This window comes from the organism of the source record quoted next, unplaced genomic scaffold (genome assembly GCF_019419815.1).
Source record: "Pyrus x bretschneideri cultivar Hongxiangsu unplaced genomic scaffold, Pyrus_bretschneideri_v1 Contig95, whole genome shotgun sequence".
NCBI classification, from domain to species: Eukaryota; Viridiplantae; Streptophyta; class Magnoliopsida; order Rosales; family Rosaceae; genus Pyrus; species Pyrus x bretschneideri.
The window spans coordinates 527,113-599,201 of record NW_025999837.1 but is presented as its reverse complement, the minus strand read 5'-3'; the positions used below and the strand labels follow the sequence as shown (position 1 = coordinate 599,201).

The 72,089-nt window shown below is 37.9% G+C and overlaps 2 protein-coding genes, 1 long non-coding RNA gene and 2 pseudogenes across 24 annotated transcripts in view; 3 read left to right on the top strand and 2 right to left on the bottom strand.

The window, feature by feature from the left end:
- The window catches only part of LOC103960476, a 5,268-nt gene extending 4,451 nt beyond the window's left edge, over positions 1–817 (top strand). Inside the window, exon 3 of the long non-coding RNA XR_007255586.1 lies at positions 617–817. This is a non-coding gene — a long non-coding RNA (uncharacterized LOC103960476). The remainder of the gene's footprint in view (positions 1–616) is intronic.
- Positions 818–24,590: 23,773 nt separating this feature from the next.
- LOC103960489 lies at positions 24,591–25,574 on the top strand (annotated as a pseudogene).
- A 1,263-nt stretch (positions 25,575–26,837) lies between these two features.
- LOC103966752 (inorganic pyrophosphatase 1-like) lies at positions 26,838–28,616 on the top strand. The gene is made up of 4 exons (XM_048577012.1): positions 26,838–27,137; positions 27,277–27,398; positions 27,521–27,722; positions 28,153–28,616. Exons 1-4 carry the CDS (start codon positions 27,000–27,002, stop codon positions 28,498–28,500), a joined length of 810 nt encoding a protein of 269 aa, XP_048432969.1. The 5' UTR covers positions 26,838–26,999; the 3' UTR covers positions 28,501–28,616.
- A 3,057-nt stretch (positions 28,617–31,673) lies between these two features.
- LOC103966762 lies at positions 31,674–43,675 on the bottom strand (annotated as a pseudogene).
- An 8,121-nt stretch (positions 43,676–51,796) lies between these two features.
- Positions 51,797–55,729, bottom strand: LOC103948077. Of its 22 annotated transcripts, none has more exons than XR_007255571.1 (12): positions 55,303–55,729; positions 55,135–55,204; positions 54,619–54,734; positions 54,345–54,448; positions 54,105–54,186; positions 53,925–53,966; positions 53,723–53,773; positions 52,953–53,010; positions 52,783–52,856; positions 52,565–52,687; positions 52,083–52,137; positions 51,797–51,998 (listed from the first exon to the last, which is right to left on the bottom strand). XR_007255571.1 is itself a non-coding variant. In XM_048577007.1 (3 exons), the coding sequence occupies exons 1-3, from the start codon at positions 55,705–55,707 to the stop codon at positions 54,683–54,685; spliced, it is 522 nt and encodes a 173-aa protein (XP_048432964.1). In that variant the 5' UTR covers positions 55,708–55,729; the 3' UTR covers positions 54,455–54,682. The 22 variants fall into 22 exon arrangements, 2 of the variants coding, with proteins under 2 accessions (XP_048432964.1, XP_048432965.1); XR_007255572.1 differs by having other exon boundaries at positions 52,083–52,134; XR_007255566.1 differs by adding an exon at positions 53,529–53,605 and having other exon boundaries at positions 51,797–52,687.
- Positions 55,730–72,089: the final 16,360 nt, after the last annotated feature.

The window sequence follows — 72,089 nt, the reverse complement described above, 5'->3', positions numbered from 1 at the left end:
GTAACACTGCTTGCACCCGGGAATGTATTTCTCGGTGGCTGGTTGGTTTTGAGAAACTTTTTAGAGATAATACATCGTTTTCGTTATTTCGGTGTTGCAACATCCAATGAACTGATTGTTAGGATATTTAACAGAGATGAACTGTGACTTTTTATTCTAGTGTATGTAAACTAGTGTGATTTGGGATGTGTCAATTGTTATCCAGTGATGAATTGTGTGCTACAGTTTGGTTTTATAGTGGATTACGTAATATTGATACATATGAGCTCATAACCTGCATCCCCGGTGTTAGTGCTTCTTCGCACCACATCCTCTTTTTTCGATGTCCAAAAATATTTAGAATTTGGAGACATTCCTTCTAGAGGCTTGTTCATAGTGTCGCGATCTTGTTGAGCCTCTTATCTTCTCTAAGCATCTCCCTTTCTTGTCTAAGTAGTTCTCTTTGTCTCATTAGCCGCATCACGTCTCTTAGTAGCCGATAAGATTGCTTGCATATTCGCAGCTTTAGCCTCATCTCTAGCCACGCCCTGTGCCATGTTCAGTTCACATTGACGAGCAAATTCTTTCATATATTTTGTATACTCACTCTTGGAAGAATTCCTTTTTTTCTTTGCAGCCTTTTACCTTGAGGCCTTAGTGAATGACGGGAACCATGTCGCCTTCCTGTTGGTGCGAGTCTACTTCTGGCGGAGTGTGTATAGGGATGCCGTGTATGACAACTTTTGGACCAACTGACACAATTATGTATTTGGGACAATTTTTGACAACATTCTAACATTCCTAGAGGTTGAATGATTTGTTTTTGTTTTTTGCATTGTACCAAGCTTGTGCTTGAAGTGTTTATAAAATGCGGGAGAAGATAATATTATAATCAAACTAATTAATGTGAATTTGGGCATAATACAAATAAATAAATATTATCAACTGATCCACTAAACTTTCGCCACTTCAACAATTAGAAATAGCTTTAGTGTGGATGTTTCTCAAACAAGTAAGCGATTGGTTGAGTGTTTTCCAACGAGCAGAAAGAGACTAATCCGTTCTTCTGGCACCAATCTTCTCACAAAACAAGGTACGAACCGTCTTCCAAACTTCTTGCAAGTGCACCTCATTACTCGTAATTGGGTCATAAGTAGCTTGAATCCAGCATTCACCCAACGTAAATTCGAAACTGCTTCATTAGCCATTTTTTTTTTTTTTTGCAAACAAAAGTATATGAAAACTTTGGCTAAAAGTATTGAAAATATTGAAATGTGGTGTAAGGTGGAAGATAATGGTTAGGTATTTATAGAATTTTTTTTTTTTAATAATTCTTTATTTTTTTTTCTATAATTTTTATTAACTTAATTAACCTGGACCGTCATCCCAAATTTTGACACATGGCCAACGGTAAGATTTTTGACTTTTTCAATAATTTTTTTTTTTAAGGCCGAAAAACCTGGACTGTTAATTTAAAAATCAAATTGTCCAGATTGTGCCACGTCGCTAGCCGTCAGAATTCAAATTCAAATTTTTTGACCGTTAGAAATCCAACGACCAAGGTTGTGCCACGTTGCCTATCACCGATGCTGTTAGTGTGCTTTCCAGCGCGGGCCCCAGCTTTGGAATCCTGTCATGGACATGCGCCCACTTGCGCGTGTATCTCACGCTCCTGTCGCAAAATGAATTAAAGCAATTGGTTGATGTCACGCTAACATCAGCTTGGTGTCACATGGATTGGGTAATGGGTCAATGGGTTTTTGTCAAGGTGAGGAGCTGGGCTCTCTTGGAGCCCAGTGGATTAGGAAGGGGGGAGTGGGTTTTTTTTTTTTTGGGGGGGGGGGGGGTGTGAGGGGGAATAAATGGGCCATCTGAAATTGGCACTAGGTGGAATACCCTACAATAAAAACTTAGAAGCAAATTGTACAAACTAGCCAAATGTACTAGTCAACTGAGTACAAATTGTTACATATAAATCAAACAAATTTAAAAGGTTAAAACTTAACAATGTGAACTTCAGTTAAGTTTTAGTCTTAGTACTTGAGTTAAGTTCACTTGATAAGTAAAGTGTCAATATTAGCAAACCCTACAATGTTTAATTCCAACAAGGTTATAAATAAGGCTTTGTAAAGTAATGAACGCAAGGAAGTTTTTGGCCATAAAAACCTACCTCTGGGTTAAAAATTTGGGGATTCTCCCACTAAGTCCAATCCACTAGTGTGAGCGAAGGTTCATACAAAGACCACACAAGCTCAATTCCTAGATCTCTATCTAAGAAGCAGCTTTACCTTTATGCAATCTTGCCTTACATGAGATGGACTCATTCGGTTTTCACGAAGTGGTAGCTCCTCCTGAGCTCATCACCTTGTGGCACCGAGATTAACACGATCAATTATGTGATATGATTTTATGATATACACAACAGATTTAGATTCAACTGACTAGTCAGGTTCTTCAGTCAAACTGTTGAAGAAGAACCTAACATGAATATGAGAGATTGGTCTATGAAGGATACGAAAAACTTGGGTTTAGACCAAAAACTCAGTGCAAAACCCTTAAAACAATGCAACCCTAATATGCAACGATTGGGTGTTTGTGCATGAGATGGTTTTGTGGCTAGGGTTTTGGTTTGGAAGCTTAAGAGGTATCTCTAGGTTAAATGCACTTTTTTCTTGAAAATGTGAAAATCCTAACCAAGGAACAAATGAAACCTTGAAAACCCTTATAATGGAGGAGATGAATGTTTTAAACAAGGGAAACAAGGAGACACATGTCATGAGCCAAAAAAACCTTCCCAAATCAAGTGTGAGAGATCTACGCACGAAAAAATGTGTCAGATGGCCTATGGGCTGTCTTGTTTTGTGTGTCTAGACAGTTGGAAAACAGACGAAACTTCTGACTAGACAACTACACTAGACAAAAAGAATTCTGGAAAAATAAGCCTGACATGTATATGCAAATGTATGATTTAAACCTTTTGTAGTGAAGATGGTTGGTGCTTTGACAAGTTCAATCCCCAGTAGTAATTCCAAATTAGCATTGCACCCTAATTCTAAACTATGAGCATGTGTGGTACCAGATACAAGATTTGATAAGGGAAGCTAAACAATAAAACTAGTATTTAACAATCTCCCCCTTTGGCTTTCCTTGACATAATAACCTCAAACCTATAACTAATTCACACATCGCCCGTACTCAAGAAACCAAGCCGAGACAAGAGAGGAGCAAGTAACAACTCTTGCAACAACACACATTTCTCGATAAGAGACAAGTGACGTTCATCATGGGTTATGAGATTAAAACAACATAGTAAGCTCAATTGGTACCAATAGGTGTATATTCCAAAACACAATTTACAAGATGCATTTTTACAATTTTTAAATTGGTTGAGATATTTTTCTCCCCCATTTTGTCATGGTAAGACAAAGGAAGAAAGTGATAAATAGATAAGTGTAGAAACTGGCAAGGAATAACAATGAATAGACAATGCAAATTTGGAACACCAAAAGAACTTAAATAGGTACAATTCTCTGTACCAAATAAATTAGATATTTAGCAAATTAAGCTCAGAAGTTCTAAGTAGGCATGAAGGAACAATAACAAAAACAAAAGTAGCAAGGTTAATTACATAAAAAACCCAGACAAAAAAAAGTTTCAACTTCAGCAACATTGTTCAAGATTCAACAGATAAGAAACTCCCCCATAACACTTACATATTAAACCCCTATAGGTGTTCCCCCATAAACCTAGAACTCCTTTGATTGTGATGATTCATTTGAGCCGATAGGAGATCTAGCAACAATGGCATCTTCAGCAGGAACATCTCCAGGGCATGGACTATGACCAAGACCTTCTTCATCTTTATCTTCATTAGAGGAATATGTGAACCTGATGTGCTTGCTTTTCGAGGTAGGAGTGGAAATGCTGATGGACATTGATGGACACTCAATTTCCCTTAGCAGCGTATATAGTAACCATCTTGGTGACAATGACATAAGAATGGCTGGAGGAAGCAGTGCTGTGATATGATACAAATGAAGGATCAGCAGGGCGAAAAAGGATAAGCTTTAGAGGACATAGAGAAGGCTCAGAGACAAATGAAGGAGGATTCATAGAGGTTTAACTTAGAGATGGTGAGGAGAATGAGTTACTAACAAATGATGAAGACATTGATTGATCAAACAGAGACTGAGAAACAATAAATTGTTTTCTAAGAGAGTTGATTTCAGACTCAAGATATACTATTTTCCGATCTTGGGAGGTAGTTGATCGTGGGACCGGTCTAGGATCACCCTGAGCTACAACACACATGACATTACTGAGATTCATCATATTTCTATCAAGGTCCTTAGTGGTTCTAAGACACATATCATCATGACATTTTTGAACACCAGTAAGCTAATGTAACTGAATGATCAGACAAGGGTGAATGGTAGACCCACTCTGGTGGGTTCTAACATGCTTAGACTTGGACAAAATGATGTCGCAAAAATTGAAGATCATCTAAAAAGAATGATAAGTCTACAAGATCTAAGTTGGTATATGGGTCGACGTGGCTTGACGAATGTGTTAGAATCTAGCCTTCATTCCCAAATCTAACCATTTCTGGATAATTTGTTCAGCGTCAAGGCCAGTTAAAGCCAAATCAAGAAACTCTTGACATGCCTTTGGAAGGCTGTATAGGTTATTTGCCAAATTCTTCTTGTGAAATTCCTGCATGTATTCTAGAGCCTTGCCAAAAAATGGTGGATGTTGATTTTGTCTAACTTTAATCAATGGTTCTTGTGGCGATAGTGGATGAAGTTTGCTCTCAGCCTCATTTATGAAATGCTCGATGCGAGCTTTCACTTCTCCAGGCCAAAGAAGAAGTTTGATTCATTTATTAGATTCTTCAATCTCAGTTTCAAAGTCGTGATCAATTGGCTTCTTCCTTTGAAGAAACTCGATCATGATCACATGAGTTTGTCAATCATTTGCTTTTTTGCTATTTCTTTAGGCTACTATTTGTGGTTGAAACTTCCTGAGCCACTTGTCGAAGGGCCATGAAGTTGTTGGCAACATTTCTAGGAATTAGACAGAACTATATCTATGTCGATAGGGGAATTGTAACTATACCAACGGTGGTTGCGTGGCTAAGGTTGTTTGAAGGTTCACTAGGTCGTGGATGAACTTGAACTTCCAGAGTTGTGTACATAGTAATCCTCATCATAAAATGGCCTGTCAAAATCAAGTCGCCATCTAACTGAAGGTGATTTGTAATTTTGTTATTGAGGGCCGAGTCTATGGAAAACCCTTAGCTGGCATTGACCTGAGCCAAACATTGATTGAGATTTCATCGAAACCATGGGTGTGGGTTATGGTGATTTGGCAGAAGGTTTCTATGGTTTTGGCTCGACGATAATAACTTCTAATTGTCTTCTATTGCATAGGATCATTGGGCTTCCAGACTTATCTGAACATGAGTCAAATACTGGCTTGACATAAAATGGATTCGAGAAGAAACTAGGGGGGTTGTTTTGGGATGAGAAATCAATTTTCAGACGCAACTGATCATTCTGTTTTGGGATGTGGTATGTTGGGATGTACTCAACTTTTTTTTTTCTTATCTTTCGGCAGATGGGCATCTACCATGTTTACTGTTGCTGAAGGGAAATGATCAGCATCAACTAACATTTGTGTCTTTTCTGGGAACTTCAGTTTGCCATTGTTAATCCAGCTTTGAATTGCATTACAGAACACGAAGTAGTTATTTGTCGTGTGTTTGTTTAAGTTGTGACACTTGCAATATGTCTTCCTTTTTAAATCTTCGGCTTTAGGAATGTCATGCCCTATTCGAAGCTTAATGATCTTTGCAGTAGTAGTTGGTCGCATATAGCATTAGCTTTGGTGATGTCAATAATGTATACCTGTTTGGGCCCAAAATAATATTATTGGGCCGAGTGTAGGTTTATATTCGGCCCAAAGCTATTTCAAACATACTATGAACTACATGGTGGTCCCGGGCCATTCAGCAAGGATGCTCGAGTCCTATCGCAAGAAGGAGTAGTTTGGATGAGCAAATGGGTCAAAGAAGTCCTATTGCAATTTGGAATCTCGACCAATAATGAATATGGCCTCAAAAGGGGGTGATTTCAAAGTCCTAATAAAAGTGGGATTGGCCGAGATAAGATGGATTAAGGTAAGGAGTCCTAGTTCGAGTATGGTTAGGAATGGGTTTTGCTGCTATAAATAGAGAAATGAGGGTGCAATTCAAGGACCTCCAATTTAACACATAACTGCCATGCGCAAAACCTCTCAAGCATCTTGAGATTTTTTATTTTCTTTTTCCCGCCGACACATCTTAAGTTTGGATAAACAGCAATGTGAAGGCAACCGGCCAACATCTTCAATTTGGATAAACAGCACTGTTGCCGTAGAATCAGCTGACCGAGGAGCACCTTCAGTTTGGATAAATAACACTGTGTCGAGGCCGACTGGTTACCTATCCAAGTCTCGGTTGAGAAGGGTTTCCGAATCCTTATTGGCAGAGGTCATCTTATTATCCTTCTCGGCGAAGTAAGGTGTTATGGGTTACAACATTCGGCTTATTGAACGCCAAGTGATTTTATGATTGGATACTCACAAGTGAGTTTCAGAGTTCAGCATTCGAACGGTCGAACCACATTCAACATCAAGACATACATTACCTTTGAATACTTGTGTTCGTACAGTCTGGTGTCGATTCGACGTGTTTATACTCTCACGAATATAATCACTGTGACCGAATCCGGCACCGACAATTTGTGAACTTCGCAGAACTAGCAGCCTTGTCTTCAGGCTCGAGAATCTAAAGGCCTAGATTTGTTCCTTCCTCGGCCGCAGTCACAAGATAAAGAAGTTAACAACATGCTTAACGCAACATCAGCAAATTTTACTCTTTGGCCAAGCTCGGCGGACGAGTTGGCACGCCCTGCATTCAACCGAAGGACGCAGTTAGCTTATTAGTTACTCGGCCTACGCGCCACGTAGGCTTTGTAATTTTTAGGGTCAACATTTTTGGCACGCCCGGTGGGACCTTGTGCTAAACCTTTGAAGTTCATGACCATTGAGACACGGTTCGTAAAGAAGAAAACAATCATGAGAAAGTCAACAACTGACTTACCAGTGCAAGGCCTTGGACAAGATTTGTCTCAGGCACAAAATCCCCTCATTGTTGCGCCACCCGGGACTACAAGTGCGACACGCTAAGATAAGAAAATTTGTCTCGGCGAACAGCCTCGCAACCCAAAAATTCCCAACCAAACGGTAGACATTTTCGTCAAAGGAATAGTGGAAGATTGCGATGAAGATGGTGAGGAAGGTTCTGATCCGCCAACTAGGTCGTTTCTTCGAAGACGACCTGATGAACAATCTTGGTAGGTCGAGCAGTCGATTGGCCAGAAAATGAATAATTTACTTGACGCAATACGAAGTAATAGTGATACACAGACCAGGATGCTTGAATTATTGGTCAGTAAAGCCTTCGAAGATGGCCACGTCGGCTAACTTGGACAGCCTCCCTTTAAGAATATTCCATTACAAGCCGAGAAAGGATCCGCTCGGCTACAACCAATTGACTTGGAAAAAATAGGCGGATCAAGTAGTAGATCTGATGGACCTGACCATGGAGTAGAAGCAGCATCCGTCAATATGATCAAGGTCCAAAGAATGATCGACTCGGCCTTAAAAAAAAGGCCGAAGTTCCTAAAATTCATCCATCCGTACCCGAATTATGTGGAAAAGTTTGAATACCCTAAAGGCTTCAAGATCCCCGACTTCAGTCTTTTTGCCGGAGAATCATCCTTATCTTCGTTAGAACATATAGCTCGGTTCACGGCGCAATGTGGGGACGTCAATAGTGACTTCTATAAATTACGGCTATTCAACTTTTCACTGACAGGTTCAGTTTTTGCTTGGTACATTAATCTCCCACCAAACTCCGTCCAGAGTTGGGAGAAATTGGTCAAGAAATTCCATGAACAATTCTATCAACCAGGGATGGAAATGTCCGTTTCATCGTTGGCTAGGATGACTCAAGCTTCAGACGAATCGCCAATGGAATACTTAACAAGGTTCAAGTTAGCCAGGAATTGGTGCCGAGTACCTCTCCCTGAAGTTGAATTCGTCAAAATTGCCCTAGACGGCCTGGACGTGGAATACAAAAAGAAATTCCTGGGGGCAAATATTAGAGATATGTACGAACTTGCTCAGCACGTTAAGCAGTATGATTATTTGCTCTGAGAGGGAAAAAAAAAAATATCAAAGTCCCCATCCGGGGAACAATATACAAGAATCCCACGGTCAGCTATGCATTGGCTGAAAGCGAGGACCTCCAATATGCCAGTGTGGATTATTACTTGCGCAACTCAGGCAGCTCGAGTTCATCAGTAAGTCAAAAAACCTGTAAGCCACCAAAGCCATGTGACCAACGTTGGTACAGTTACAATTCTCCAACTGGCCTGTATACGGTGTTATCTAAGTCTCAAAAACGTCGTTGCCAGCGGATAGATTGCATGGCTCGATGATAAGAAGCACAGGCTAATTCGACTATCTGGTGGTAGCCAAAAGAGGCAGTAAGAAGCGGTGACGATCGGCCTACCCCGACCATTATGGCTGAATTACTTCAAGAGAAAAAGGCAGTTGATCGCGACTTTGAAACCACCATTGAAGAGTCTGAGAAACGCATCAAGCTCCTTCTTCGGCCCGGAGAGATGAGAGCTCATCTCGAGCATTTTAGACAAGAAGCTGAAAGTAAACTTCCTCTGTTACCACCGCAGGAACCGTTAGTAAAAGTATGGCACAATCTACACCCTCCATTCCTCGGTGAATCCTTGGAGTACATGCGGGAATTTCATAAGAAATATTCGATCAACGACTTGTACGGACTACCCAAGGCATGTCAGGAAGCCCTCGACCTAGCACTAACTTGCCCTGATACTGAGCAAATTATCCAGAAAACTATCGATCCGGCAATGAAAGCTAGGTTCCAACATATACGTGAGGCTTGAGTCCTCGGCTTTGAGGTCGACCAGTACACAGATATAGACATCGCCAAGTTACCCTTTTCACTTGAAGATCTTCAGCATTTGCAATATCATTTCAAAGTTTTCTCGGCTGTGTCTTTTTTCGGCCTTACGACTGATGAGGAAAATCGTGTGGCACGTTTAGATGCATACAAACTTAAGGCGACAAACTTAAGGCAACTCTAGCCGAATTGTTTCCCCGCTCTCCTTTTGTTAATCTTTAACATCTAAAGCCGTTATACGTCACGGTTCATATTGAAGGATTTCCCATTTCCAAGGTGTTTGTCAACTGTGGAGCCATAGTTAACATCATGCCGATCTCCATCATGAAGGCATTACGTCGCTCCAATGACAAGCTTATACTGTAAGGGATTACGATGAGCATCTTCATCGGCGAGAAGTCTCAAACCAAATGAGTTCTCTCATTAGAAGTCAGCGTCGCAGGTCGTAACCACATGATTGCATTCTTTATAATTGACTCAAAGACCGACTATAATGCATTGCTTGGCCGCGATTGGATCCATCAAACAAGTTGCATTCCTTCATTGCTATACCAGGTTTTCATCTTTTGGGACGGCAAATTGGTCATAGTGCATCCAGTCGATAATTAGCCGTTTAAAACCAACATGATTCAGGCTCGCTATTATGACGATCACGTCAGCTACATCACCCTACTGGGTTTTAACGAGGACGGATGACCGACTTGAATTTCAGTTCAGAAAGCCATCGAGGTAGGCGCCGAGACTGTACAGCAGGATTTGACGAGACTCGGCTTGGCTGATCTAATTACCAATGCTGATGACTAACACTGCCAAACGAGAAAGGCGTCGGGCCACAGTTCCATTGCCAAGCAACCACACTTGGGCATAAACTTAATAGAATTTTTGGCTGAAGCGGATAATAGCCTCATTTTATCGTTCGACAAAGTTTTGGCTGCACCGATCGAACTCGAAGACAATCGGCCCCAGGTCAATGACCCATTGGAAGAAATAAATGTTGGCACAGTCGATGAACCTCAACTGTTGTTTATCAGTGTGTTGTTGCCGCCCCCTATGAAGGTTGAGCTTTGTAAACTGCTCCATGAATTTAAAGATTGTTTCATGTGGAATTATCATGAGATGCCAGGCCTTGATCGAAACCTTGTCGAACATGAGTTATGCATCAAAGAAGGGTGTAAGCCTTTCCGGCAACCCCCATGCCGGTTCTCGACAGAAGTACAACTCATCATAAAGGACGAATTAGTTCAGCTTTTGAAAGCCGACTTTATTCAGACCGTTCGGTACGTCGAATGGTTGGCCAATATCATCCCGATGTTAAAGAAAAATAAAGCCTTACGCATCTGCATCGATTTTCGTAATTTAAATATAGCGAATCCTAAGGATGAATACACAATGCCAATCTCGGATTTACTAATTGATGCTGCAGCTAATCATGAAATGTCGTCTTTCATGGATGACCATGCCAGTTACAACCAAATCTTTATCGCTGAAGCTGACGTTCACAAGATCGCCTTCCGTTGCCCGGGGGCACTCGGTACCTATGAATAGGTCATCATGCCATTTGGCCTCAAGAATGCTGGTGCCACATACCAGCGAGCTATGAATATGATATTCCATGATTTGATCGGTATGGTTGTAGAAGTTTATATCGATGATGTGGTTGTGAAATCGAAAAGCCGCCTAACGCACATGGATGATCTTCGGCAAGTATTCCTTCGTATGCGTCAACATAATCTCAAAATGAACCTAGCTAAATGCGCTTTCGGTGTAGCGGCAGGTAACTTTTTAGGCTTTCTGGTGCACCATCGTGGCATCGAGGTCGATGAAAATAAAGCTCGCGCAATCATTAGCGATCTACCCCCGACGACCAAGAAGCAACTCCAATCGTTGTTTGGGAAGATAAATTTTCTCTGCCGTTTAATAGCTAATTCGGCAGGCAAAATGAAAGCATTCTCTACACTTCTAAAACTTAAGGACTTCGACAAGTTTGAGTGGCGCAAAGAACATCAAACGGCTCTCACGTAAATCAAGGTTTCCCTTACCACGCCACCAGTACTAGTGCCGCCTCGTTACGGTAAGCCTCTCAAACTATACATTTCGGCAGCTGACGAGTCTATCGGTTGCCTCCTCGCGCAGGATAACGATGCTGGGCTTGAAAAAGCTATCTTTTATCTCAGCCGAAATTTGAATTCTCCAGAGATCAATTATTCACCCGTCGAGAAACTTTGCTTAGCTTTGTTTTTTGCCGCCTTAAAATTTCGGCACTACATGCTCCCATCATTTACACAGGTTATTGCCTAAACAGATGTTATTCGTTACATGCTTACTCGACCTATCGTCAAAGGCCGAATTGGGAAATGGACAATGGCTTTATCAGAGTTCAGTTTGCAGAACATACCCTAAAAGGTCGTCAAAGGACAAGCCTTGGCCGATTTTTTGGCCCAACACCCCTTTTCTTATGGCTTTGGGGCAGCGAAGTCGACATCGGCTTAGTCAAAACATGCGACAACCACTGGACGATGCATTTTGATGGCTCCAGCACCTCAACCTCGACTGGTGTCGATATCGCCATTCAATCCCCCGACCACTACTGCTGGTATTTCTCTCTCAAGTTAGATTTCGGCTGTACAAATAATCAGGTTGAGTATGAAGCTCTCATCGTCAGCCTTCATGAACTGCACGATTTAAGAGCAACCCGTGTCCTCGTCTTCGGTGATTCTGAACTGGTGATTAACCAACTCAATGGCATTTTTCGTTGCATGAGTTGCACTTTGGCGCCCTATCACATGGTCGCCATCTATTTGGCCGAGTCGTTTGAAAGAATTACATTTGAGCACATTTCGCTTGTTCAAAACACTAACACCGATGAACTCGCCCAAATTGCCTCCAGAGCACAACTTATGGGGGGCAAGCTAGGCCAGGTAACACTCACAGTCCTGCAATCTTACCCAGCCTTGGTCAATCAGCAAGTTCTCCAGCGCAATCACATGATACGCACGAGAGTGATGTCTTTACCATCGTTACCATAGCGAGGAGACCTCGTAGAAGTATGTGCTGTCGAGACACTACCAGACGATTGGAGAATGGCGATTTTACAATATCTCGATAACCCCAACAATAAACATGACCGGAGAACGAGGGTCTACGCTGCGAATTACGTGTTATACTAGAACGAATTATATCGAAAGGTATACTAGAACGAATTATATCGAAAAGGTGAGGATGGGTTACTTTTACTGTGCCTTGGCCCACATGAGGCTGTCCAAGCAATGGCCGAAGTACATGAAGGAATTTATGGAGCTCACCAATCAGGACGTAAAATGCGTTGATTGCTCTGATGACACGGTTACTTCTAGCCGAGTATATTAAAGGATTGCATCGAATACGCACAGGGATGCATACAGTGCCAGATTCAAGGACCTATACAGAGAGCCTTGGCCGAATTACTCTACTCAGTTACCAAACCATGGTTGTTCAAAGGATGGGCAATGGACATAATCGGCAAAATCAAGCCATCTTTTGGAACGGCAAAACATGCATGGATATTAGTGGTAATTGACTACTTCACTAAGTGGGTTGAGGCAAAATCAAACGCCGAATTAACAACCAAAGAAGTTTACAATTTTGTAAAAGCAAATATTGTGACCAGATTCGGTGTGCCATAAATGATCATAACCGACAATGACACAATCTTCACAGCTGACAGGTTTAAGGAATACACGACGAATCTGAATATCCAACTTGAGCAGTCAACGCCGTATTACCCATAAGCGAATGGGTAGGCTGAAGCAAGCAATAAGGTATTAATCGACATTCTTGAAAAAAAGGTAAGAAAGAGGCCTAGGATGTGGCATTTAAAGCTAAATGAAGCATTAAGGGCCTACCGAACTTCACCCCAGTCTGCCACCAGAACAACTCCTTACGGAGATGACGTTATGTTACCAGTCGAGCTAAGTATAAACTCATTATGAGTGATCGAGCAAAGTAGTTTATTTAGTGTCGAATACAGTCAAGCCATGAGACAAGAGTTAGAAGACTTGGAAGAAATTCGGCTCACGTGTGTAATTTATTAGTAGCACAGAAGAAAATTGCCGAGTGATCTTATAATCAACGTGTCAGAAAAAAAATGTTCGGTGAGGGAGAGTTGGTTTGGCAGACTGTGTTGCTCGTAGGGATTAAAGACACCAGGTTTGTTAAACTGTGTCGCCGAATTGGGAAGAACTGTTCATCGTCTACAAAGTTCTCAGCAATAGGGTATACCACCTTAAAGACCAAACTGGTTTAGTTCATAAACTACCAATCAATGGAAAATTCTTAAAGAAGTACTATCTAGTCACGTGGGAGATGTGAGAATGGATACCATTGTATTGCATTCATAAAAGGATGTACATATACATTTAAAAGGCTCCTAAAAATTCTAAGGGGTCGAGGGGAGAAAGGTTTCAAGAGCGGCCTTCAACTCCAGCCACCTCACTTCGCTTAGTATGATCTCGGCCTACCTCGTCTTTTTATTGAGTTGAAGCTGCTTGATCTGCTTTATGCCAGCTGCAAAATTCGTCAATTGAGCCTTGTTCGCCTCAAAATCTCTCTCGAGCTCTTAAGCAACAATCGACCTTTGTTGTTGAAGCTCGGCAATTTGATGCTGAAGCTTAGAATTTTGGCGATCAAAACCGGTCAGCTGTGCCTCCTTTGTTTTTATTGCCTCGACCTCTAACCAGTTAGCTTCATACACAGTCTTCGCCATCTTCAGGTCGTCCTCGGTCCGAAGCGCTCATTCAAAAATGGTGAAGTGTTGCTGAGTTCGCTCCAGAAGATTAGACAAATAAGCAATATTCTCTGTGCTCAAGAAACCGTCGTTTGCAAGGTTGTTCAGGCACTCCCCTACGGAGTCAAGACCCTTGCATTGAAGGACCTGAGAGGCAGAGAGGGACAGAAGCTCCGATAGCCTGACAAAAGCTTGGGACTCGGCCAGGGTCTTCGCTGGTTCGGCGGAGGCAGCAGAAGAACCAGTCACGCCAGTGGAGCTCTGAAGAAGAGCGTCGAGCTCGACCTCTCACGAAGACTGCATAGAAAGAGAAAATTTGTAAGCAAAAGGAAAATTATATGGGATGCATAACAAAGGGAATTTGCTTCTAAACCTACTGAGAGGACACTTCGGCCATGTCCTCTGGTTCATTGCTCGAACCTAAGAGCTTAATGGCTGAGCCCAATGTCCAAGATTGATTCTCAATTCACGCGGTCGATGGAGTTTATCTACGTTTGATGGCCACTGAGGTGGCCAGGAAATGTAGATAACACCCTTCGGCACATAGAATTATCAGTGAAATCAACGATCGGGCACCTGACATTTAATATTTTCTCGGGTTCAGATGCGTCATAATAAAATTAATAAAGAAAGGGGAGTGAGCTTTACAAAAGCTGAGGTAACTTCTTGTGGATGAATGTTGAGGTTTTCATCTTATGGATGGAGCGGCGTTTCTGCCGTCACCTCAGGCTCAACTAGGGGTCGTTTCCCATGATCAGCCGTAGGAGGATCCGATTGAGCAGCTACCTCGACCATGGGGGGAAGATTGGTGGAAGTATGTCTTATTGGTTGAGGGCGACTTGCCAGCGGAATCTCGTCACCCTTGTCGTTCTCATCGTCCTAAAATAGAAAGCTGTTAAGATTTGTAAATTTGATGAAATGAAGAAGGGTCACTAGCGATATAGTCATACCTCGTCCAAGATTATTGTCGACTGTTTCTTCGGGAAATTTATCCCGACGGATGGGGTTATTTTCTCCAGGGCAGGCGCAGCCGTTGGCCCCAGGACTACAGGTCCCTCGACCAGTGGAGCAGTCTCTAGATCAGCAACTACCCCAGGGACGGCCCGGGTTACTTGGCAAGATGTCGTTGGCTAATCTTTAATTGGGGCCAGGACGACCAGGGCGGGGGGAAAGTTGCTTGTTGCGGTTATCTCAATAGTGTGGCTGGAAATCACGTGGATCTCCAGTTCCTTCTTCTTAGCCAAATTCTTGATGTGTTTTGAGGGTATGAAGCTTCGCCTACCAGTTCAATTTCTGAACGAGGCCGTTTGCCTTGTGAAGGTTGCACGGCGATTTTGCTCCTCTTACAGAGAACAGATTTCTTCTTGGCCACAGCCACAGCGATCATGTCCGCTTTCTTCGACGACCGACCATCTGAGAAAACGAGATCACATTTGCAAGGATCAGTGACAATAGAAAAGAGAAATAGAAGAAATGGTAGCCGTCTACCTCAGGTCGGCTCTTTGGATTGGGGGGGCAGAGATTTTCTTTGGCCGATCGTCGAAACTTTTGGCGGTGATGTTCTCGACCGCAACCCCAAAGACGGCTCTAGTGTACTCATCTCACTAGTTGTCAAAAGTGTCTGTGCCGAGAGATTCAGGAAGAGTTGGTCGAAGGCGAACTGTTTTGCATCGATCCTGAAACTCTTTCTCAGAGTCTCTACACTCCCTCTCCGATGAAACAGAAAGGCATTCTCGGCTGAGGAGGGAACGGGAAGTGAGTAGTGGTACCGGACAACCTTGAAGGTATCTGAGTTGTTGGGCTATGAAGTGGGGGTGGTAGACTTCCCAACTCACTCGGCGAGAATCACAACCAAGGGGAAGGTCGCGAGCTAGCACGATCGACCCCCAATTTTTGCGAAAGGCAACATCTTCACTTTCACTCCAGGCTGATGTTTGAAAGCCTAATGGAGCAACGGTGCTCTTGACAACGACACACTAAAAATTCTTTGTCAGAGATGACTTCTAGGCCAAAGAGGTACTTGAAGACTTCTTCAGCCTGGTGAGGAGGTGACGGCCGAGATGCCAACTGAAGGCCGAGCGAGGTAGTGGGTTGGAAGACAGAGATGTCTAGCCGAAGTGTGGCGAAATAGACTTGTAGCTAGAGTTGGAAAACCCAGAGGGGACCGTTCTGGTTTGGGTTAATTTTTCCAATTGTCGCCTCGGCCAGGCAGCAAAGAAGATTGGCGAGAACGGTCGAGCTAAGTGCCAGAGTATGACCACTGGCCAGGGCTTCGGCCACTAGCATGTTCTTGACCAAACATTTGTTTGATCGGGTACGACAAATAAATTTGTTGTACCAGTAGAATAGGAAGGCGTTGTGCTCTCTCTTCTGAGGACTTGCCTCGCCTCGGCCAGCGAAGTGGAGGATGAAGGTGTTGTAGTTGAAGAAGTTCTTGTGTAGCTTTTGAACCTCTTCTTTCGAAGGCTCTTAACCATCTCGACTTAGTGTTTCGATAGCTCGATCATCGAAGAGCGCCTTAAGGTTGAGATTCGACAGGCGTCTAAAGAAAGCGGCATCTATCGGAATACCAAAGCGAGGAGTCCTAAGAATTACCGAGACATCGAGAATGGTGGGGTCGAGAAGGCCAAAGGTAAGGACCATGGTGTTGGTGGTCGAGCACTAAAAACTCAGTGCTGCCATCAGGAGTTTTTTATCCATGGCTAGTTCTATGGTCGAGAGTTTGATGGCATCATAGATACCAAGACCTTTCCACTCTTGGCCGAAGAAATTTTCCATTCGGACGACCCAAGCCGCTCAGTTGGCATTGGTTGTAGGCCAGGCTCCTTGGGGCTTCTATAGGTCCCTCTTGTAGTAAGGGTGTTAGGCAATGAGCCTTGAAGAGGGTGGTGATAGACGAAGGTACTGCATCATTGAAGAGTGGCCCTAGGATATGATGGGTAGTGCTCAGGTCACTCTCGAAGCACAGGGTTTTGATGTCGCTCCGATCGATGAAGTTTTTGCATTTGCTACATTCGTCGTTGAGCTTGGAAATAAAAGTGTTGGAAGTTAGTTTGGAAAACCTGGAAGAGTTTGGAAGAATGCTTGAGAGGATTTCTGGGATAAGAGGTTGTTTTTCTGGGATTTCGAAAGGAAAATGGCGCAAAATGGCAGGGATTTCTAGGAAGGTCAAACATCTGATAATTTGAGGCGTTTTGATTTTCAAATTTGATGGAAAAATCGACCAGGAAATGGCCAATCATTTCGGATATCTCGGGAATCTCTAATAATAGGATCAAGGTTCTCGAAGACACACGATTGCGTGCTGTGGCGAAATCAATGTATTAATGTGGAAGAGATGTTTCGACTGTCGCATGTTTTCGAGGATCATGATTGAGGGCTGCTAGGTTAATTAAAGGAGTGACACACGGCAAGACGTACAGGAGAATTCGGGTCGTGTGATCGCACTTCATAAATGCGCTCGATGGATAAGACGTATGAGGCTTTTCGTTATCCCATGGGTATCTTGTAGAGTTCCCTTCTTCAAAGTTGAAATTATCTAAGGATTCTTGGCCAAGAACCTCAGAAGTGAGGAGGCAATGTTTGGGCCCAAAATAATATTATTGGGCCGAGTGTAGGTTTATGTTCGGCCCAAAGCTGTTTCAAACATACTATGGGCTACCTGGTGGTCCTGGGCCATTCAACAAGGATGGTCGAGTCCTATCGTAAAAATGAGTAGTTTGGATGAGCAAAGGGGTTGAAGAAGTCCTAGTGCAATTTGGATTCTTGACCAACAATGAATATGGCCTCAAAAGGGGGTGAGTTCAAAGTCCTAATAGAAGTGGGATTGGCCGAGATAAGATGGATTAGGATAAGGAGTCCTAGTTCGAGTATGGTTAGGATTGGGTTTTGCTGCTATAAATAAAGAAAGGAAGGTGCAATTTAAGGACCTCCAATTCAACACACAACTACCCTGCGCAAACCTCTTAAGCATCTTGAGATTTTTTATTTTCTTTTTCCTGCCAACACATCTTCAGTTTGGATAAACAACACTATGAAGGCAACCGGCGAACATCTTCAGTTTGGATAAACAACACTGTTGCCGTAGAATCAGCCGACCGAGGAGCACCTTCAGTTTGGATAAATAGCACTATGTCGAGGTCGACTGGTTACCTATCTAAGTCTCGGTCGAGAAGGGTTTCCGAATCCTTATTGGCGGATGTCATCTTATTAGCCTTCTCGGCGAAGTGTTACGGGTTACGACATTCGGCGTATTGAACGCCGAGTGATTTTATGATTGGATACTCACAAGTGAGTTTCAGAGTTCGGTATTCGGACGGCCGAACCACATTCACCATCAAGATATACATCACCGTCGAATACTTGTGTCCGTATAGTCTGGTGTCGATTCGACGTGCTTATACTCTCACGAATATAATCATTGTGACCAAATCCAGCACCGACGATTTGTGAACTTCGCAGAACAAGTAGCCTTGTCTTCAGGTTTGAGAATCTAAAGGCCGGGATTTGTTCCTTCCTCGGCCGCAGTCGCAAGATAAAGAAGTCAGCAACGCGCTCAACATAACATCAACAAATTTTACTCCTCAGCCAAGCTCGGCCGACAAGTTGGCATGCCCCGCATTCAACCGAATGACGTAGTTAGCTTATTAGTTACTCGGCATGCGCGCCACGTAGGCTTTGTAATTTTTAGGGTTAACAATACCTTTGATATTTTGATGGCTACTTCAACAGAGATCGAGCGCATTTTGACATTTTTAGAACTAGCGTAAGCTAGTGCCTTGCATACATAAGGTTTGTCAATCACTATCTCAACCACGTATATACATCATATTGGGATTCATCACCTTCGGCTGATGCATAACTTACTGTTGAATTCTTATAAATTGTCCCACAGGTTGGAGTTTTCAAGATTTTTTCTTCTTTGAGCAAATAATCATATTGCTCAACGTGTTGAGTTAACTCATACATATCTCGAAAGTTTACCCTTAAGAATTTCTTCTTGTATTCCACATCTAGGTCATTCTAGGCGAGCCTAAGAAATTCAACTTTGGGGAGGGGTGCTTAGCACCAATTCTTGGTTGATTTAAGCCCAGTAAGAAATTCCATTGGTGACTCATCAGATGACTGGGCCATTTTAGCCAAAGAAGATACTGACATTTCCATTCCGGGTTGATATAATTGCTTATGAAATTTCTCAACCAGTTACTCCCAATTTTGTATAGAATTTGGTGGAAGGTTGATGTACCATGCGAAGCCATACTTGTCAATGAGAAATTAAATAGTTGTATTATGGAAATCATTGTTGACATCTCCACATTGGGCGGTGAATCTAGCCACGTGTTCTAATGAGGACAAAGATGATTCCCCAGCGAAGAGACTGAAATCTGGGAACTTAATCCTCAGGGATATTCAAAGCTTTCGACAAACACCAAATATGGATGGATAAGCTTTGGAAATTTCAGCTATTTTTCAAGGCCGAATCGATCATTCTCAGAACTTCAACCATATCCACGGATTTCGTTTTCGTTCTTCAGCCAAATTCGACTGAACTAGTGCTTGGCTCACCATATGTTTTTTCAAGATCAATCGTCCCGGGCCAAGTGAGTTCTACCTCGGCCTGTACCAGTGGCAACCTTTCCCCTCCGAATGGAGCATTCTTTAAAAAGGCATTATGACTGGGTTGATTGATGGGCCCCTTCTTATGAGCTTTGTTAACTAGAATTTCAAGTAATATATTAGTCACCAAGTTGTTTTGACGCACTGTGTCATGTGGGTTTTTCACCTTTGTCCAAAAACTTCCTTAAATTGCCTAGATTATTTTTTCAACCGTCTTCGAAAGAAAGATTTAGACGGTGCACCAAAAATTTCATCGTCACAATCCTCTACCAAGCCTTCAATAACACCATATTTTGCCACCTTGGTAGTTTGGGTGAATACCATGGCATTATGGTTTTTATCGCTGAGATTAATTTTTGTTCCTCGACGAGCCGTGTTTGCGGCTTCAAGTGTCAGGGGAATCCTTTGTGTACGATGCATTATCTTGTACTAGACTTTGAACTATAGGTGCTAAACTGCTAGTCAATTTACCCATAGCTGTTTTCTTTTTTATTGACCATATTACAATGGTCATGAACTTTGTAGCTTTAGCACTAAGTCCAACTGGGCATGCCAAAATGTTGACCCTAAAAACTACTTGGCCTACGTGGCATGCATGTCGAGTAATTAATAAGCTAACTACATCTTTCAATTGAATGAGGGCATGCCTACTCATCGACATAGCTCGATCGGGGAGTAATTGAATGTTGATGTGGCATTGGGCACGCTGCTGACTTCTTGATCTCGCGACTGTGGCCAAGGAAGGAACACGTCTCAGCCTTTGGGTTCAAGAGCCTGAAGACAAGGCTACTAGTTCTGCAAAGTTCAATATCAAATTCGGCTTTTAGTGTGGCGAATGTAGTAACTTGGTAGCATATCACTTTGCCGAGATGGCTAATGAGATAACTTTTCCAACAAGGATAATCCTTGTTGACTGAGATTTGGATAGGTAACTAGTCAGTCTTGAAGCAGTGCTAATTATCCAAACTGAAGGTGCTCCTCAGTCAACTGATTCTACGGCCCTACTGCTGTTTATCCAAACTAAAGATGTGTTGGCAGAAAAAAGGAAAATAAAAATCTCAAGGTGTTTGAGAGGTTGTTTGTGCAGGGCAGTTGTGTGTTAATTTGGAGGGGCTTTGAATGATGCACTCCCCTCTTTATTTATAGTAGTACCTTCTTTAATGGTTAAGGTAAAATTTCACTCGGACTAGAATTCCTCAACCTAATCTGATTAGGTTTTGACCAATCCTAACCCTATAGGATTCTGAACCAAGCTCCTTATCACTCAGATTCAATCCCTTGATTCTCGACATCTTTTCTGATTCGAAGCATCCTTAACTTCTGAAGAATCCTTATTACACTAGGATTCAACCACTTCACTCGTATCCAGGCAAAACCATCTTCTGATAGGATTCGGCCGAACTCAACTGGACTTGGCCCATGGTAAACAATATTCCTGATGTTCCTTATTGGACCGAGAACAATTATGGGCTCGGCCCAAAGTGTTATTTTGGGCCCAAACACAATCGATTCCAAACCTTATCATCAACTTGACTATGAAACTGTCATCAATTTGATTCTGTAAAAGTGAAAGGATGCTCATGGAAATATGAATACACCCAAGAAAGGAAAGGAGTAAAACATATGTTTCACTAATGAGTGTTATTCCAACATGAAGAATTAAAGGAATATTATTCCATTTTACAATTTATACAAACCTCAAGCTTCTCATTACACAAATAATTTTAACTGCAAAATTTCCAAGGACATAATACCTTAACTATTAATTTATGAGTTACAAATGATAATTAAATCTGTGTTTAATTTTTCTTTCCCATAGTTTAAGCATTGTGTTTCATCGACGATTTCACCATGAATAATCATTTTCTAGGATAAGGGAATTCATATTGCAAACTGGATGATTTGTGGTTGTTGACATTTTGGTGGCATCAGTTTTTCTTACAGCTTGACCAACATTCAGCAACAAGCTGGGAGCAAATTAGTTGGGAAACATCCCATTCCCCACCAAATCCCCCCCCCACCAAAAAAAAAAAAAAAAAAAAAACCCACTTCACCCCATCCAATCAGTTGAGCTTTGGTGGAGGCTAGCAATATGCCTAGCAAAAAATTGACTAATTCAATACCCGGCCTACTTGACGCCAAGCTGATGCCAGCATGACATTAGCCATGTGAATTACATTTTTTTTTTCCAGCTGGCGCACTAAGTGACACGGGATGATGGGCCACGTGGTGTGGCGATGGCCGTTGGATTTCCATCGGCTAGTTTTCTGGATTGTTGGATTTCCAACGGTAAAAAAAATTTGAAACTCAAACCCATGGCTAGTGACATGGCAAAATATGGACCATTTGATTTCCAGATCAACATTCCAGGTTTTTCTGCCTAAAAAAAAAAAAAAGGAAAAGAGAAAATGTCAGAAATCTTACCGTTGGTCATGTGTCCAACTGTTGGATTTCAATCTTATTGAAATCCAACATTCCAGATTAATTAACTTAATAAAATTTATAAAAAAAATATATAAAAATACAAAAAAAATAAAACGAATTTTTTTTCTATAAATAATTTCTGAAATTTAAAATAAAATTATTATTTTATAAAGAAAAACCCAATTTTTATTTATTTGGGTGGATTGAATTGACTCTTGACTAAGGGGTTTTTAGGGGTGAAGTTGCTCTAAGGTTCTTGACTTCTCTCTAGTAAAAGGAAATTAGTTACGAACAGCCATAAAACAGAAGGAATTTTATTGAAATAGAAAAAAGATAAAAACGCCTTGAAAGACGAATACAAATCGTCAAAGCCTAGCCAAATTCTCCCAATTGATGCGTTTTTTAATCCTAATGGCTAATAAGCTTATTTATACTACTATAAAATAAAATCCTTCCTAGAAAATGTCTTAGAATAAAACTAGGAAACATAATAAAATAATAAACTAGCAAATAAAATGTTTCCTATTTAAATTGAAATTCGGACTACAGAGAAAATCAAAATTTTGACCAACCAAATCAACTCTGATTTTGTTCCAAAAGGTCATTTTTGGAAGTTGAAGACATCCCCAACAAATCCTCAAAATGAATCTTGACCTCCAAATACCCAAAATGTCTAAAAACGTCAATCTGATAAAACTGTGCGTTGGGTCTTTTTTTCTTCGCCATGGTCAAATGGCTTAGAATAAAAATCTAGAATTTTAATACAATCATCTTGAAAGACTAATGAACATTCTCCAATTGAAATCACTCCAAAATTCATCATTTTGATCACCTTTTGCTCAAGAGGAAATTGAGCAACTCTAAAATCCTGGACATCAAACCATCTATATGATGACAACTTTTAACTTCTAAGAGAAACCCACATTTCATTTAAGTCCGATTCTACGACAGAAAAAATGTCCATGAATTTTAATTTATGTACAAATTATGCATGATGAAAGGTGTGTTGCACTTTTAATAAAACCTCCTGCATTCTTTACATGTGAGTGCATGAAAAATTGTACGAGGTTTGCATTTTGATTTGAAATTTGATTTAAAACCAATAATTGTCTTGATTCTCACCGTAGTGTATGCACTCTCTCCAATAAGTTCATGTAATTTTTCAAAAGAAGATCAATTAGAAAACAATTTTCTATTGAAACACACAAAATTGACACGTTTTATTATTTTCTATTCAAACACACAAAATTGACACGTTTTAATATTGTGGTGTAGCATCAATCTCTATTACACATTATATTAACAAATATTGTAGTTAATTTTGTATGCGTAGATCATTAAACATTTAGATATTTTACCCAACGATATATTTACATATTAAGCGGGGTGGGAGAATAAATTGGTTATGAACATATTTTTCGCAAGATTTTAACTTAAGACATTTTACTCATAAATAGGGAATAAACACTATAATTAAGAGTAATACTAGGGTGACTAAATTTATAAGTGAATTGTTATTGGCACTCCAAATTTCTCATTTTACATTCCAAACTTTCTATATTTAGAAAGAAAAATACACTTTTGAGGAGTGTAGAATGAGATTTTTGGAGTGCCAATAACACTTCCCATTTATAAACTAAAACACTCCAAACTTTTTATATTTAGAAAGAAAACTACACTTGTGAGGAGTGTAGAATGAGATTTTTGGAGTACCAATAACATTTCCCATTTATAAACTAAATTTGCAAACTAAATGATGTTACTAATAAAAATAAGCACGTTAATCAACACTTAAGTAATTATTTAAAGGGGGTGCAATCAAATTATGATTTGATAGAATTTCAATAGATTTTAAAATTTGGGTGTAGTCGGTTAGAGTTCAAAAAGAGGATTTTAAAAGATTCTGAAATTATGGTATAGTCAAATTAGGATTTAAAAGGATTTTGAAGAATATACCGAAATCAAGGGGTAGTCGATTAAGAGTTTAAAGAATACATTCAAATCTAGGCATAGTGAGAATGTCAAAGATTTATTAAGATTTTAATAGCTGAGGGAGTTGAGAGGGGGTGGTATAAATACAAAGTGCCATCAAGAATCAAACCCTACCCCATGTGATTTCTTTTCACGTTCATCACAGAAGCGAAACAGTCTTCCTCTATCCCTTCAAGGTATTGCTTTTCTCTTCCCAACTTGTATAATTCTTGTATGGCTTATTTGTTTCACAGATTACTGCTACATTTGTAATTATCAATTACTCCCTCACTTCCTTCTCATATATATATCTATACGTATAATACCACATATCCCTAGCTTCTCCGAATTCATGCTTTTTGTGTTGATTATTTTTCAGTTGTATTGTTTTTTTGTTTGATAGCTGAAAAACCATACATTTGATGCAATGAAAAGAGAAACCTAATATACATGCAATAGATTAGCTAATATGCATGCTTTTTTAACCAACCGAGAGGAACTTTTGATATTTTACTCCAAATAATTGAAAGGAGATTGGATAAATTTGTTGAGATTTTATTATTTCTTAAATATATGTGGTCTGTGAGAGTTCAAGAATTGTTCTTGTTTATTGGAAGTATATTTGGGTTTAGTTCTTAATCTGTGTTTAGTTCTCCGTTGTCATTGTTTGGTTAATTAAGGTACTTTGTTGCTTTATTAACGCATTGCATATTATATTATTCGAATGGTTTTTGTTAAGTATGTCGTGAATTGATTTTGTTACTGTTACTGCTTCCATCGTACTAATAATTAGAAATGGGAGACGAACAACAAGAAATTGGAAAAGTGAAAGCCAAGAGTGATTATAGCCCTTGGACTTTGGAAGAGAGCAAAGTGTTGTTACAATTGCTTGTTGAAGCTACATTGCGTGGATGGTGTGATGCTAATGGCTTGCTAACCAAAGATATTGTGATGACAATAATACTTCCGGCACTTAATGAAAGACTAAAGTGTAATAAAACTTATAAGCATTACACAAGTCGAATGAGATATTTTAAGAAAGAATATGGAAAGTATAGTCAGCTTATGAGAAGCAACTTTGGCTTTGGGTGGGATGCAAACACAAAGAGATTTGTTGCTGATGACGAAGTTTGGGAAGAATACTTTAGGGTGAGCTTCTTGGCTTTTATTTAAAATATTATATGTAACTTGAGTGTATACTTATAGTTTATTGAACAATTGTGATTTTCTTGTTTATTTTGTAGGCCACCTAGACCAAAGAAGCATTTGTAAAAAATCTTGTGATGATTTTGAAGATTTGTAAATCGTACTTGGGGATGCAACTGCTACTGAAGAACACTCATTGGGAATGGGTGAGGAAATTGATGCGAGAACTTTTGTAGTGAAAGATAGACAAGGTGGAATAGAGGAAGATGAACAAGTTGGAATAGAGAACTTGTTTTACAATGAGGAAAATGGGGGTTTTGTATTAAATCAAAACCAAGCATCACACCAAACTTCATCATTTGATCAATCATCCCCATTCTTACCCACTCAAGCCACTAGCTCAAAGATTTCCCCACCAATCACCAACCGCAGGAAACCTGAACCGAATACCAAGGGAATATTAGATCATCTAAGACCACTAATAAAGCTAGAATTATGGAAAATATTTCACTTACTCTCGGTTCAATTACCACCGACTTTCGAGAAGTCCATAGTCTGTTGGAGAAAAGGGATAATAATGAGAGAAACAAAATTCTATATGGGATGCCATCAAGGAAACCTAAATTTGGATGAACCTGCTTGCTATCAAGCGGTCGCTTTGCTCGATACTAAAAGCAAAAAGGATGCATTTTTGAAGATATCACCAAAAAAGCAGTCAAATTTGATATGCTATAATTTGAAACAATATGTGATTTGACTCATGATACATTAGTTTTTATTTGTTCGTTTTATTTTGGATTATGTTTAATTAGCTTATTCATACTTTATGTTAATTGGATTATGTTGGATTATGTTGGATTATGTTTAATGAATAATGTGTTTAATTTAATTAATGATATTATCTGACTAAATTGTGGGTCTTTCTGATTTGCTTATATGTGAATAAATTGAATTATACCTGAATGAGTCTGCTATGCTTTAAAGTGTTGGGTCTGCTAAAGTTATTGTAGATTGTTAGTGGTGTATATAGGTTTCAGGAGTAAGATGGCACTGTGAAGCTTTTGGTTGGTGATTAAAGGTTGGAGAATTAGGTATCTTTTTTGAAATGCAATTTCTAGCATATTGATATTTGGTGAGAAACCCCCAACAAAAATTCTCTTACGTTAGAAATTACAATTTCTACACTAAGGTTCTCTTTGCTAAGTTTTTATGTTTCTTTCAGATTTTGTACTAGGATAGAAATTCATTTTATATATTGTAAGAGTAAAATCCTAAAAAATCTATGAAAGAAGTCTATACAAATCTAAGGAAATCTATAATGGAAATTCATATAAATTATCAAAATAAATTCTATTAAAATCCTTTAAAATCTGCCACTTAAAAAAAGTCTACTAACACCATCTAAAATCCAAATTGACTACATCTCTAATTTTAGTTAACCAACACTTGTAATAATCTAATCATTATTTAGTTTACAAAATTTAGTTTCGTTAACATTAGCGCTATAGTTAATAAGGATTTTGATTAAAATATAGAAGCCAAACCGACACGGTTCCTCGAAATGTAGAGGTGGAGTGTGACGCAGCACGTAGCAGCCACAAGAAAAGGGTAAAATAGGATGACCGACTGAAGCATGCTCAGAATATTCCCCATTGTTAGTGGTATGTGCGTTCCAAAGTTGGGCAGCCACCAGAATGAACTCAATTCCCTTCGAATATTCCTCATATTCCCGCGTTTTACTCATCTTATCCCCAGACTCTCCACCATCCGATCTTCCAACCATCCGAAAGTTCTTGAATCCAACGGCCACAACCCCATCACGCACCCAACAAATATTAGCCAAGAGGGCATTCGATTCCAGATAAATCTTTATTCACGTAATATTCCGTTAGAATTTTAATCCGTATTAGCTACTAATTACACACTTGGATTGCTATAAATACCCTTCTCTTCTTTGTTTTTGTACAGAAGGAATTATAACAACCAAGAAACACTCTTTAAGCTTGTTCTTCTACTTCCGTGTGTTTTTTTCTCTTGGTGCAAAAATTTTCAGAAAAAATGGCAGGAATTGTGGTGGTTTTCGACTTTGACAAGACAATCATTGAGTGTGATAGTGACAATTGGGTGGTGGATGAATTATGTGCCACTGATTTGTTCAATCAACTTCTCCCCACCATGCCTTGGAACTCTCTCATGGTATGTGTCTTTTCTAATTTCGTCATATGTTTATGTTGCATATATATATATATATGTTGTTTTTATGAATTTTTTGGTTTAGTTTCATGTTGTTTTTAATTAATATGTGTTAATTTTTTTGACAAAAAAAAAAATGCAGGATAGGATGATGAAGGAGCTTCGTTCGCAAGGAAAAACCATTGAAGACACTGTGGAGGTTCTGAAAAGGACTCCAATTCATCCAAGAGTTGTGCCAGCCATTAAAGCAGCTCACGCTTTAGGGTATGTCAACCCCCTCCAAACTTTTCTTTCTTTACACTACTCTTTTTTTTTTTTTTTTTTTTTTTTTTTATGAATAAGAAAATTAATTTGTGGTGGTTTTATTGTTTTTGTGGGGTTTGCAGGTGTGATTTGAGGATTTTGAGTGATGCAAATCTGTTTTTTATTGAGACAATTTTGAAGCATCTTGGATTAGAGGAATATTTCTCAGAGATCAACACCAACCCAAGTTATGTTGATGAAGAAGGAAGACTTAGGATTTCACCTTACTGTGATTTCACCAATTCCCCTCATGGCTGCAGCCTCTGCCCTCCCAACATGTGCAAGGTATATTCATATTTTAGAATAATTTTACAATTTTCAGAACTTATATATATATATATATTCAAGGGATGCACCAACAGAATTAGAACAATTGGGTCCAAAAGGCTTGGAAAGTATTACTCTATTTATGCTTTATTTTCTGGACATCCTATGACCACTGTGTTCTATTTGTCAGCCCCCAATCTTTAATATGTCATAATCAATAAGGATTTTTACATGAGGTCACTATTTTTCTCATGCATACCAATGACTTCATATAAATAACAAACAATACATTAATCGCATCCAAATTTGAATACCCTTTCTCTATTTAGATGACTTTAGTGTATAATATATTTTTTTAATGTAAAAACAAAATGTTTAATAGACTCTATTGTTGAAAATTAACCAACCATGAAGTTATTAATTTTACTGTACTTTTAATTATTTACAGAGTGTGATCATTGAAAGAATCCAGACTTCTGTATCAACTGAGGGGAAGAAAAGGTTAATCTATCTTGGTGATGGCAGTGGAGATTACTGCCCGAGTTTGAAGCTCAAAGAAGGAGATTTTGTGATGCCAAGGAAGAACTTCCCACTTTTTGACCTAATCTACAAAAACCCATTACTCATCAAGGCTGGCATCCATGAATGGACTGATGGGGAGGAGCTTGAGCAGATTCTGCTAAACCTAATCAACTCAATTTCCATTGAAGAAAATGCTCAGTTTATTTCAGCTGATTGCAAGTTACAGACTATTTCTGTTGAGGCACTACCTCAAGCTCTCCCTGTCCAGCAATAGTAAAAATTAGTTAAATAATTACTCTCATTGTGTAATGTACAACTGTGTGTGGTTGGTTGACCTAATTGATGTGATAGCGCCAAGCAAATTCATGGAAACCCTTAATTTTACCCTGACTTTGTTTTCTTAGGTTGGAAACCAAGTTTTGTAAGTTTCGAGTTTTCTTATTGATCAAGAAATTGCATCAATATAATCCTTGAGAAAAGAAACAGTGTGGGAAATTGCTTTTTTTCTTTTCCTTCTGAAAAGTGAAGGGAATTATACCGGATTCTAATACTATGAAAAGTCAAATTAACCTAATTATAACAGTTACCACATTAGGAAATTCACAAAACCAAACACATAAAACTAATTGTCATATTCACGTCGCAGATATATATGGTAGACTATCACCTACCACATTTGTTAGGAGAAAAACATGCTAAACAGAAATTACGAGATTCAACTCCAACTACATTGCCATGTTTCACTTTTCATGCAAAAATCCATTAGATTTCTATATATGAGATCTAACTGTTGACTTTTCAAACCATTTAGTAGCGCATATCATAGAAAAACTAATATTAAAGATTGAAAATGTTGGTTTTCCGCATTTATGTGCTTTCCAATTGTACTTTTTATATGGGCTGTGACATTCTCACAAAGTTTATAGCCTGCCGTGGAGGATCACCTTCATTTTGTTTCTCTCTGAAGAAACAAGTCACCTCTTTCTTTTCTTTTCTTTTTTTTTTTTTTTGTCAAACAATAGATTTTGTTTGATTAAATGTTAGATTAGTCACTGGGTTCAATTCTACACCGTCATGCAAACGTTGAACATCTATTACTAATAAAACATTAAGTAAGGATTGTCACTTAATACTAGGTTCTAGTGTTATTCCTTCACTTGTAAGTCAGATGTCTAAGGTTAGATTTTTGCCGAAGGTAAATTTGAACCATATTATTGCTAGCACATTGTAAGGCTAAGCTCACCCTCTTTCCCTTGTATAAATAACATTGTTTATTCAGTAAAAAAAAAAGTAAGGATTGTGCAGCTTTAAAAAAAATGAATTGTTATTAACATTCCAAAAATCTCATTTGGCACTCCAAACTTCCTATAATTAGAAAGAAAAATACAGTTGTGAGGAATGTAAAATGAAATTTTTGGATTGCTAATAACAGTTCTCTAAAAAAAAATTAAAGAAATAGAAAAAAACAAAAGGCCATTGAAACTTATTTAACTGGCAGGCTTTATGGTCTAGTGACATATTTATATATGTGTTAACTTTTAACTGTGGTGCATGCATATGCCATATGGGATTTTGATCCTCGCCTTCTTAGTCATGAAAGGCAACTTTCCTAGGCTGAAACGTGGGCTGAGTCCACAGAGACTGTTGTCATAGTCTTATAAAAGAAACCGCTCAAACGAGGAAAAGATGATGGTTCATGTACCCTGTATTACTTGGATGGCGAAATCAACTTAAATTAATAGTTTAGATTTATTGTCCGTCAAAATATAAGATGCATATATTTTAGCAAAACCGTTAAAAAAAGATGATGGTTCATGTACCCTGCATTAGTTGGATAGCGAAATCAACTTAAATTAATAGTTTAGATTTATTGTCCGTCAAAATATAAGATGCATATATTTTAGCAAAACCGTTAAAAAAACTATGGTATCCATATTATCATCACAAATTAACAATGTACAATCTCATAAGCTATGAACAAGAACATAAACATATCAACATGATGTATTTGAGTGATATTTATTTTTATTTTTTTGAACAAATGATGTTATGTACACAAGGGGGAAGGGGTGAGATTGGCCTCACAATGAGCTAGCAATAATGTTGTTCAAATTTGCTTTTGGTTATAATCGAACTTAAGACATCTCACATATTGTATCTAGAGAGTTTTAGAGCAGTTTAATCTGCAAAATGTGATAACAGTTTTGTACAACGGACATGGTCGGTCTAATGTTTTAGAAGGTCCTGTGCAAGATTAAAATGAGACCCTAGTCTAAAGTACAATTTTGTATGTAAAAAAATGGCAAAGGCAATGTGTCTGCCTCCTTATGTTCGATTATGAATCAACGTATGCTAAATTTGAGTAATTTAGAGTAAATTGTCATTTTACCCTCACTCCTCTACAACCCAACCCCACTCCTCATTCATATTTAATATGACACTATTTCTCCTTATAAAAATATCATAATCGAAACCATTCATGTTTTTTTATCATCATCTAATATTCATCTTAGAAAACTTTGTTCGATTTAGAGACCTATATGTGCCAAACAAATCATTGTTATGACAATGGTAGCATCCTTATAATTTACTGTTTATTTTTTAATTATATTTGGATGACTATTCTAAATCAAATGTAATTAGATAATCTTTAAAAGATGACCAAAAGCATAAACGATTCTAATTAAGATGTGTATTCGATGAATTTGAATTGTCATAAATGATAAACTAGCTCTTGCATTATATATTGCAGTAAGGTTGTCAAGTGCCAAATCATATATTTTGTTGCCTGCCTACACTTTTGTCTCAAAGGATAAAGAACGTACGTAAAGATAATAAAAAGTGGTGAAAAGTGCTTCTCTTAAAAGTAGTAGGGTACGTCAAAATATGCATGCTAATATGCCAAGTGGGCTTTAGGAGAAGCACCTTGACCTTCTTTTTTCTTGCGTAACATCTAAATTTTGGGGGCTCTTTTAAAAACAATTTCGTTTTCCATTCTCTGAAAAAGTTCATTTTGTAGATCATTTTTACTTTATTTCCCTGCAATGTGAAATTGTGGAAGGAAGTCAAATGAAATGATCAAGTAATTAAGGACACATTAACTAAATAATTGGTTACCGCTTGAATGCTACTGCTTTTGTCAAAATTATATTCAATTTTATTCATATATGTCTACAAGTATATGAGACCTATAAATGTTAGACATCAAGAAACTTGTAGTGCCAATCTAATTACCAATCCATTCCAAACCTTATCATCAACTTCACTATGAAACCATCATTAATTTGATTCCCTAGAAGTAAAGGGATGCTCTTGGAAATATGAATATACCCCAAAAGGAAAAAGGAAGAAAGGAAAGGAGTAAAACATATGTCTCTACAGTTAGTGTTATTCCAATATGAAAAGTTGAAGGTCCATTATTCCATTTCATAATTAACAGTGACCTCAAGCTTCTCATTACACAAAAATAATTTTAACAGCAAAATTTCCAAGGACATAATTCTTAATATTAATTTATAAGTTACAAATGATAATTTGATTAGTGTTTCTCTCTCCCACAATTTAAGCATTGCGTTCCATCGACGATTTCAGCCATGAATCATGATTTTCTTGGAGCAGGGAATTCATATTGCAAACTAGATGATTTGTGGTTGCTGACATTTTGGTGGCATCAGTTTTTCTCAGCTTGACCAATATTCAGCAACAAGTTTGGAGAAGTAGGAGGTGGTATCCAGCTTCCCTATATTTTTAAACAAAATCACATTACATATTAGCTTTAGGATTTAATATCCAATTACCAAAACAGCACATGCCCTGCTGTTTGGATTAAGCACATAGGCTTGTTGCGCATCAGCTTATTCGTATTTTTTTCCTTTTTTTTTTTAAATTTTTTTGATGTATTAAGTTTGATTAAAATATGATCAAAAGATAAGAGAATACCATAGGAGAGGACCATGACCATATCACTGTCTATAACAGTTGGAACTCTGTGAGCTACGGTTATAACCGTGCATTCTGCAAATTCCTGCCTTATGATTCTCTGCAGAATGGCATCTGTTGAAGAATCAATGGAGGCAGTAGCCTCATCGAGAACTAAAATTCTGTTCCTCTTGAGAAGGACTCTTCCAAGGCAAAAGAGCTGGCGTTGCCCGACACTCCAATTTTCCCCTTCATCACTCACTGTTGAAGTCATTATAATTATAATTACAGAACAATATGTCTATAGTTGGAACCGGGGATTAAGTAAGATGTTCATGATTATGTTTCTCATTCTTTCATAGGAAAGATTATAAACTCACCAGAGGAGTCGAGTAGATTAGGTAGGTTCCTGACTTTCGCCTTAAGTTGGCACTTCTATAGAGCCTGCAAATGAAAATGTCCTTAAAATCATACTAGTACGAAACAGTGTTGGAGTAAAATCCGGTTCTCATAAGATTTTGTGGTCTCACAATCATTGTACGTTACTTGAGGATCAAGTTAGGATTAGGGAATTAACTTGGACTTTACCTGCTGCAAAAAGGAATGTAATATTAAATTGTTATTCTTGCTAAAGGGGTTCCCAATCCTGATTGGTTAAGGAGATAAAGACATATTCAGTTGCCTATTAGGTCTCAATGATGGGCTAAGCCTATTAGGTTAACATGCCTATATAAGTGAAGGTCCCTACATTTGCTGAGTTAATGCAATATTCACAAACTCCCATACGGTTTGATTGCTAAGGACCAGTACAACGTTGAAGACTCTCTGCGCACCAAGTTTTCGTCCATGGCATCTTCAGGTTAGTTACTTACTTGTGTTTTAATCTATATAGGCTAATAAAGTTTTACATGTGGTATCAGAGCATAGCTTATATGATTAAGACCTTAAAAGAAAATTAAATTAGAAAACTCGGTAGAGTTCTTTCTCTGTCGTTCATCATGTTATAGTTTATAGTTTTCTAGTTCAGTTTGTGCCTTCAAATAATTACGCATGATGGCTGCTATGTTTTTCAATTGTCTGGCATGCAAATTGGGTGAGGGGCTTACATTCTTATATTGATGTGCATGGATGCCATGTTAATTAACGTATTGCCAATATAAGGACTAATTGAAAGACATTGAAACTGGACATATATTTGCATGATGGATTGTTTCTGAGTTCTAGTAAAACATGTCTGATATAAAGATTAATAATCCGACATGCATAAAGTAATATCTGATCAAGTTTTTAGGTATCGCTTGTTTGACATCGACTAAGCAAGCCGTAGCGGCTTAATTGATTTGAGTGGTCTCTAAATCCAAAGTCCTATTGATCAAATTGTATTGTTTTAATTATAACAATTACAACAATCTTCTTGCTCGTAAGTGTGGATTATTTTAATTGGTTCAATTAGACAATAGCATGGTATGGAATATGTACTGTAAGAATTTGTGGAAGGTTTTCTTCTTGCTCATAAGTGTGGAAAATTTTTCATGAAAGTAATTCTTATAACTATGTATTTTAGTGCCACATACATATTAACTTTCTTGCCCGTAGGTGTAAGTTAATTATGTTTTGAAGTTTATGGGGATTAAGTATGTATTGTTTGTTTAATCTTCAGTTGTCAATGCTTATTTGAATTTCAATTCAATCCAAGCTTTAACTGGGACCAACTATAAAAAGTGGAAACAAGACATAGAGATTGTTCTAGGTCTCATGGACTTAGATGTTGCTTTGAGAGAGGAAGAACCAAATGTTCCTGAAGAGGACGACTCAACCAAGATTAAAAACAAGTATGAGAAGTGGCATAAGGCAAATAGGATGGCAATTCTCATTATGAAAAGTGCAATGTCTGACACTGTGAGAGGTGGTATTGCTGATACAGATAGTGCTAAGGAATTTTTGGCATCAATTGAAGCTAAGTTCAAGGAATCCGACAAAGCTGAAACTGGAAACCTTATGAACTCATTGATGACAACCAAGTTTGTCAATGGAAGTGTGAGGGAGCACATATTGGGGCTGATTGATATTGCTACTAAGTTGAATGCTCTAGATGTTGCAATTAGTGATCCATTCTTGGTTCATGTGGCTCTCAACTCTTTGCCTTCGGAGTACTCTCAATTGAAAAGTACCTACAATGCTCAAAAGGAAAAGTGGGATCTTAATGAGCTTATAGCTATTTGTGTTCACGAAGAGTAGAGCATAAGACATGAGAAAAGCAAGGTTGCTAATTCAGTCCACACCCATGCTAAGAATTCAGTCAAAGAAAATTACAAAAACTCCTCCTACAAAACTAAAGGGTCTAACAACTTTAAGGCAGCAAGCAAGCCAAATGGTTTGAAGTGTTTTTTCTGTAAGAAATTTGCTGGGCATTTGAAGAAGGATTGCCAAAAGTATAGACGTTGGTTGGAGAAACAAAAGGCTAAAAGTAAGAACATTGTCTTTGTTTGCTTTGAAACTAGTTTGGTTGATGTTCCTTTTGATACGTGGTGGCTTGATAGTGCTGCTTCTGTGCATATTACAAATACCTTGCAGGGGTTCATAAGCAAGAGGGTGCCAAACAAGGATGAAGTAAGCGTGTTCGTAGGCAATGGAGAAAGAGTACCGGTGGAGTTCATTGGAGTAGTTCGACTTGTTTTGGATTCTGGTTTTATTTTAGAAGATGTTATTTATGTACCTTCCATGAGAAGGAATTTGGTTTTCGTTGGCAAACTCATCAGGAATAAAATTTTTCCGAGTTTTAATGAAGATGGTTTCGATATTAATCATAAGTTGAATTCTGTTGGAAGTGGTCTATTTGTAGATGGTTTGTTTAAGATAAATTGCAAGGTTCCATTTGTCTCCATGAACACCGTAGGAATTAAGAGAAGGATTTCAACCAATGTAACTTCATCCAAGTTATGGCATAAATGGTTAGGACATATATCAAAGGAACGAATGCAAACTTTAACAAAAACTGAAATTTTGTCATCACTTGATTATCAAGACATGGATGTTTGTGTTGAATGTATAAAAGGAAAAATGGTTAATACCAAAAAGAAAGGTGCGTCAGAAGCCAAAATCTGCTAGAACTTATTCACACCGGCATTTGCGGTCCGTTTCCTACACCAACACATGATGATTTTAAATATTTCATCACCTTCATTGATGACTATTCAAGGTATGGCTACATATATCTTTTGGTTGAAAAATCTGTTGCGTTTGAAGCTTTTCAAATATATAAAGTTGAAGTGGAAAACAAATTGGACTTAAAGATCAAAGTTGTTAGATCCGATAGAGGCGGGGAATACTATGGCAAGTATGATGAAACTGGCCGTCCTGGACCTTTTGCACAGTTTTTGGAAAAGAATGGCATTATAACACAGTACACTAATCCTGGAACACCTGAACAGAACAAAGTTTCGGAAAGATGAAATAGAACTCTTAAAGATATGGTGAGGAGTATGATGTGCTGCACTAAGTTGCCAATGTTTTTGTGGGGTGAGGCTATAAAGACGGTGAACTACATCTTAAATAGAGCTCCTAGAAAATCTGTTCCAAGCACTCCATATGAATTATGGTACAAGAAGAAATCAAGTGTATTTCATCTAAAAGTTTGGGGTTGCAAGGCAGAAACAAGAGCTTATAATCCATTGGAGAAAAAGTTAGACCCAAGAACCATTAGTTGTTTCTTCATTGGATATCCTGAAATGAGCAAGGGTTATCGGTTTTACTGTCCAAATCATACCACAAGAATTATTGAAACTGGGACAGCTAAGTTTATAGAAGAGTCGGCTGGTGATTTAGAGGTTGAAAGCTTCAGTTTTGAAGAGGAAAATGAAGTAAATAATGAACAAGGAACTGTTATACAAGAAGATATTGTGGTTAATCCCACCATGGCAGTATGTGTATAAAGTCCACCTCCTAATGCTCACGTGGAAAATGAGCAGCAAGAAATTGCACATGATCACCATGATATGCCAATCCAAGTGAGTGATCCCATAGTCCCTACTAATAATGTCGATGACCAAAACCAAGTCACTTTGAGAAAATCCCAAAGAATTAGAAGGTATGCAATATCGGATGATTTTATTTGTTATCTTCAAGAATCTGAATTTAATCTGGGAGAGGTTGATGATCCAATTACATTCACGGAGGCCGTGACTAATTCTCAAAATGAAGAGTGGTTGAAAGCCATGAAATCTGAGCTTGAATTAATGAGTAAGAATGGAGTTTGGGAGTTAGTACAATTACCAAAGAGGTGCAAAGCTATAGGATGTAAGTGGGTATTCAAAACCAAAAGAGATTCTAAGGGAGACATAGAGCGATATAAGGCTAGATTAGTAGCAAAGGGGTTCACTCAAAAGGAAGGAATTGACTACAATGAGACATTTTCTCCGGTTTCTACCAAAGATTCATTTAGGGTCATAATGACACTTGTAGCTCACTTCGACTTGTTCCTAGACCAAATGGATGTAAAATCACATCTGGATGGTGATTTGGATGAAGAAATTTTCATGAAGCAACCGGAAGGGTTCATTCAAGAAGGGAGAGAGAATTTGGTGTGTCAGCTCAAGAAATCCATTTATGGTTTGAAACAAGCCTCAAGACAATGGTACTTGAAATTTGATCAAGTTATACAAGGTTATGGTTTCATTGAGAACCCGTTCGATGAATGCATATATCTAAAATTCAGTGGGAGGCATTTTGTAATCTTGGTCCTTTATGTAGATGACATTTTGCTAGCTAGCACAAATCTTACCCTACTCCATGAGACAAAGCTTTTCTTGTCTAATAGATTTGAGATGAAGGACATGGGAGAGGCATCTTACTTCTTGGGGATAGAAATTACTAGAGATAGGAAGAATAAAATACTTGGCTTATCTCAAAAGGCTTACGTTGAACGAGTTTTGAAAAGGTTCGAGATGTAGGATTGCAATGGTTGTGACATTCCCATGGCAAAGGCAGATAAGCTAAGTAAATCCCAATGCCCTAAAACTGAAACTGAAAGGGTAGAGATGGTTGGAAGACCTTATGCTTCTCTTATTGGCAGCCTCATGTACGCATAAGTGTGCACTAGACCCAACATCGCTCAAGCAATTGGTGTTTTGTCTAGATATCAATCTAATCCAGGTTTTACTCATTGGATGGCTGCAAAGAGAGTCATGAGGTATTTGAAAAGGACTAAGACTTATAAACTTTGCTATAGAAGGACAAATAATCTCGAGTTGATTGGCTACTCGAATTCGGATTTTGCGGGGTGCGCAGATTCTCTCAAGTCTACTTCCAGCTACGTTTTCATGCTCGCTGGAGGAGCAATGTCTTGGAAAAGTGCAAAACAAGGGGAAGTTGCAATGTCTACAATGCAGGCTGAATATCTAGCTTATTATGAAGCCACTTCACAAGCCGTGTGGTTGAAGAACTTCATATCTAGCATGAATGTTGTCGAATCAATAGCTAGGCCAATTCAGTTATGGTGCGATAACAAAGCTGCTATTTTCCATGCTCGGAACAACAAAACGTCTAATGGAACTAGACATTTGGATCTCAAGTATAAGATGATTCGCAAGGAAGTTAAGAAGTAGCAAGTTAAAATTGATTACATTGATACTAAGTCAATGTTGGCAGATCCCTTCAATAAAGCTCTTCTTAATGCAGCGTTCCATGTGAATGTGAAAAATGTGGGCTTAGTTTTCGATTTTGATGCACTGAATTAATGGGACGTTCATGTTTTAGTTAGTTCCCTTACGTTGATTGTGGAGTTAAGTCACTAAGACTATTAGCTTTTGGTTGGTTCGTGAGTTTGGATTATAAAGTTTGAAGCATTTTCAGTTATTTTTATTATGATATTGTTGATTGTTTTATATATTTGTGTCGCTGTTTGAATGCAGTTATCAAGTAAAAAGTAAAGTTAATGCTTTAAAGTCGCAAGCATTTACAAGATGATATGAAGAATGTTTTCAGATATTGTTTTCATTAAGGGAAGAAAACTAAGGTGTTCTGATATAGTTACACCAGTCATCATGCTAGCACTGATTGGGTTTTTGACATAAGGTTTCAGTCATTATTCTTCATTCATTTAACAGTTTTGGAGGGCTTCATTTGAAGCATTAAGCAGACTTACATGGTCTGATCAAGGAGGACCTTAGAAATTAAAATATCAATGTATTACATCAAGTCTGATATTTATATTTCGATTTTCTCACTTATTGATGTTTCATGTGATTAACCATACTCACATATGTGATTTTGAAGACTATGGACGTTACCCTTGTCCAATAGACTTGTTAGTTCTATGTGATTGTGCTAATTGATAGAAGCTATAAGGAACTTTGAGTAAGTGATTTCCATGGCCACTAAAGTAATCTTGATTTGGTTTCTCTTAAGTTAAGTTTCATACAATGCTTGTTTCGACCAAGTGGGAGAATGTTGGAGTAAAATCCGATTCTCATAAGATTTTGTGGTCTCACAATCATTGTACGTTACTTGAGGATCAAGTTAGGATTAGGGAATTAACTTGGACTCTACCTGTAGCAAAAAGGAATGTAATATTAAATTGTTATTCTTGCTAAAGGGGTTCCTAATCCTGATTGGTTAAGGAGATATAGACATATTCAGTTGCCTATTAGGTCTCAATGATGGGCTAAGCCTATTAGGTTAACATGCCTATATAAGTGAAGGTCCCTGCGTTTGCTGAGTTAATGCAATATTCACAAACTCCCCATACGGTTTGATTGTTAAGGATCAGTACAACGTAGAAGACTCTTTGCGCACCAAGTTTTCGTCTATGGCATCTTCAGGTTAGTTACTTACTTGTGTTTTAATCTATATAGGCTAATAAAGTTTTACAAACAGAACTCATTGTATGTAATGCCTACAAACATGGTTTCATTAGTAAATTTATGCAGGGAAAGACTTTTTCATCATTTAACAGGAGTCAGTTAGCTCACCTTCCATATCTTATCATCGAAGGAAAGGCCTAGAGGATCCAAGTTGGTTTGGATGCTACCTCTGAAAAGAGTTGGCTTTTGAGGGATGATGTTGAGCTTCATTCTCAAATCTTTTAGACCCATTGAACAGATGTCAAGTCCATCCATAAGAATTTTACCACTGGCCGGCTCTACACAAAGCACTTATGAGGGTGATTGCTTCCTAGCAGAGCATTTGAACGATATTGTATCTTTAAACCAACAAAAAAGAAATAATTAATGGTTAGAATTTTAACTCGATCAAATGATAAGGTCGTTAAAAAACATCAATAATATATTGTTAGAACCAATCAAATGTCAAGTATATAATATATAACTATTGCACAGTTTATTTCGAATAAAAAAATTTAACAACAGATACAATATATATAAATATAATCACTTAATGAAATTACATATAAAATCACAAATCACTGACTTGTTCTTTGAAGATAGAGACTTGCAGAAGCAATCACCTAAGACAGAAATTCGCCCGTACACTCGTACATCAGAGCCTTATGGCCCATCTTTGACATTTAACATATACACTCAAACCCTCCAAGTCTAAGGCCCAAAGTGCATGACTTTCACTCAATTCTTTTCAAACTATAAGTGAGTGAACTCACTTATAAAGGTGACTTTCAATAAAAGTTTGGGCGATGTGGGACTGGGATTCCCTCATAAACACAAGTTCCAACATATATTACCTTCAGAGAATAGAGCATTATCCTACCCTTGGTAGGCCATGAATATGGTGGCCTTTTATCCTCCACAATTGCTGGAGGCTCTGGCGGCATCATCATGAATTGTTTTATCCTTTCAACTGAGATAATGTAGTTCGATAAGTTGCAATACCATCGAGTCCCAAAAATCTGTGTCCCTATTATTGATAAAGCACATGACAGTGAAAGCCTTATAAGCCCTGCAGATATTGAGAAAATTTGTTCAAGATAAACACCTATAAGCACCATGAAATTTAAACAAGGATTGCTCTAATAAGTACCTGGAGCAACATAACCCTTGGGGAGTAAGATAACTAAGAAAGCAACCACGAAAAGGGTCAAATTTTGAAGTGCTTCTATCCTTAAAATTAACCACTTCATGGTTGCGTTAGAATGAAATAACAGTCGAGCACCTGTGTCAACTAGTTTCAAGTAGTTGTGGAAGAATCTATCAACCATTTTAGAAGCTCTTATGGTAACCACTCCAAGTGATGTCTCCGATGCATAGTTCATAACCGGAGCTTTTTTAGTTCCCTTGCAGTGGCTAGGTAATACCCCTGAACATAATTTGCGGCAACCATGGTGAGAATGCCTACAATGAGAACTTGCCATGTGACATAAGCCATAATTCCAATCGTTGTTAGCAGTTCAATGCCAGTAGACACAATGAAGATCATGAAGAAAGGTACATCAAAATCCAAAATACTTAAATCAGATGAGGCTTGAAAAAGTAGAAACATCGAATGGTTTTGATAACAAGTGATTGAAATACAGTTAGGAGAGTGCATAAAGTAGCATTTTGACTACTCACTCGTATCAAAATCCAACCAGCAGGGGTTGAGTCAAAGAAGAGCATGGGAGCCTTAAATATAGCATCGTTGAAACCAGAAAAAAAGGCTTTGGAAGCTTTCAATCCCATATGAGCTGTTGAAAATGACCTTAGATATACAAACACAGCACTAAATGTTGAAATAGCTGTATAAACGCCGATGAGCATGCCATTGGTTATGTTAGGCATTTGAATGCCTAGAGTTAGCCAATAAGTTGAAACAGCCTGAAATCCAATAAAACCAGATTGTGCCATTATGCCTAAGATTAGAAGAAGAGTTCCTTTAGACACAAGAAAATAATCCCGAATGGGTTTCAGTCCAACATCACCAATCTTTTTCTCTTCTTCTTTTATTAGTTGCACGCTAGGCACACCCTTCACTGAAATATCCCCTCCACTGTTATTTGTAGTAAGGTAAGCCGCCTGAAGTTCCTCTAGCCAAACTATATCTCCCTTTTCAGATTATCCTTGACTTTGATTATTGGAAAGACCCAATGTTGTTACCGTATCTCTATGAGCATGTACAAGCTGCTCAAATGTTGTTCCTGCTGTCAAAAGACTCTCATAGCTTCCAAATTGAGTAACATGTCCAACCTCCATTACCTGCAAATGAAACAAGGTTTCATGAGAAAAATAATTTGAATCTTTATTGTACATAAACTTCGAAAATGAGTAAATAACAACGTACTAGAATTTTATCAACTTCTGAGAGGAATTCAACTTGATGAGTCACCAGAATTACAATTTTCTTTGCTAGAGTGGCCATGACACATTCCTGCATAAGTCATTCAAATTGAGTAAACTCTTTCCACAACGAGATTACTAAGCTAAATGGGGTTTTCACACTTCTGAAAATGCTTGAACTTTGTCTTTCTTACATGACATAGAGTTGCACCAGTATGGGCATCCACTGCACTAAAGGGATCATCAAAAAGATAGATATTAGTGTCACTATAGATAGCTCAGGCCAGCTGAATCCGCTATTTTTGTCCCCCACTCATGTTAAGCCCCCTCTCCTATTTCAGTAAGATCACCAGTCAAAACTATCAATGTCCTTATCCAAAGCACAAGCTTTTATGGCATTCTCATATTTGTTCTTGTTCATTGGCCTGCCGTAGAGTATGTTATCACGAACTGTCCTCACTTTGTATCCAAGCAGCTTGAGAAACATAGGCTATGGTTCCAAATACATCAACCTACTTGCAAGCATTAATAAAGTTAGTGTCAAGACCAAAAAACATAGTGCATCCAGTATATGGAAGTTTTCATTTGTTTTAAACACACAGTTCCTAAAATTTTTGGCATTTCTCCAAGTATAGCATATATTAGTGATGATTTTCCAGCTCCAACTGGTCCACAAATTGCAACTTTCTGCTCCCTTTGCACTTCTAAATTCACATCTCTAAGAGTTGGATCGATTGATTGATCAGGATACCAGTTGAAATTACCCTTTTTCTATTCTTAAGCTCTTATGGGAATTTTGTGAGGGCAACTTCCTTACTTCGTCATCTTTCAGCTTGTCATCAAGCAAAAACACATTGAGCCTGTCAAATGAAACCTTGACTTGGATCATCATTGAAAGAGCCTCTGGTATCATTCTTACAGGTTCCCCCATGCTTCTTAGTGAAGCTAGAACCGTGAATATGGTACTTGCATTTAGAGGGACACTTTTGAAAAGGATACATTCGAGAAAAACAATTGAAGAGATAACGTTGGGTGACATCCAATACATCAAAGTGCCATAAACCTTTTTAAATTGCGAGTCAAACAACCATTTGAATTCACGTTCACGAAGAGAATCAACAACGTTTTTAAATTTCTCTTCCCAGAAGTGTAACTTGATGATTTTCATACTATTAAGGATCTCAGAAGTGGCTCTAAGTGGCTCATCTTAAGCAATCATGAATTGGGACTGACACTTTTGAAGTGCCTTTGCAAATGGCATGTTCAGGAGACCACAAATCAAGAAAGGAATCAAACCAGGAAGAGCACCAAGACCCACCACCCAAAAAAGAACTCCAATGGCAAGGAATAGTTTCAACGCATAGCTCCATGTGGAATGTAGCCACCACGGGAACTCGCCCATTCGATAGGCATCAACTGCTATATAATTTACAATCTCACCAGTTAAGTGTCTTCTCTTTCTCAAGCTAGAAAGCTTTAGCTGCTTTGGATAAACTGCCACCATCAAGGCTAACCTCATCCTTATTCCAGACCTCCTCGCGTCGAAAAACCAATGTCTCTGGCTCAAAGATTCAACCACTTTGGAATAATTAGAGACCCCACAATAATGAGGCCTTCAAAGAGAGAGGCATTTTCATTATTCGAGTAATTTACAAAAGCATATAGTATAAGAGGAGAAACTACAATTGCAATCGTCCTGATAAATGCGAATAATGTTATCCACATATTTTCTTTCATGTAAACTTTCACTATCATCTACAGAACCAAGTTCCCGGTGCTAATTGAGCCCTTCTCCCTTGAAAGTGAATCCCATGCATGAGTAAACTTTTGGTATGCTAAATCTGCTTCATCTTCAAAAACAAGAGAATGGATGTCTTCAAGAGCTAATGTTTTCGAGGAATCCAAGTTGAGTAAATGATTAATCCAAGCAAATGTCAATTTGCTCAGGAAACTAGCATTATCCAATTCTGATTTCTGGCTATTTCTTATCGATTTAGCCAATAGAGGTTCAGATAGGTTGTTATCTTGGGCATGCTGATGAACAAAGTGACTGAGGTTTCTAACAGCACATAAGAGAAGTAACAAGCTCACTGACTATGTCATTGCATCAAACATCTCAATGCTATGAGTTCTTACAAGTATTTCAATGTTTAAAGCTGAGGCCAATGAAAAGGAGGAAAGCCACCAAAGGGAGTTTTGGATTTTGATCCACTTGGACCTTTGAACAAGCAAGGAAAATGTGAAAAAAAATCCAAAATAGACCTCAAACAAAGTAATCCAATCGGACAAAATGTTCTGATTGATCATCATTGGCTACTAGATCCCATAAACCAGCAGCAAAATATGCAGTGCTAGTAAGAGCACAGCAGATTGAAAAAACAAGAGAGCACTGGTCCCTTCTGGATGGAACAGTAATATAATGCTTCCTTATAGTACTTATAAGGCTAAATAAGAGAAAAGCAAAGAGGAAGAGTAGATTTACCCCATTGATGATAGGTCTTTGAGTGCAGTAAGAACCCAATTCAAGTTCTCCACCACAAATCCATGAAAAGCTACTTCCTGCATATCCGAAAAAGCTTCACAAATCATCATAAAACTGCATGTTAAGCACAGGGAAAAGTAGGAAAACATGAGTAAAATGAAAAACTGCATGGAGTGAAATTATATATAGATTCATAGAAAGAAATGATATATTTTCACTAATATAGTTAAGGATACTGATCTTCGCGAATTTGAACCGGATCTTAATAGTGATTTGCACAACCTTGTCTTTAGGTTTTCTTTGGGCTTGAAATAACAATTTCAGCCGAGAAGGATCAACCCGAGAACCGTGATCCTCGACCCAGTAAGTGTCCTTCAAGCCAGTGGGCTTTTAGTCCACGTGTAGGATCCGTTCGATCGAGTACTTATGAAGGTGGGACAGTAAAGAGATTAAGTATGGAATGGCTCAGTCTAGTCCTATATGAATTGAAATTGTCAAAGATTGATAAGGAATTTTACCATCTGCAAAAGTAGGGATAACAACACTTAAAAATACTTGCAAGTATGACCTAGAATATTAAAAACGAATTTTAAATTAAAAAATTGAAGAAACGAAATTTGAAAGGGAACAATCTTAGAAAATAATGATAAAATGACACTAGGGTTCTGCCATCACCTTAACAATCTCACTTAGTTTTACCAGTTACTTATGAATTACACATGCAACCTTGAAGGTTAGGTTTTCCTAATGCATATTCTATTTGTGGCATTCAAGCTAGAATGTATATCAAATATGCAATCCGTCTATGGTATTCAAATCAAATAGAAACATGCGTGACTCATTACACTCTGTGAAAACCCTTTGAAAAACCATACAACCCTTAAGACGTGGCATTCGTCCTAGGTGAACTTATAACTATCAATCACAAGAAGCAATACTCAATCCTCAAAGGCATTCCGACCGAATTGCATCTGATTGCTTATCTAATTATCCTAATGGTAGCTAAGCATTAAGATATAGAGACAGTTTAAACACAGTTATTCATAATTCAAAGTATGCATGCATAATATCATAAGAAATTAAATAAAAACTACATATTCATGCGAAGGCTCAAGGCATCGCCTTAGCAAACGAAAATTAGTTACGAACAATCATAAAACAAAAGGAATTTTACTGAAATAGAAAAATAATAGAAAATACCTTGAAATACAAAACGTCAAAGCCTAGCTAAGTTCTCCAAATTGATGCGTCCCTTCTCTAATGGCTAAATAGCCTTATTTATACTACTAGAAAATAAAATCCTTCCTAGAAAAGGTCTTCTAAAAAATAACTAGGAAATAAAAGGTTTCCTATTTAAACTGAAATTTGGACTTCTCAGAAAATCAGACCTTTGACTAACCAAATCAACTCCAATAGGATCTCAAAATATCTCTTTCTAAAGCTTGAAACGTCCCTAACAAATCCTCAGAAAGAATCTTCCTCAAAATATGCCATCTTGACCTCCAAAATACCCAAAACGTCTAAAAACCTCAATCTAGAAAGCTGCGCGCTGAACCTTTATTTCATTGCCACAGTCAAATAGCTTGGTAGAAAAATCTAAAACTTTGATACAATCATCTTAAATTGGAATCACTTCAAAATTTATCAGTTTGATCACTTTTTGCTCCAAAGGAAGTCGAATGTCTTACATTGAAAATATAATCCAAAGTATCAAAATATCACTAAATTAAATTAATATTAAAATTAGGATAAAATATATAGTATAATATGGACTCATCAAAGATCATGATGATTCTTGGATAAATATGAATTATCCCAAGGATCAGAATGCCTACATGATCAAATAAAGATGAATGAACCTCATAATAGACTAGGTTCAAAGTCTTAGTGAGAATCAAAGAGGTCGAGACTGGATGATGATGAAGTTTCAGCTAAGAGGGGATAAAGGAATATTCAAGCAAATGCCGAGCAAACATAGTTCGATAGGACTCTACCTCGGCATACTTGTTTATCATGGAAGCCTCGGTATAAATAGAAGAGGATTTGCAACATTAAAAGACCCCTCCAACTCAACAAACAACTCAAATGCTCTATGCAAAACCCTTCTCACAACCCTGAGAATGACATCAATTATCCGAACTTTCCCACCAACTTATCTTTAATTCAAATAAGTGAACAACAATGTGTTGGCTACCGGCAACACCTTCAGTTCGGATAAGTGAATAACACTGGAGTTGTAGAACTAAGGGATTTAGAAGCACCTTCAGTCTGGACAAGTGAACAACACTACTTCAAGTTAGTTGGTCATATGCCAAAGTCTAACTTTTTCACCGAAAAAGGTCACTTCATTAGCCTCTCAGTGAAGTGAAGTGTTCTATGATTGGTTACTTTCAAGTGCACTTTATAGTTTGGCATTCAGACGGCCAAACCACGTTCATTATAAAAATGCTCTTCCTTGAGTACATGTGTTCCTACAACCTGATACTGATTTGGCACGCCTATATTTTAACAAATATAGTCGAGGTAGCTGAATCTGGTGCAGGAGGTCTTGAACTTCGCAGTGATTTAGTAAGCTTCTATTCAGGTTCTAGAATCCAAGGGCAAGACATGTTCTTCCCTCGACCATCATCGCTTAGATACAGAAGTCAACAATGCATTCAAGACCACCACTACCATATCTATTCTACACAACCGATCGAGCTCAGTTGTGAGTTAGCACACCCACATTCACAAAAAAAAGACGCAATTAACTTATAATTACTTGGTATGCATACCACATAAATTTTGTAACTTTTAGAGTTACATCTAATATACGGCTGAATATAAGTATATCATGCATGCTGTAGAAATCCATTAAGAAGTGCTCAGCTCAGCTCAGAACAACAATCATCAATCTATGCAAACCATCTTGCTGTCATACTAAGAAAACAAGCTCCTATTTTTCTGCTGAAGCTTCCATTTTAAGGCCATGACCCCAATCATCATTAAACTTTTTTTGAATGAAATTATTGAGCTCTGCAGGCTCAAAAAGCTGCAGAATAGTTCAAGATGCATATATATTGAAACGATTGTGCTGTGTAGTTAGAAGACCCTGGAGAGTGGAGATCCCAACCCCTGCTCATATATATCACCAGGCAAGAAATTTTACTTTCCATTTGCCTACCAAAATTGGGTATAATGTCATATAAAAGAACACAAAAATGTTGAATGAGTGAATGGCCTACCCATTGAGAACCTTGTGCAATTATTGTATCTTTGAGTTGTCCTGTGCTCAAATTTTCTTGTGAACCTTTTTTTTATTATTATTATTTATCATCATGTGTTTGGTGGATTAGTAGGAAAATTGATTGAACAATGCAAGAAAAATCAACTTTTGCATGTTAGTGATGTACATATATCATGTGCCCAACAAGATGAGGAGGACCTGAATGAGAACATGATTGAGATAAGAAAAACATGAATAGGGCATGTAGGGCATAGCCTTCTTCAATTTATGGAAGGGAAATAACCCCACGGTTGCGTCTTCTGCCACTATATATTTACTCTAACTTCACCTCGCAACCAGTTCCACATCGGTAAGCTCCTTTTATTTTCTCAAGCCGTAGAAGATTCGTTGTCGTATTAAAAGCATAGAGTTCTGCAGGATTCATAGTGAGATTGGGTGACCTAACTAATCGACTGGTTGGTCTTTTGCAATAAAGAATTTAAAGTTTTAGGTATTCTTCTAAGACCATCTCTAACCCTTGACTTAAAACTTAAAATTTTTAAACCAAAAAATTTAGGTTTTAACTCAAAAACAATTTTTCTCCTCCAACCCTTCTGGGTTAAATTTTTAGTCTGAGATTATTAAAGAACGAATTTAGGATTATTTTTTTTCTTAAATTAACTTTAAAAAAAAATTATGTTAACTATTCTAATTTAATTTTATGAACATTTTAACTTAAAAATATTTAAATTCTGATAAATATTGAAAAATCACTAAACCGATCCCATAAAACTCGTGGAACATTATGAAAGAATATGAAACACATAAAATAAAAATTTTAAATTATTTTAGCCGTTAGATTTAAATTTGGACCATTTTTTACCGTTGGACTTGATCATATTAGATCTTAGCCGTTAGATTCAATGAATTTATAAATATAAAACTAAAAAAAATACAAATATATGGTGGGCCAACCCACACTAACCCGGGGGAAGCTTGGGCTAAATTTTCCCTAGAAATGAGTTTTAACACTCATATTTGCCTCAAGGGTTAGAACAAGTTGGGATTAGTTTAAAACCTAAAATTTAAGTTTTATTCCACAGGTTGGAGTAGGTCTAAGGGCTTTATGTTTCTTTTCAATTCTAATTGTAAACTAAAGCCGCCACTCAATAGTGATATTCCTCTTCACTTGGTAGTGAGAGGTTTTAGGTTCGAATCTCGTAAATGGCGAATTCGATATCAAATTCAACTGTCCATGTGTGACTTAGTCGAACTCCCCCTTCCCTTAATGTAAAAATATCGATGTACTCAAAATTGTAAACTAAAGCCTATACATATAAATAGGACTCTACAGGGTTGTAAAACTTAACGAGAATTACAAGTGAAAGTTTGGGTGTTGTGAGCGGAGTGTGCGAGATATTAAGTTTATACTCTAAAGGGTTTTCTTGTAAATTAAAGGTGTTCTTGATTTTTAGTGACGTTACTTCGGGAGAACACTAGAGTGGACGTAGACACAATTGACTAACCCATTATAAAAAAATAAAAAAAAGTAATATAAACAGAGTATCTTGTGTTCTTATGCGTGATTTTCGTTTCAGGAGTTTGTTTTGGGGACTTCTTTGCAATAGTTCATTGATAACAAAACTATAATTTTTTAAGTGAAAATGGTTTGTGTAAGTTGTGGTGGAAAGTGAAAATATGAGTTTTTTGCAATAGTTCATTGATATTGACTAGTCATTTGTGTCGTGTTTTTCGTATTCGTGTAATACTTGATATCTTAACTGGTCGTATTGTGTAACACCCGTTAGAATGCACAAATAATCTGACATGAACAAATTTAATATGACTCAACTCATTACCCGTTAAAGGAAATATATTTTAAATCAATAAATAATAAAATGAAAGATGTAATACTAGAAACGTAAGTGATATTAAAGCCTATGGCTATTGTTCTAGTATGGTTTTTTTTATTAGTTTTTAATTACTATAGAAGTGTGAAAATATTTTTGAAGCTATACAAATGCTCGTAATGACAAGCTCTACAATAGTTGTGAAGAGGTCAACTCCGAAATTCGCCACCATAATCCCATAAAACCATAGGTTTAAATTTAACCGTTGATTGTCGTTCACATTTACGCTACATTCTTCTCACCGATTTCATTTTTTCAATTTTTTTTTTTAAAAAAAAAACATGATCTTTTAGCCATACAGAAAGATAAAAGATCATGTTTAAAAAATAAAAAATAAAAAAATAAAAAGAAATTGAAAAAATGAAATCCGGTGAGAAGAATAAAGTGTAAACGAAAATCAACAGTTACATATAAATCTTGGGTTTAGGGATTATGGTGTCGATTATGGTTTCGGGGTGAAACGGGTTACCTGCATATAAGCCTGTTAAGAACCCGTTTTAACTTGTGATCCGAAAACAACCAAATTAGTTAATGTGTTGATTTGAAATATGTTATTTTTGCGTCATTTCAAGTCGAATTAACAAGTCGTATAATGAGATTTTTAAATATTCTCTCTTTCCACCAAAAAATTGTGGTGGAAAATGAAAATATTTAAAAGCCTTGTACTATGAGGGACTCTTTGTGGTTCTCAACTTGTGCCCTAGAATCTTATGCATGTGAATTTGTTCTCATCGAAATTAAAATATAAAATTGAAAAAAAAACAAAAAAAAAAAAAAGGTGGAAAGTGATATGCAAAAGCCTTGTACTATGAGGGCCCGTTTGTCATTCTAATCTTGAGCCCTAGAATTTTAGACATGTGAATTCGTTCTTATCGAAATTAAAATAAGAAATTGAATTTTGATTACTTTCACTCTCACACATGTACTCACTAAACATTGGAGAATCAAAAACTAGGCCAGTGACAAGAATTTAGAAGTAATTCAATAGTTGTGCCTGTTAAATCCTTAGTTGTACATCTCATGCTTTATTCATAAAGTGCATATAATAATACATCGTAGCCTAATAATGTTTTTGAAATTTAAAAAACTTCATGATGAGTCGATATTATATTATATATTTTATCTTATTCTTAGTTATAATTTAGTGGTTATTTTGTGAGAATTTTGATACTTTGATTTATATTTTTAATGTAGGATATTTGACTTCCTCTGGAAGAAAACGTGATCAAACAGATGAATTTTGGAGTGATTCAAATTGGAGAACGTTCATGTGTCTCTCAACTGTTCGTGTCAAAGTTTTATAATTTTATACCAAGTGGTTTATTTATGACGATGAAATAAAGAAGCAGCGTGTAATGCTGTCAAAGTGATGTTTTGAACTTATTTGGGCTTTTTGGCATTCAAGATGGTGTCTTTTGGGTTCGAGACCTTCTGCAATTATGTTCGGGACATCTCAAGCTTTAATTTAAATCATTTTGGACTTTTTGGGAGCCCTGGAAGTCCAAAAACGTGGCTGATTTGTGGCTGGACAGATGTCCCAAAGTTAGAATAGGAATGTATTTCCTAATTATCTTATTCTATTATGTTTCCTAGTTTTTAGAAGACCTTTTCTAGTAAGGATTTTAATTATGCAGTAGTATAAATAAGGTTTTTTAGCCATTAGGTTTTAAAGGACAGAAGGAGAGGAAAGGAACACAATTGGAGAACTTTGCTAGGCTTTGACGATTTGTATTTCAAGGTGTTTTCTATCATTTTTTTAATAATATTTTATTTTACTGAAAATGTGACTTTACCCCTTCAAACTCAATTTTTTTTACATAAAACCCACAATAATATATTTTTCTAACAAAAACCCGATGACTAAGCTCCATCTAAACAAATTACCTAATCGAGATTGTGCGTCATATTTAATAGTATTCGGATTCCCCAAATTACCCTCAATTAAGTCATTATAGCATTTTATGTTGATATCAAAATTAAAATGGACTTTTTTATTTTATTGTAACGTGTGTATAGGCTTTGAAATTTTAATTGATGTAAGAATAAAAATTCAAAACGTTTTGAATTCAACAATAAATTTTCAAATTAATGTACCCTATTGATTTAGGAAATTGTTATTAGCACTTCAAAAATCTCATTCTACACTCTAAATGTTCTATATTAAGAAAGAAAAATACACTTGTGAGAAGTGTAGAATGAAATTTTTGAAGTATCAGTAACACTTCCTTTGATTCAATAAAAACCATGCTTTATTTTTCTTTAAAACAAAAAGGGTAAAAAAATGACGTGTCTAGCATGTTTTGTTTTATTTTCGAATATCAATGTACCTTTTTTTCTTTTTTTTTTTTTGAAAAGATTAGTGTACTTAATTAGTACTAATAATTTTGGTTATTTTGAAAAATAATGCACCTGGTATCAAATTTTTGAATCTGGAAAATATAGGTAAATTAATTTATGTAGGTAAATTAGTATAAGATTTCATACATGTTTATCATGGATACTGAGCCTCTATTAGGTGGCATGTTGTTAATATTTATCATACAAATATATTTATCATTTAAATTAGTGAATCTACAAAATATAGGTAAATTAATTTGTACAGGTAAATTAGTATAACACTAGAAAGTTTTGCCTGCGCGTTGCTGCGGGATTAGAAATTGTGTGAAAAAATGTGTTTAAAGGTACAAACACATCAACTTTATCACATCTAATTAAATTACTGCATCAACATATTGACGTGCTTAATATGAAAATCCATAAACTATTTGACAATATGAAATCCAACAATCTCTAAAGATGAGAAATGAATGTAGAAATTCAGCAATCTTTAAAGATGAGAAATGAACGTAGAAATCCTACCTCATATATATTAAAACAATTAACAAATTCTCAGTAAATGATCACAAAAAAGGTATAAAAATGTAATTCAATTTCTTAATTTAAATTAGTTCTCTCCATAACAAAATAATGATATCGTTTTCACATTAACTTGGATTGATTTCGATCACCAACATTAATAAAACCAGTGACTTCAACCTGTGCAAGCAAACGACCAAATTAGATGCAAGCCAACCAACTTCGAATTTGACCAAATAAAAAAATAATTACAATTAAACTAACCTCTTATTCCCATATGAAGTAGTTGTTGTTCCTTCTTTTGCCTTTGTGACCTCTTCTTCCCATATGAAGTAGGTGCTCAATCAGTTGATATAAATTATATAATGCCATTTACTTGCCATTTTATTTATTCTTTACCTTTTGTTATTGTGATGTAATTCGGTAAGTCATTCTTATTGGGCGGTTATATTTTTCTTTTAATTTTGTTTGACATTATTATTTAATCAAGGACATCACTATTTATACTAAAAAACTGATTAAATAAACTGTGTAAAGATAGTGAGATAACAACATTTGGCAACTATAAAGAGTAGTTAGTTTGATAGACAGCTTCAAAACAAAGCATGTGCTAAGAATCTTAAATTTCGACTGTAGTCAGTTTGATAGACAGCTTCTTAAAAAATTGAAAAATGAGAATAGATTTGTTGAATTTGTGTACAGATAAATTAAAACTTGTACAAAAAGCAAGTATAAAGAGTAGTTACCTAATCTTTTTTGGAAGAACCGAAATCTATTTTTGCAGCAGTTGGAGATGACTTTTTTTCAATAGCTTGATAGGAACTTGGTCAAAGTTCTGCGCATTTTCTTCTGAGATATCTTCTACATCACTGTTTGAAATTGGTGACAAAGATTGGCAAACATGAGCATGCAATAGTTTAAGATTTGGACATTGGTAAAAAAAAACTCTACAGTTAGGAATGACCTTTGTTCAGAACTGGCAAAAAGACATCTTCTGACCGATAAGAAGAATGGGAAAAGTAGTTTAAAGGAGGTACCCTAGGAAAGGGAAAAGAAAAGGATTGAAATACATGAAACAAAATTGTATCATAATAGAATTATATTATGAACAAAATAAGGATAGATTGTGTTTACCTAGTGTTTTTCTGCGGGAAAAAAGTCTGGTTTTGCATGAGTTGGAAATGACCTTTTTCTGACAATTTTATAGGATGTCATCAAGTTTTAGCCCGTTTGGGCATGCAAAATGTACATTAAATAAGAGTTTGATCAAACATATGAAATATTGATTAGTATGGTGTAAACACAAAATTACACATATCAGTCAGGATGAGATTGCAATTGAGGGTTAAACCCCTCAGTCGTCATATGCATTCACAGAATGTAAACTGATTGATATGTTTAAGCAGTAATGATGATACTTTTGGTCTAGCATAGTTAGCAATATGTGCAGTACATGTATTACCCTAATTGTATCTTATTATTAATCATTATAAGACTAAATCTCTCCTCAAGCTTGTAAAGAAGGTTGAGTTTAAATTGATTTTCCTACTTTGAACAAAACTTTATTCAGATACCTCAAATAATCAGAATCATATAAAAACCAAGCATCCTAGTAGCTAGCTAGTACATGAAATCGTGATTTCACTGATTATATTAAAAATATTAGGAAATTTTTTAGATACAAAAAGCAAATAAAGTTTGAAAAATCACTCATTGAATGTCCCAAGAGATCCTTATTTATAGCAACACCAATCCTAGCTAGCCATCTTCCATATTGATGACGTCTACTACACAGAGAAGAAACAAAACAAAGAGATTTTAAAGATTTTTATTTGGTATTTATATTATTTTTCATCGATATTTTATCTAAATTATTATATAAAATTATGAATAGCTATTAAGACCTTGTAATTCTTCTGTACATTGAAGCCCCTCTTAAGAATCCACTGTTTTTCCTGTAAAGACCGCATTATGTTAGTAATCGATTAGCATTTAAACGTTGTTGTATATATAAATCTATTGAATGCATGATTAGTAGCATGAACTAAAACAACATGGTTTGACAGTTAACATGGTAAGCCAAATTATATGTCAAAAAATGCTTACCCAAGTAAACTGAAGATTCATCATTTGATTGTAATTCCCCGGCTAATCAAAGAAAAACCAAAAATTAAAAAATAGAATCAGCATATAGTATGGAAAATAGTCAGAACAAAAGCAGAATTTGACGGGAAAAAAATGCACATTTCTTGTAATTAAAAACATCATTGTGTTTTCTTGACAAACCTTGCTTCCCTTCCTGCTCTACCCTTCTTTGTTGCAACTATTGTCCCACAGATGCGCTTCGTATTGACCGGTCCATCTATACCTGATCAATAGAAATGCATCAAGAAATATAAAAAATACTTAGCATCGAGGCAAGTGCTCTTTACGGTTTCATATAACAAAAATGCTCAATCAACCATGAATAAACAATAGCAATCATCGCTAATCAATCTTTCACCAAGAAACAACAAAAAAGCATACTTTTGAATATGCATTTGCGATTAAATTTGTTGTCATGCCAACGTCAAGCTCTGGCTACCGAACTTATGACAATTTCCTCCAATGCAACGTTGAAGTTCCAACTCCTGCAACAAAATGCAAGTACTTTCATAATTCTTCCAATTCCTTTCTACATTCAACCAAACAAACACTATGTACTTGTCCAACCAATCTATTATAAACTCCTTCCACGACAAAACATTGATTTCACGAAAAATTAAAAATTCCTACCCTTAAATTTGCTCCAGAGGCATACCTTTGAAGATGCATTTCCCAATAAATTTGTTGCCAATCTAGCCATCGAATCTGAATGTCAACCTCTAGTCAGTGGCCATCAGAGAAATTTGTCGATGTAGGATTAAATTGCAACTTCTGGAACAAAATGTTAGAATTTTTATCATTATTTGAATTCCTATAACAAAACAAATAAAACTAATTCTTGCAGACCTTTTGCGTTTTCTACCATTCCAGAGTCCTTTGATAATCCAATAGTCATCTTTATAAGCATTGCTAGAGCATGAGATTGGATAAAAATGCAAACATGATCCGAAATTTTTAAAAACCTTTACGATAAAAAAAAATTTTAAATTTCTAAAACCTTTTGATTAGTTTTCAAACTTACATTGCGTTTGTGGTTTTTTCAACCCCAACGGAGGTAACCGCGAAGTAACAACATAGGGGAGATCCCATGGAAGCTCTTAGACAATTAGTAAAAGATGAACGCTTACAAAACTGAAAACAAAAACATTTAATCAAAGAAAAAAATACATACTTGATCACAAAGGGCTTGCAGCCTTGCGAGCTTGCAGACAAAAACCCCAATATTCGAAGACCAACGTTTCCTGAAAGAAAAAATCAAACCAGATCAGACAGCCAAAAGCAAATCACCAAAAAAATTTAAATCAGGTACGCAAAAATCAAATCAGTTCGATATTGAGACCTTACGAAATCTTGGCGTCAGCGACGTCATTGACTGAGTGCTTCTCGACCTTGAACTGGAGCTGGTGACCATCGGGAAGTTCGCTGTTCTCTTTGGCCAAGAATTTTGAGCTTCAAAGAGAAAGCTATGCAGGAAAATTAAAGTAGATGGAGTTGACGAAGGGTGGCTAAATCGGAGTTGGACGATAACGGCAAATGGAGAACAAAGAGTTTCTGGGAGACAGAACAACAGAGAAAAGAGGAGAGGAAAAGAAGTGAAAAGCAAAACCACTGAAGCCAAAACAATCGAACTCAAATTAGAGGAAAAGAAATGAAAAGCAGTAGAAGGAAAAATAGTGAAAAGAAAGGGAAGATGCCAGAAGACGCTGCGATGGTCGACAGGTGGAGTGGAAGGGCAAAAATGCATTTTTACTGTAGAGAAGACTAAACAAAAGGCACCATGGCATCATTGTAAGGGCATTTTTGCCATTTTACTGCTCTAGAACAGTACCACATCAGTTTGAGTTTTAGTATATATTAATTTCATCCCGAGCCTCTATTAGTAGGCATATTATTGATATTTCTCATATAAATATACTTATTAGGCATCCTATTGATGTTTCTTATATAAAATATATTTTATTATTTACACCTCTAATTATGAGCATGGCATTGTTTAAGATATGGTATAAATAATTATGCGCAGTATGCGTGTGACAACCCGTCCCTAAAATTTCTTGTGTTATTTATTTTAATCGAGGGAATTGACGAAAATGCCCTAGAGGCAAGAATTTTGACTTCTGTTGACCATCGTCTAGAGGAATGTATGACTTATTCTTTTGGCGTATTTGTGTAATACTCGTTGGTATGAACGCATAGACGAAACCCATTTGCAAGTCCGGATTACAACGATATAGTTACGAACATTTGAAGTTGTTTCACTAAATTATAGATTTAAAGGAAAATAAACTCCCACTTGTGGGAAAGAGGCCCAATTAGATTTAAGTAGGTTTAAGGGGACCAATCAGATTAAAGGAACTAAGGACCAATCATAAATTGAGAATAAAAGGGGCAGCAGCTAATCAAAAAAGGAAAACCCAGCCTTCCCGTCACTTGTGCACTCGTGCACCAACCCGACTCCATTCCGGCAATTTACACCATTCTTCTCGTCGAACCACCATCATCCACCACCTGTAACCTCTTCCATAACTATTCGTTTACCATTTCCACCCAAGATTGAAGGGTTTTAGGTCCCATTTCATATAGGACTCCACCGGAGCACCAGAGGTGCTCAACGGCAATTCCTCCATTCCGGCGAGTTCCACCACCTAAAACTACCCTTAATCAACTTCCCTTGGACCCAGGAATAAGACCCAACCAGTGGTAGAGACGTTGGAACACCAAGGAAGGAGAATCGAAGTTCACCCATTTTAGGGTTCCGATGGGTTTGAATGAAATTGGAGCATTTCCATGCCAAATTGGACTTGGTTACAGGTATAAAATTCGTTCTACTCCTTGAGTTCTTCATTTTTGTAAAATTTGAGAATTTTTGGAGATAGTTGAATTTTCCAGCGAATCGAGGCAGCTGACCGCCGCGCGTGAGCCGAGTCACCCCCTGACCTTTCTAAGCTAAGTTTGACACCCCAATTCCATAGGTGAATTCCGATTGATGAAATCTCATCGTTTGAGCATAGTTTTGATAAAGATCGCTACTTGAACATTATGTGAATGACGATCCGACTGTTAGATCGTCACCAAATTATAGTATGTAATATTTGAGGATATTAGAAACTTACATATTGGGAATATGACGTACGGATCTTCCCGAATTGGATTTATAAGTGAGTAAAATAAAACATTGACCGCCACTTGAATTGGCATTTGGCAGAGATCCAACCGTTGGATCGTAATGAAACTTTAGTATGAGGTTTTAGAAGCAAAATGTGGATCTTTGGAAGTTATGGATCGGATATTTGAGATGCGGATCTTTCGGATTGAGTTGGACCCTACCATTGATCTTTGACCGACAGTTGACTTTTAGTCAATGAGTCTCAAATCATTCTAGAACGTCATTGGGATGTGTTTTATGTAAGTTATGTGTTCTATTGATAAGAGTTCTGAGACATGACTGAATAATTGTTCTAGGTGAGGATTGTTCGTGATGTCTCGATATTCATGCTAAGGAGTCGTAACGTGGACCTCAAGTGAATGGGTCTTTTCCTTTTATCGTATGAATATCATTGATAGTTCCATAAAACACTTTTAAATTGATTTATGCATTTTATGCCATGTCATATATATATTTGTATATTCTAAAATACTATGATATGGTTGAGTTTTAGATTGCATTATGGCATAACCATATGCATATTACCTACATATAATTGTTGTGAATACCTTGAAGTGCTAAGGTGAACGCGACACGTACAGGTAAGTTCAGGTGAGTTTATAGTATTGTTAGAAAGGATTAAGTTAGGGCATGACTACATAAGTGTTTTGTGCAACTCCAACACTGTTATATAGGTTGCAATGATAGGTAACTCTGACATTATCGTACAGGTTGCAATAATAGGTAGCTCCGACATTGTCGTACAGGTTACCTATGAGTCGTACAAGTTGCATTAGGCAACTTCGACTCAGATGTTATCATGGATTGATTTATGAGTCGTACAGGTTACCTTAGGCAACTTCGACTCAGGTGTTATCTTGGATTGATTTATGAGTTGTACAGGTTGCGTTAGGCAACTCCGACTCGTGGGTTACCACAGATTGATGAACACTTGATTTATATTGTTGTTGCCGATATGTAGTGTGATAGGAGCATATTCATGCGACTTAAATGGCTTGTTCTCGTGCATTTACGTTATGTTTCTCTAGTTATTTTAGTCCTTTATGCTTCTTTTGTGTGTTTTCAGGTTCTAAGGGCAAGGTATGCAAAAGGATGCCTTTTGGAGCATTTTGGAGCAAAATCGGACTTGGATTGGATAGCTTATATTTGGAGCAAAAGGAATGGACGAAATTAAAAACCAAACTATCATAACCACCTATCATTACTTATCATCACTTAACATATCACTCATTTATCACTTAACATATCATTCATTTATCACTTAGCATATCATTCATTTATCAATTATCAAACCAATCACTTATCACTTCCATTCACTTATCACTCACTTAGCATATCATTCACTTATCACTCACCACATACCATTCACTTATCACTTATCACTTATCACACCTTTTCTCCAACCTTGACATACATCACATGCATTTCCAACACACTCAACCCCTTTAACATCTCCTTTGTCGTGAGTCCCCTTAGTGATTTCCCTTACACATTTTCAACCATCACACTTCATCATTGCAGCCACCTTCATCCCTTTAATTCACATGATTTCCCAACACTCAAATCAGCCACTCACATGCACTTCCCCCTTTAACAATCCCACACCTTGACATTATTCTTTCATCCACCCACCACAAATCCAATCAATGCCGTGTACACCTTATGCATTTTCAGCTTTCTTCTTTGTTGTTGCACATGCATTTTCAGCCACATATCCACTCACATGCACCCTTTAAACATTCAACCATAAAGCCACATGCAATCTCATTCATCCACCATACATTGCACATGCTTTCACAAGCTTTAACCAACACACAAAACAGCCAACACATGCACCAAAAACTCCTTTACCGTGGGTTCTCTTTGCTTCCCTTGTGCAATTTCAGTTTTCACATGTGTCCTAGCTGTTTTTCCATCATTCCTCCACACAAATGCTTAAACAAATAGCCATATGTTCCCTCCACTACTCCTATAAATACCCTTGCATTCATTCATTCATGCATCTCATCTCATTCACAACACAACACTCTTCAAAATCATCCATTCTTCCCCCTATTGGCCGTGAGTTTCCCTTCCATCTCTCCTCCATTTCTTCCATTTCCATAATCCCCCAATCCATTCAACACACCAACAACATCCCTTAGTCCTTGTGCCACAATAAAGAGGAAGATAAGAGGGCCTAAACGTTCATACAATTCATGTTTGAGTTGTTGGAATGTTTACGCGTTTCTTTGATTTCAATGTTGTAAATTCAATTCTCTTTGTTTTGTAATATGAGGAATGGAAGATAAGAGTGCCTAAACGTTCATACAATTCGAGTTTGAGTTGTTGGAATGTTTAGGTGTTTCTTTGATTTCAAAGTTATGAGGAACTAAACCCCCCTTAGCTAGGGGTGATTTCAATACCATGATTGTTTATGTAATATGAATTGATGAATTCCAGTTATGAACTCTTGATTCGTGAATGCAATTGGCTTAACTATTTGATGATTAACTTATTTGTGTTTGTTGATTGAGGGTCGACACTTAATTACATGCATGAATATGTGGCTAAAGTTTAAGAAGGTTTCACATAATCGTTACTAACTTATACTTGAAAGTAGTGAAGGTCGCTTGTCACGATCGCGTTAAGTTTAAATTCTTAGCATGAGTAACATGATGTCATAGTTGCAAGTGCTTTGTCAATGCTTATGGTTTTCATTATTCTTAATGATCTTCGATTGTATCTCTATTATGATGACATGTAGGGAACTTTTGAGAATGTTTTGGGTTGTCGAATGATGCCATCCAATCCAATAATATAAGGAAAATCTGAGGGTTAACTAGTGATGTCACGGTTAATTTGGGGCATTGTCGTTCATAATTCAATGAAGGAATAACTGGAAATTGATTCATATGCATAAATATCATGTGTGGAGAAAGAACCTCTAGCTAATTCACCAACCATCTAATTTCACAACACTTGTTTGCAATCTATCCATATTTACAATTTGTTTTGTTTCCAAGTATCCATTTTAGTTTAAATTCGTCCAAATCCAATTCCCCCCTATTTCGTTGAAGTCTTAGTCTTAATCTTTCTTATTTTTAGTTTTGCTTTCTTCGAGCATTAAATAGTGTTTTATATTGAGTTTTTATGTTTTTAAGTCAATTTAGAAGGTTTTAGCAAGCCCTCCTAATCCCCGGTCTAGAACGATCCCTCACTTATCCATTCTACTACAATTGTCAAACGAGGGTTTAATTTGAGTGTCAAGTAATTCTCACATCAAATTTTGGCGCCGTTGCCGGGGATTAGCAACTTTGCTAATCTCTTGGATTGTTTTATTTTCTTTTATTTTATTCCAGATTCTTGATCTTGTTTTATTTCTTGTTTTAGGTACTAGTTTATGACTAGGAGTTCTCATCCGATTCGTGAACCTATCTCGGTCTTTGACGCAGATTTCGAGCGAGAATTGAGACGAAAAAGAAAGAACCCAGAACCTAGCGAATCAAGCGAAAGCTCCGAGTCCATTTCTGAATTTGAAGAAGAGGAACCCAAGACAACAGCGGGTGAAGAAGACATGGCAGCAGACAACCGAACAATCAAAGAACTTTCCGCTTCGGGATTGGACAATGCCGCACCCCTATGTATTCAATATCCTAGGGCGGCTCTAGGCAAGACCGATGAGTTCGAATTGAAGTCAAGCTTGCTGCATCATATTCCTAAGTACCATGGGCTGTCCATGGAAGATCCCAACAAACACTTGAAGGAGTTCGAGGTGGTTTGTTCGAGCATGACCCCCGTCATTGTGGATGGGAGTATATTGAAGATGAAGGCCTTTCCATTTTCACTTATGGACAAGGCCAAAGATTGGCTCTACGAACTAGCCCCGGGAACTGTGACTTCGTGGGAAAGTATGAAGCGTGCTTTCTTGGAGAAATTCTTCCCTACTTCGAGAGTGATTCTCCTACGGAAGAAAATTAGTGGTATTCAACAGAACCATGGTGAGACATTCCCGGCTTATTATGAGCGCTTCAAGGGCCTGGTAGCTTCATGTCCTCAACATCAAATGAAGGAGGAACTTCTCCTTCAATATTTCTATGAGGGCCTCCTTTCTATCGAACGTCAAATGCTTGATGCATCAGCGGGAGGAGCATTGGTGGACAAAACACCAAGGGATGCCAAGATTCTCATAGCCAACCGAGCGCTCAACGCTCAACAATATGAAGGAGTGGGCCAAAGGGAAGCCCCACGGCAACAAAGTGTAAATGAGGTGAGTGCTATTTCTGAAATTCAATCACAACTTGCTAATCTTACTTCTCTTGTTTCTCAGGTTGTGATTGGTCCAAAAGCACAAGAACACCAAGTTTGTGGCGTGTGCTCAATTCAAGGGCATCCATCTGACAATTGCCCTCAACTAATCGAGAATGGTGGGTGGGAATCTGCCAATGCAATTGGTTTCCAAGGACAAAATCAAAACAACCCATATTCGAACACTTACAATGCCGGATGGAGGGACCATCCAAACTTCAAATGGAGGGAGCCACAACAAGCTGCCCAACAAGGAGGATTTAGGCCAAACCCCCCTGGTTTTTATTCCAAGCCGTATGCACCCCAACAACCCCAACAACCTTCGGCATCATCTCATTCAGGTACGTCCTTGGAAAGTAATCAAGCTATGCAATTACTAACCTCTATTTCGCAGGAGTTGCAAAATCAAAACAACCGGATAGAAAATAACGAGAAGGAGATGATGGATATGAAGAAACAAATAGGGCAGATTTCTGAGTTCCTTGGACAGATTAGAGAGCAAGGAAAGCTTCCTAGCTCAACCACAGTCAATCCAAAGGGAGGATTCGAATCCGCCAAGGCCATCACCCTAAGGAGTGGAAAAGAAGTTGGGACCGAGCCAAACAATCCCAAATCTGCCCAGAAAGTAGATGAAGAGACGACACAACCTGAGGAAGTGTCTAGCTCACCCACGGAAAGAGTGAAAAACCAAATGCCGCGGGCCCCCAATCACCCTAACTCGGCCAAATCAGGTAATTTAAGTTCAAATTCATATACTTCACGTCCTAATCTGCCCAATGTACCTTTTCCTCGCAGATTATTGCAAACAAAGAAGGAGGAGCATGAGAAGGACATTCTTGAAACGTTTAGGAAAGTTCAAGTCAATATCCCACTCCTAGATGCCATAAAGCAAGTGCCCAAATACGCTAAGTTCTTGAAGGAATTGTGTACTACGAGGAAGAGGGCGTCACACAAAGAGGTAGTAAGGGTAAGTGAGAATGTTTCTGCTGTTTTACAAAGAAAGTTACCACCAAAGTGCAAAGATCCAGGTAGCTTTACAATCCCTTGTATTATTGGTCAAACTAAGTTCGAACATGCTATGTTAGATTTAGGAGCTTCAATTAACGTCATGCCATACTCTATCTATGCTTCAATGAACCTTGGTGAATTGAAAAATGATGGTGTGGTTATTCAGTTGGCCGATAGATCTAATGCATATCCAAAAGGAGTTTTGGAGGATGTGCTTGTGCAGGTGAACCATTTAATTTTTCCGGCTGATTTCTACATCCTAGACATGGAGGATTCAGCCCATTCTACATCTTTGCCGATTCTCCTTGGTAGGCCATTCATGAAGACGGCCCGAACGAAGATTGATGTATACAAAGGCACCTTGACAATGGAATTCGATGGGGAAGTGATTGATTTTAATATTTCTGAAACTATGAGATATCCTGTTGATGACCATTCTTGTTTTTCCATTAATGTTATCGATTCTTTGGCGCAGGTATACCTTGAAGAATTGAACGAGGACGCCCTGGAAACAACCATCACTAAGGCCATAGAGTGCAAAAATGACGGATTTGGGCCAATGCAAGGTCACGGCAAGGAAGAGGAATTCTTTGCCATGGGTTCTAGTGAAGAAATAATTGAGGTTGTGGCAGCCCTTGAGTCATTGCCACAACAATATGGTAAGGTTCCACTCTCACTTTCAAATTCAGTTTCCACTAAGATGCTACCTTCTGTTGTTCAGGCACCATCACTTGAACTTAAGCCGTTGCCGGACCATTTGAAGTATGTGTTTTTGGGAGAAGGCGAAACATTGCCCGTCATCATTTCATCAAGTCTCACGGCAATGGAGGAGGAGAAGCTTGTGAGGGTGCTGCGAGAACACAAAACGGCCATAGGGTGGACTTTGGCCGACATTAAAGGAATAAGCCCTACCACATGCATGCACCGTATACTTCTTGAAGAGGGGACTAAGCCATCCCGAGAGGCTCAACGCCGTCTCAACCCTCCAATGATGGAAGTGGTGAAGAAGGAAATAATCAAGCTTTTGGATTGCGGAGTGATCTACCCTATCTCCGATAGCCGTTGGGTCTCTCCAGTTCAAGTCGTTCCCAAGAAGTCCGGAGTAACTGTTATCAAGAATGATGAGAATGAGCTCGTACCTACACGCATTCAGACTGGATGGCGAGTATGTATCGATTACCGGAAGCTAAATGCCATGACTAGGAAAGATCACTTTCCTTTGCCATTCATCGACCAGATGCTCGAAAGGTTAGCCGGTCATGCTTTTTACTGTTTTCTTGATGGATACTCTGGATATAACCAAATTGTGATAGCCCCGGATGATCAAGAGAAGACCACATTCACATGTCCCTTTGGAACATTTGCTTATCGTCGCATGCCATTTGGTTTATGCAATGCACCGGCCACTTTCCAACGATGCATGGTAAGTATCTTCTCTGATTATGTTGAAAAGATAATTGAAGTATTTATGGACGATTTTAGTGTGTTTGGAGACTCATTTGATGCTTGTTTGCATAATCTCACTTTAATCTTGAAAAGATGCATGGAAACTAACCTTGTTTTGAATTGGGAAAAATGTCATTTTATGGTTAAGCAAGGTATAGTTTTGGGTCATATCATCTCAGAAAAAGGGATTGAAGTTGATAAGTCTAAAATAGATCTTGTACGTCACTTACCCTCTCTTATTTCGGTTAGAGAGGTCCGTTCTTTTCTTGGCCATGCAGGATTCTATAGGCGATTTATCAAAGATTTCTCAAAAGTTGCACAACCTCTTTGCCGCCTCCTACAAAAAGACGTGGCATTTGAATTCACTAAGGAGTGCACGGCATCATTCAACCAACTCAAGGAGTTGTTGACCACGGCACCCATTATTGTTCCCCCAGAATGGAGCCTCCCGTTCGAGCTTATGTGCGATGCGTCCGATTATGCTTTAGGGGCTGTTTTGGGACAAAGAAAGGACAAGAGGCCGCATGTCATCTACTATGCCTCACGGACGTTGAACGATGCCCAGTTGAACTACTCCACTACGGAGAAAGAACTTCTTGCCGTTGTCTTTGCTTTAGATAAATTTCGATCATATCTAATTGGTACTAAAGTAATTGTTTTCACTGATCATGCAGCTCTAAAGTACTTGCTCACCAAAAAGGAGGCCAAGCCCCGGCTAATTCGGTGGATGTTGTTACTTCAAGAGTTCGACATCGAGATTCGTGACAAGAAGGGAAGTGAAAACGTGGTGGCTGACCACCTAAGCCGAATGGTGCATAATGAGGAGTCCCTACCCATTGCAGAGACATTCCCCGATGAGCAGCTGCTATCCATTGAGGTAAGTGAACCATGGTATGCAGATTTAGTGAATTACTTGGTGGCTAAACAAATTCCAAATGAGCTCAATAGGCACCAACGTGACAAACTTAGGCATGATGCACGGTTTTATGTATGGGATGATCCGTACTTATGGAAATTTTGTCCCGATCAAATTGTACGTAGATGTGTGCATGATTCTGAATTTCACTCAATTCTAAACTTTTGTCACACATATGCATGTGGTGGTCATTTTGGCACACAACGCACTGCCCTCAAGGTTCTAGAGTGTGGTTTTTATTGGCCGACTATATTTAGGGATGCTAGAACCTTTTGTATGTCTTGTGATCGTTGCCAACGAATGGGTAACATAGGTACCAAGGACCAAATGCCGCAAACCCCTGTCTTTAATGTTGAAATTTTTGATGTTTGGGGCATTGATTTCATGGGCCCTTTCCCTCCATCTTATGGTTTCACGTATATCTTGCTAGCCGTTGATTATGTTTCTAAATGGGTGGAAGCAAAAGCCACCCGTACTAACGATTCTAAGGTGGTTGCAGATTTCGTGAAAACTAACATTTTTGCTAGGTTTGGAATGCCGAGAGTAATCATAAGTGATGGAGGGTCTCACTTTTGCAATCGGACCATTGAGGCGTTGCTAAGAAAGTACCATGTCAACCATAAGGTCTCCACACCTTACCATCCTCAAACAAATGGCCAAGCCGAGGTGTCTAACCGAGAAATCAAACAAATTTTGGAGAAGACCGTTGGACCAACAAGGAGGGATTGGAGCTTACGTTTAGATGATGCACTATGGGCATATCGTACGGCGTACAAAACACCCATTGGGATGTCACCTTTTCGGCTCTTCTATGGTAAGCCATGTCATTTGCCCGTAGAATTAGAGCACAAGGCACATTGGGCCGTGAAGACTTTCAACATGGACATAGATGCAGCGGGAGTTCATAGGAAGCTCCAATTGAATGAACTTGAGGAGATTCGGAATGAAGCCTATGAGAATGCCCGGATGTACAAAGCCAAGACCAAAGCATTCCATGATAAAATGATCCGAACCAAGACCTTCACAGTTGGGCAGAAAGTGTTGCTTTTCAACTCTCGCCTACGTTTGTTTCCTGGTAAGTTGCGTTCTAAATGGATTGGCCCGTTTGTTGTTACTAACGTTTTACCTTATGGTGCAGTCCACATAAAAAGCTTAAGGAATGGCGTAGAATTCAACGTGAACGGGCATCGGTTGAAGCCATATTACGAGCATGGTGTGGGGCAAGTGGTGGAAGACATTCCTTTCCATTCCGTGGGCTCAATTAAAGATTGAAGAGAGTACTCGTCCGGCTGCAAGACGTAAAAGAAAGCGCTTCGTGGGAGGCAACCCATGCATCCGAATAGAGAAGAACTTATTTTTATTCCTTTCCTTTTCTTTACTGCCTTTACTTTGCTTTCTTTATCGTATTTGTTTATTTATTTGCTCTTTTGACTCTATGCTTAAAACATTGAGGGCAATGTTTGATTTAAGTTGGGGGGGTAAACAATTTGTTTTTGCATGAATTTCGTGGGATTTATTCACCTATCACTTAGAATGTTGTTTCTTGCTGTTTTAAGCGTTTTTAGAGTGTTTTAGTGTGTTTTATAGTGTCTTGGCATAAAACTCCGAAAAATTGATAAAAATTTGAAAAAAAAAAAAAAAAAAAAAAAAAAATACTTTTGAAAACCCCAAAAAGATGTGTTTTTAGAGTCATTTGAGTCATTTTGGTGTTTGTTTGTGTCTTAGGCAACCCAATACAGTAAATAAAACTTTTGCTTGTTCATTGATTTTTTTTCGATAAATTACAATTGTATCTAAACATGGCAGAAAGATGGAGCCTTTACAAAGGTTGTGTACGTGAGGCCCCACTACGTGGCAACACTCTCGGAGCAGAAGGCATCGGAACAGGAGGTCTCGGAACAGAAGGCATTGGAGCAAGAGGCATCGGAGCGGAAGGCATCGGAGCGGGAGGCACCGAAGATAGATCATTCAAGGCCCCAAACCTTGGTGGAACGCTGGATGAACCAGGAAAGAGGTGCCTCTGGAAGAAAGCTGCAAGCCTTTGACGGTCATCAAGCTCGTCAAGTTTCCTCTTCATGCCTGACGAATAATTGTTGGCAAGCACGTGCAAACTTCGGTTCTCGTACTTAAGCTGTTTGATCTCCTGCTTAAGACTCTCCACCTCCGCCATCAAGGATTCAACCTGACGGGAGCGAGCAAGAAGGCGTTGGCCCATGTTGGACACAGAGCCAGCGCACTGAACACTCAGAGCCAGGGATTCTTGAACGGCCAACTCATCGGACCGTCCGGAAAGCAGCTGACTGTCTTTGGGAGTGAGGAGGTTCCGAGCCACTATCGTAGCCGTTGTGGGATCCGTCATCACAGAGTCCTCTTCTGTAAGAGGGCCATGGGAAGATAAGAAAGACGGGCACCATACCTTACCCTGACGAGGCGCGACCGGATCACTGCTTAGACTCAAATCTAAGCAAATGTTCGATGGGTTGGATGAGCTAGCCATTGTTCAAGAAGTTAAAAGAGAAAGGTTGAATCTCGACGGGCCGATGATGATTTTTGGGAAGTCTTCAAAGTGTGCAGATAGAGGTGATCGATCACCTCTATTAAAGGATAGGCGACACAATCACCAATTCAGAATTGAAGAGACACCGCTTTTCAAAACCGGAATTTCCGGCGTAAAGATCGCCAGCTCTTCAGACGCAATCCCGGCTTTTCAGAAAGCGTGTGTAACTTTGTCAAAAGCTCCCAGCTTTTCAGAAGACGCGTGGAAGGCGAGAAGTCAGCTGCACACTTTAGCCGACAAAAGTGGGTGACAAAGCCGAAAGCTCCCAGCTTTTCAGAAGACGCGTGCCACTTTGTCGAAAGCTCCCAGCTTTTCAGAAGACGCGTGGAGGTAATTTCCACATCCGCATTGCCACTTGCCATTATAATTGCTATATACATCAACATGCATGGCAAGGCTTACATCCACAAACGCATCACTTTCCTTCTCGGCCGAAAATGTAAGCTACAACCAACCCTCTCAAACATGCTCAGATTTCTCTTTCTCTTGAGAACACACTTTCAACCATGGATGTATCCCCCAAAGAAGATACCAAAGGCCCGGAGAACAAAGGAGGCAAGAGGAAACGGTGGATCAAAGCATGTCGATTCATTCGCTGCCTCTTCGAAAGCAAAGGTATCTCATATCATCAAGGGTGAAAGCAAAGGTATCTCATATCATGCTATTTCCCTGTCTTTTCCTTTGTCCTTGATATTACTTGCATGGCAAAGTGAAAGAAGCAATCAGCCGGCACTTGGAGTCTATCTGGACTCTATTCCCTGGTTGCTTACCTAGCTTTGCTGAGCTATCCTCTAACCCTCTTCAATACGAATTGGAGAGATTGAACAAAGAAACAGATAAGAGGAGGAAGCTCAGACCTTCGGGGGAGACCAAAGGAAGCCTGTTGCCCAGTTCAAGAGTAGCACAAAGGAAAATCAACGATGAGAGCAGCGCAGTTCAAGAGTAAGCCTGTGGAATCACAAAGATCCAAGCCTCACTGCAATCACCAAGGAGAAGATGGAACGAACACTCCATAATCAGATTTGCATCTCTAAACTCTTCTCTTTGTTAGATACATTCTGCCATGTTTAGTTTGTTTAATTGTTGTTTATATGTTTGCTTGTGTGTAGTGTGGTTTTTAACATTGAGGACAATGTTTGATTTAAGTGTGGGGGAGTTACTAAAGTGTTTTGATGCAAATTCGTAGGGTTTTATCCACCATAACTTCAAATGTTGTTTCTTGCTGTTTTTAAGTGTGTTTAGTGTGTTTTGACTTCAAAATTCGAAAATCACATAAAAATTTGAAAAAAAAACATGTTTTGAAAAGCCTAAAAAGAGTGTTTTGAGTCATTTTTGTGTCGTAGGTCACCTTCCAACACAATGATAAGGATTTGGTTTCTAATTGCATGACTGTTAAAAAGAGTTATAAACATGGAGAAAAGTTTGATTTACTCTTGGTATATGCTTGGTTATGGTTATAATGTATGACTTCACATGCAATCATAAAAGAAAAAAATTAGTTATGTAACATGCTTGAAGGAAGGAACTCAAACAAACGCTACAACCCTGAGAGACTTGAGCCTATAACGTTCTTTGGAGAGTATAATCTGTGATTTCTTGTTTTCCAAAGTTGTTGCATGATCTCATTATTCTTTGCTTGGTTACTACTTAGAAGGCGTTTCATCATATAGTTCCAAATGCTAGAACTCATGCCCATTTCATTCAAAGCATGTTATTGATTTGCATAACATATATCAAGATGAAGTTGTGTAGTTGCCACCATAGCCAAATAGCCTCACTTCCCATATTTCGTATTTGTTGTAAGTTTTAACCCCGTTGAGCCTTGTATAGCCTTTATTCTTTGTTTACCCACATTTTCCTCACCTAGCCTAGTTTAGGACAATCCACACCCTTGTTCTTAAAAGATAGTGAGCATAACTTAAATGAATTCCTTTTGAGTTACATTATGCAAGAAAATGAGTGTGGGGGAGTAAAAGTTTGTTCTTACGTTTATATGTATGTTTTAAGATTCAAAAAAAAAAAAAAAAAAAAAAAAAAAGAAGAGTGAAAATAAGTAAGGATGAACTCACGAGCGTTGATGGTTGAAGAAAGGGTCCAAAAAGTGAATATGGCCCTAAGTTTTGTGTGACTTTCCCTTGGGTGTTCAAAGTTGACTTCTGCGTTCTTAAGGGAATTCTAAGTGCCTGATTCAATACTTTGCTCACTATTGCTCTAAGAATGTTTGTTTATCCTTCACCTTCCATTGTTAGCCAATACCCCAAGCCCCGTTACAACCCTTGACTTCTATCTTGAGTGTTGTGTATTTCAATTGTGGAGTTTGAACTTGGTATGAGCATATGGTGTCACTGGTGCTCGCGTCTAAGTAGTAGCATTCCATTCATGAGATCATATTCATGTCATTATTAACTCCAGAAATTGCGTTCTTTGTGATACATATATGTGAGTGTCGTTTTCATGTTTACATCAATCTTCTCACATATGACTAAATTAGGGTGTGTAGTTAGAAATTCTGAGTGAAAATCGAGTGCATATCTTGTAAGGAATTGAGCAAATTCTCTAAGGCATGTTACTACATTCAAAACATGGTTTTAAATGATTAATTGTGAACTAGTATATGGTGACTATGATTAAGAATGTACTTAAGTGTGAAGATGACTAAAATCTGTGGGAATGATGATTTTTAACTTGTCATGTGCATTGGAAATCCCTAAGACGGTTGTTGGAAGGTTTAGGTGTGTTTTACTTGTTTTGTTTCGTTTCGTTTTGTTTTGTTTTTCTTTCTGTTTTGCTCGAGGACTAGCAAAAGATAAGTGTGGGGGTATTTGATAGGAGCATATTCATGCGACTTAAATGGCTTGTTCTCGTGCATTTACGTTATGTTTCTCTAGTTATTTTAGTCCTTTATGCTTCTTTTGTGTGTTTTCAGGTTCTAAGGGCAAGGTATGCAAAAGGATGCCTTTTGGAGCATTTTGGAGCAAAATCGGACTTGGATTGGATAGCTTATATTTGGAGCAAAAGGAATGGACGAAATTAAAAACCAAACTATCATAACCACCTATCATTACTTATCATCACTTAACATATCACTCATTTATCACTTAACATATCATTCATTTATCACTTAGCATATCATTCATTTATCAATTATCAAACCAATCACTTATCACTTCCATTCACTTATCACTCACTTAGCATATCATTCACTTATCACTCACCACATACCATTCACTTATCACTTATCACTTATCACACCTTTTCTCCAACCTTGACATACATCACATGCATTTCCAACACACTCAACCCCTTTAACATCTCCTTTGTCGTGAGTCCCCTTAGTGATTTCCCTTACACATTTTCAACCATCACACTTCATCATTGCAGCCACCTTCATCCCTTTAATTCACATGATTTCCCAACACTCAAATCAACCACTCACATGCACTTCCCCCTTTAACAATCCCACACCTTGACATTATTCTTTCATCCACCCACCACAAATCCAATCAATGCCGTGGCTCTCCATCACAATTTCAGCTTTCCCTTTTACACATCACATGCATTTCCACCTTGTTCATGCTTTCCTATTTCAATATTCATTCACTTTGCATTCTTTAATTTAGCCACATAATCATTCACCCTTTCCTTTCCACAATCCCATTCATCAACACATGCAAACACATGCACAACAACACACTACACAACACAAAGACCCATCCTGAAAATCAATGCCGTGTACACCTTATGCATTTTCAGCTTTCTTCTTTGTTGTTGCACATGCATTTTTAGCCACATATCCACTCACATGCACCCTTTAAACATTCAACCATAAAGCCACATGCAATCTCATTCATCCACCATACATTGCACATGCTTTCACAAGCTTTAACCAACACACAAAACAGCCAACACATGCACCAAAAACTCCTTTACCGTGGGTTCTCTTTGCTTCCCTTGTGCAATTTCAGTTTTCACATGTGTCCTAGCTGTTTTTCCATCATTCCTCCACACAAATGCTTAAACAAATAGCCATATGTTCCCTCCACTACTCCTATAAATACCCTTGCATTCATTCATTCATGCATCTCATCTCATTCACAACACAACACTCTTCAAAATCATCCATTCTTCCCCCTATTGGCCGTGAGTTTCCCTTCCATCTCTCCTCCATTTCTTCCATTTCCATAATCCCCCAATCCATTCAACACACCAACAACATCCCTTAGTCCTTGTGCCACAATAAAGAGGAAGATAAGAGGGCCTAAACGTTCATACAATTCATGTTTGAGTTGTTGGAATGTTTACGCGTTTCTTTGATTTCAATGTTGTAAATTCAATTCTCTTTGTTTTGTAATATGAGGAATGGAAGATAAGAGTGCCTAAACGTTCATACAATTCGAGTTTGAGTTGTTGGAATGTTTAGGTGTTTCTTTGATTTCAAAGTTATGAGGAACTAAACCCCCCTTAGCTAGGGGTGATTTCAATACCATGATTGTTTATGTAATATGAATTGATGAATTCCAGTTATGAACTCTTGATTCGTGAATGCAATTGGCTTAACTATTTGATGATTAACTTATTTGTGTTTGTTGATTGAGGGTCGACACTTAATTACATGCATGAATATGTGGCTAAAGTTTAAGAAGGTTTCACATAATCGTTACTAACTTATACTTGAAAGTAGTGAAGGTCGCTTGTCACGATCGCGTTAAGTTTAAATTCTTAGCATGAGTAACATGATGTCATAGT

Bases quoted from the DNA above. Each gene is read 5' to 3' on its own strand.
- LOC103966752 (XM_048577012.1), top strand. From the start codon at position 27,000: ATGGCAGGAATTGTGGTGGTTTTCGACTTTGACAAGACAATCATTGAG. The intron at 27,138-27,276 runs GTATGTGTCTTT...AAAAAAATGCAG, and splicing joins TGCCTTGGAACTCTCTCATG to GATAGGATGATGAAGGAGCT. The intron at 27,723-28,152 runs GTATATTCATAT...AATTATTTACAG, and splicing joins GCCCTCCCAACATGTGCAAG to AGTGTGATCATTGAAAGAAT.
- LOC103948077 (XM_048577007.1), bottom strand. From the start codon at position 55,707: ATGCATTTTTGCCCTTCCACTCCACCTGTCGACCATCGCAGCGTCTTC. The intron at 55,205-55,307 runs GTAAGGTCTCAA...TTTTTCTTTCAG, and splicing joins GTCGCTGACGCCAAGATTTC to GAAACGTTGGTCTTCGAATA. The intron at 54,735-55,134 runs GTATGTATTTTT...ATTTTGTTCCAG, and splicing joins TGCAAGCCCTTTGTGATCAA to AAGTTGCAATTTAATCCTAC.